This window comes from Lithobates pipiens, unplaced genomic scaffold (genome assembly GCF_037356315.1).
Source record: "Lithobates pipiens isolate NorthernLeopardFrog02 unplaced genomic scaffold, aLitPip1_a1.2 Scaffold_30, whole genome shotgun sequence".
Taxonomy (NCBI): Eukaryota; Metazoa; Chordata; class Amphibia; order Anura; family Ranidae; genus Lithobates; species Lithobates pipiens.
In genome coordinates this window covers 170,876,752-170,945,481 of record NW_027507791.1, presented here as the reverse complement: position 1 = coordinate 170,945,481, position 68,730 = coordinate 170,876,752, and the positions used below count along the sequence as shown (strand labels likewise).

At 48.1% G+C, this 68,730-nt stretch overlaps 19 pseudogenes; 12 read left to right on the top strand and 7 right to left on the bottom strand.

Moving 5' to 3' along the window:
• Positions 1-8,939: 8,939 nt before the first annotated feature.
• Positions 8,940-9,059, bottom strand: LOC143949765 (5S ribosomal RNA; annotated as a pseudogene).
• A 95-nt stretch (positions 9,060-9,154) lies between these two features.
• Positions 9,155-9,273, bottom strand: LOC143948966 (5S ribosomal RNA; annotated as a pseudogene).
• Positions 9,274-14,753: 5,480 nt separating this feature from the next.
• LOC143949910 (5S ribosomal RNA) lies at positions 14,754-14,872 on the bottom strand (annotated as a pseudogene).
• A 160-nt stretch (positions 14,873-15,032) lies between these two features.
• Positions 15,033-15,151, bottom strand: LOC143949876 (5S ribosomal RNA; annotated as a pseudogene).
• Positions 15,152-18,591: 3,440 nt separating this feature from the next.
• LOC143949205 (5S ribosomal RNA) lies at positions 18,592-18,710 on the bottom strand (annotated as a pseudogene).
• A 101-nt stretch (positions 18,711-18,811) lies between these two features.
• On the bottom strand, positions 18,812-18,930 carry LOC143949452 (5S ribosomal RNA; annotated as a pseudogene).
• A 321-nt stretch (positions 18,931-19,251) lies between these two features.
• Positions 19,252-19,370, bottom strand: LOC143946577 (5S ribosomal RNA; annotated as a pseudogene).
• Positions 19,371-21,142: 1,772 nt separating this feature from the next.
• On the top strand, positions 21,143-21,261 carry LOC143949644 (5S ribosomal RNA; annotated as a pseudogene).
• A 3,936-nt stretch (positions 21,262-25,197) lies between these two features.
• On the top strand, positions 25,198-25,316 carry LOC143949467 (5S ribosomal RNA; annotated as a pseudogene).
• Positions 25,317-25,411: 95 nt separating this feature from the next.
• LOC143949891 (5S ribosomal RNA) lies at positions 25,412-25,531 on the top strand (annotated as a pseudogene).
• Positions 25,532-38,837: 13,306 nt separating this feature from the next.
• LOC143949543 (5S ribosomal RNA) lies at positions 38,838-38,956 on the top strand (annotated as a pseudogene).
• A 616-nt stretch (positions 38,957-39,572) lies between these two features.
• Positions 39,573-39,691, top strand: LOC143949725 (5S ribosomal RNA; annotated as a pseudogene).
• A 3,397-nt stretch (positions 39,692-43,088) lies between these two features.
• Positions 43,089-43,207, top strand: LOC143947606 (5S ribosomal RNA; annotated as a pseudogene).
• Positions 43,208-43,310: 103 nt separating this feature from the next.
• On the top strand, positions 43,311-43,429 carry LOC143949519 (5S ribosomal RNA; annotated as a pseudogene).
• Positions 43,430-52,075: 8,646 nt separating this feature from the next.
• LOC143947428 (5S ribosomal RNA) lies at positions 52,076-52,194 on the top strand (annotated as a pseudogene).
• A 322-nt stretch (positions 52,195-52,516) lies between these two features.
• Positions 52,517-52,635, top strand: LOC143949191 (5S ribosomal RNA; annotated as a pseudogene).
• Positions 52,636-52,955: 320 nt separating this feature from the next.
• LOC143946961 (5S ribosomal RNA) lies at positions 52,956-53,074 on the top strand (annotated as a pseudogene).
• Positions 53,075-53,395: 321 nt separating this feature from the next.
• Positions 53,396-53,514, top strand: LOC143948410 (5S ribosomal RNA; annotated as a pseudogene).
• Positions 53,515-60,725: 7,211 nt separating this feature from the next.
• On the top strand, positions 60,726-60,845 carry LOC143949821 (5S ribosomal RNA; annotated as a pseudogene).
• Positions 60,846-68,730: the final 7,885 nt, after the last annotated feature.

The following is a 68,730-nucleotide window of genomic DNA, read 5'->3' as shown; positions in this document are numbered from 1 at the left end:
GCTGCCGGAACATATTTTAAATTTAGAGTAATGCAACGATTTCTCAGTTTTATGAAGCTACTGCAACTAACGCTTTGAATCTCTTTCCTGATAAATTACGCTCTGCAATATTAAGCCATGTAAATTGTCCTATTGGTCTGCTAACAATGCTATGTATAATAATACAAATCTTTTAAAAGCAATATCGTCTCACTGCAATACTTACACTCTGCATAATATATATGAATAATGCGAATAATGCTAATAATAAAGTCGTCTAAAACTCGGCTATAAGTAGAGAATAAAACTATCTTACATCAAAATAAACCATGTACTGCCAAACCAATAACGGCCAATTACTTAACGTCTATCAGTCAATGACTTAACAAAATAAACTTAGCACTCTTTTGCTCTATTTTGAATAGTTGTAGTTCTCCACATTAACTGTCACATTGATATCACCACTGACAATACACCACTTTTTAACAGCACCAAAATATGAAAAAAGCACTTTATATGTTTCAAAAGTAGTTGCATTAGCAAAAAATAAAGTCCTGTCTTCTTTACACGCTAGCTTTTCTGTATACATTAATCTCTCTGTGTACACCAGCCACTCAATATAGACTAGCCTCTCTGTCTTCTGTATACAGGTGCCCGTAATCTATATACACTAGCCTGCCTTCTTTTTACAATAGTCTCGGTGTCCCAGCCTCTCTGCATACACTAGCCTCACTGAATTCCCCAGACTGTGTTCTGTATACACAAGCCTATCTGTAAAAAAAAATAGCCGTTCTTCTGCATACTCTAGCCTCTCTGTGTAACACAGTCTCTCTCTGGATTCCCTAGCCTACATCTCTGCATACCCAGGACCTTCCTCTGTATAATCTAGCCTATCTGTATACACTAGCGTGTCTTTTGTACAAATTCGCTTCTCTGTAACCGGTCTTCTGTATACACGATCCTCACTGTCTACTCTTGGTTGTCTTTTGTATACACTAGCATCTCTTTATACATATACATATACAGCTCTCTGTATACCCAAGCCTCTCTGTATACACTAGTCCACCGGTATACACTAGCAAGTCTGCCTACACTATCCTCTCTTTGTAACTCAACTTCTCTCTCTGTATACCTTAGCTTCCATCTCTGCATACACAGGACGTTCTTCTCTATAATCTAGCCTATGTGTATACACTAGCCGGTCTTCTGTAGACATAAGCCTCCCTGTATAAACTAGCTGGTCTACTGTATACACTAGTCCGTCTGTATACACTAGCAAGCTTGCATACACTAGCCTCTCTGTGTAACCCAGCCTCCATCTCTGCATACCCAGGACGTTCTTCTCTATAATCTAGCCTATTTGTATACACTAGCCTGTCTTTTGTACACATTAGCCTCTCTGTATAAACTAGCCGGTCCTCTGTATACACTAGTCCATCTGTATACACTAGCAAGTATGCGTACTCTAGCCTCTCTCTCTGTATAACTTAGCCTCCATCTCTGCATACCCAGGACGTTCTTCTGTATAATCTAGCCTATCTGTATAATCTAGCCTATCTGTATACACTAGCCATCCATCTCTGCATACCCAGGACGTTCTTCTGTATAATCTAGCCTATCTGTATAAACTAGCCTGTCTTTTGTACACATTAACCTCTCTGTATAAACTAGCCGGTCCTCTGTATATACTAGTCCGTCTGTATACACTAGCAAGTCTGTGTAACCAAGCCTCTCTCTCTGCATACCCTAGCCTCCATCTCTTGCATAAACCAGGACCTTCTTCTGCATAATCTAGCCTATCTGTATACACTAGCCTGTCTTTTGTACACATTAGCCTCTCTGTGTAAACTAGCCGGTCTACTGTATACACTAGTCCATCTGTATACACTAGCAAGTCTGCATACTCCTGCCTCTCTGTGTAACCCAGCCTCGCTCTCTCTCTCTGTATACCCTAGCCTCCATCTCTGCATACCAAGGACGTTCTTCTGTATAATCTAGCCTATCTGTATAAACTAGCCTGTCTTTTGTACACATTAACCTCTCTGTATAAACTAGCCGGTCCTCTGTATACACTAGTCCGTCGGTATACACTAGCATCTCTTTATACATTAGCTCTCTGTATACCCAAGCCTCTCTGTATACACTAGTGCACCGGTATACACTAGCAAGTCTGCCTACACTAGCCTCTCTTTGTAACCCAACTGCTCTCTCTGCATACCCAGGACGTTCTTCTCTATAATCTAGCCTATCTGTATAATCTAGCCTATCTGTATACACTAGCCATCCATCTCTGCATACCCAGGACGTTCTTCTCTATAATCTAGCCTATTTGTATACACTAGCCTGTCTTTTGTACACATTTGCCTCTCTGTATAAACTAACCGGTCTTCTGTATTACACTAGTCCCCCTGTATACACTAGCAAGTCTGCATACTCCTGCCTCTCTGTGTAACCCAGCCTCACTCTCTCTCTGTATACCCTAGCCTCCATCTCTGCATACCCAGGACGTTCTTTTGTATAATCTAGCCTATCTGTATAAACTAGCCTGTCTTTTGTACATATTAGCCTCTCTATATAAACTAGCCGGTCCTCTGTATACACTAGTCCGTCTGTATACATTAGCAAGTCTGTGTAACCAAGCCTCTCTCTCTGCATACCCTAGCCTTCATCTCTTGCATAACCAGGACCTTCTTATGTATAATCTAGCCTATCTGTATACACTAGCCTGTCTTTTGTACACATTAGCCTCTCTGTATAAACTAGCCGGTCTACTGTATACACTAGTCCATCTGTATACACTAGCAAGTCTGCATACTCCTGCCTCTCTGCGTAACACAGTCTCTCTCTCTGTATACCCTAGCCTCCATCTCTGCATAACCATGACGTTCTTCTGTATAATCTAGCCTGTGTTTTGTACACTTTAGCCTCTCTGTATAAACTAGCCGGTCTTCTGCATACACGAGTCTCTCTTTATACCCTTGGATGTCTTTTGTATACACTAGCTGCTCTTTATACATTAGCTCTCTGTATACCCAAGCCTCTCTATACACTAGTCCGTCTGTATACACTAGCAAGTCTGCATACACCAGCCTCTCTGTGTAACCCAGCCTCTCTCTCTGCATACCCAAGATGTTCTTCTCTATAATCTAGCCTATTTGTATACACTAGCCTGTCTTTTGCACACATTAGCCTCCCTATATAAACTAGCTGGTCTTCTGTATACACTAGTCCGTCTGTATACACTAGCAAGTATGCATACTCTAGCCTCTCTCTCTGTATACCCTAGCCTCCATCTCTGCATACCCAGGACGTTCTTCTGTATAATCTAGTTTATCTGTATACACTAGTGTATACAGACAGACTAGTGTATACAGAGGACCGACTAATGTGTACAAAAGACAGGCTAATGTATACAGATAGGCTAGATTATACAGAAGAACGTCCTGGGTATGCAGAGCGCTCAGCTTCAAGGTATGGCCAACGTGAGTAATATGAGGGACACTCCTCGCCCCCGCCCCCACCTACCAGATCTGAGTTTCATCCCCTTGCCCTCTCTGCCCCGGTCATCTGGTGGCAGTTTTATGCACTCCCTGGCCCCCACCCATTCATAATCCTTACCGACCTTTCTTTCCGCTGCTCACAGGAACACACTGGATGACTTGTCTAATTAACCAACTTGTACAAGACACAGCTATCCTCCTGTCTGACACCGGTCCCCCTTGGAGGCTTTACCCCTCACTGTTTGGGTGGTCCCTGCCTCTCCCTGGATGCTCCACATATACCACAACGACATTGTCAGAGGGGCACCACTTGACAGGACACAGGGCTTTCATTCCGGTGGCATCTCCCATTGGAGGAAGGGATGATGGCCCCAACCCCTTGGCAGCAGGTTCTTTCATGTACAGACCAGGGCGGCTCATCTTCCCTTCTGGAGTCTTCACCTTAGATGGGGGAGTTGCACTTTGGGGGGTCTGAGTGATACCTAATGCGCTGTACTGGAAGGGCTTGACATTCCCGCATATGTGTCCCCTCCCCCTGGATGCGCCCCTTGTCCCCCCCTCTGGCTCCCACCTACTCTTTGCCGACATTGCCTTCTGCAGCTTTCGGGGACCCTGGATGACTTATTTATTGAGCCTATTGGTACGAGACACTGCTTCCCTCCAGGGTGACTCTGGACCCCCCTGGAGGATTTACCCCTTACTGTTTGGGCGGTCCCAGCCTCCCTCTGGATGCTCTACACAGCCCCCGATGGCGATGCAGGAGAGACACTAATTGGCGGGCCCTAGGACTGCTGCTCGGGTGAAGTCTCCCATTGGATGGAGGGATGGTGGCCCCAGCCCCTTGCCTGCCGGATTTTCCATGCACCGACCAGGGCTGCTCCTCTTTCATCTTGATGTGGTGACCATGGAGGGGAGGAGTTGAAATTTATGGGGTCCGGGTGTTTGCTGGTGGGAGTGCGCTAAAGGACTTGACATTTCTGCATGTTTGTCCCCTCTCCCCTGTTTCCCCCCTCCCTTCCCCCCCTTCCCACCCTTCCCTTCCCTCCTTTCCCACCCTTCCCTTCCCTCCTTTCCCTCCCCCTTTCCCCCTTCCACTCCCCCTTTCCCCCCTTCCCTGCCCCTTTTCCCCCCGGGGCGTGGACAGGGGAGAGGGGGTAAGGAGAGGACAATCTGCCAAAGGGAGAAATGCATTTGTTCGGGGACTGCATGTACTTTAGGGGTATGGGATGGGGGGTGGTGGATCCCATTCTGTGATGCCTTTTCTGTTGTGACGGGCTCCCTCGTGCATGCCTATGTTTAGGGCGAGCCGAGGAGACCCCTCAGTGCTGACAGTTATATGCTCTACCTCTGTTTTGGTTATACTATTGTTTTTTGTTTCTTTGATGTTACTGTTTGTCTTTTATTTGCATAGCGGTATCAGACGTGACATTTACCACTGCCGGGACTGGGGGGACTAGGATTCGGGGGCTCCCTCTCCGACCTGTCTACCCAATAACCCAAGTAGGACAGCGCTTTAAACCCAGTGTACATCTGGTAAGCGCTATAGCATAATTGTGCTGTTTTAGTATACCCTTCCTGTACTGTTGAGTGCGGACAACCCTTAATTTCCCTCTCCCCCTGGGGTTGGGGTGCCCGGCCTCTTTTTCCCTTTACCTTTCCTTCCATTTGCCCTTCCTTTCTCCCCCTTAGTTCCCGCCATGCATTACCTACCCAAAACCTACCTTGGTTCAACTTTCTTTGCTTTTCTCTGACGTCCCCCTCCCCCTCCCCGAGGAGCGATGGGAGACTCAGTCAAGGTCACCTCTCTAAACGTTAAGGGACTGAACTCCCCTGAAAAACGGTGGATCCTCCTGGGAAAACTGAACACATCCTGTACTGATGTGGCCTTTATACAAGAAACACATTTTAAAAATACTAGCCTCCCCTTTCTATGGTCGAGATCCTTCCCTAAGGTCTACCACTCTACTAACCCCTCCTCTCCATTCTGATCTCTAGCAGGCTCCCCTGGGTTCTCCAGGATTCTCTGGTGGACCCTGGGGGCCAATATCTTTTTCTTAGGGGCCACATTGGAGAGCGCCTTTTTACATTTGCCACTGTGTACGCTCCCAATGATCACCAAGACACGTTCCTCAGAACTACCCTGCACAGATTATGTGACTTTCGGGAGGGCCAATTGATATTAGGTGGGGACTTTAATGTCCCCTTTCGCCATCGGTTGACACTTCTGCCTCTTGCTCCTCGCTCCCTACCCCTCACCTAGGTCTCTATTCTGGCACCTTAATGAGAGCCTCATCCAGATACCGGAAGTTTTAGCAGATGTGACCAGGGAATTGAACCTTTATTTCCAAGAAAACTAAAGCAGGACTGTGACCCGGGGATAATTTGGGAGGCTCACAAGTCAGTACTCCGCAGGGTACTTATCAGGAACAGCTTGCTAATCTGTTTCGTGAACTTGCCTCTGTGGAAGCGAAACATAAACATACCCCCTTACGGACCTTAGAGATTGAATTGGGGACACTCCATACCCATATTGCTGTCCTTCTCCATTATAAAGCGAAAGCGGCACTCCAGTTCTGTCGTAAACTGACGTAGGAGTCAGAGGACAAATGCAGAAAAATCTTAGCCAGGTCGGTAAAGGAGTTGAAATCTTGCTCTTACATACCACAGTTGATAGATGAGAATGGCCAGAGGGCCTCTACCCCAACCCAAATAGTTGAAGTCTTTGAAAAATGTTACTCTGATCTCTACAACCTGCCCGATTCAGGGTCTGGACAGGACAATATAGACAGATATTTAACCGGTTCTGGTCTACCAACCCTCTCATCGGAATCACGGGAGTACTTGGAGGACCCGATCACACTGGAAGAAGTCCAGACGGCCGTGGGACCTCCGAAGGTGGGTAAGGCTCCGGGCCCTGACGGATATACCGCACAATACTTTAAGACCTTCCTCCCTATTCTCGGCCCGCGCTTGGTGAATTTATTTAATACTCTGAGCTCAAATGGGGATTTTCCTGAGGATACCCTTAGAGCCCACATCTCGTTGATACCTAAGGAGGGCAAAGACCCGGGCCTATGTGGGAGCTACAGACCCATTTCCCTCCAAAATTCGGTCCTAAAACTATTCTCTAACTCCTCGCCACGTGATTGGCACATCACTTGTAGTCCCTTATACATATTGACCAGTTAGGTTTTATTCCCACCAGGGAAGATAAGGACAACACCACTAAGGTGCTTACCCTGATCCGTAAAGCAAAGTCATCTGGGACCCCTTGTCTTTTCATGAGTACTGATGTCGAGAAGGCTTTTGATCGGGTCAAATGGACATTAATGTTCTCGGTCCTTTGCCATATAGGTCTGAGTGAACGGATGCTGGCATGGATAAGTAAGATATACTCACGTACTTACATTCCACCGGACATCGCGCGTACGTTTATGTTGAACTTCCCCCCACCCCTTGTCACTAAGATCCGCAGTTTGCTTCACGGGTGGCATTCTGGCCTCCATTCCTGGTTCAGCAGATGCAATCTCATTAAAATGAACATACTCCCTAAATTTACTTATCTTTTCCAAGCTCTCCCGATCCAGATTCCAGTCCTGTTTTTTAAGCAAGCTCAATCCTTGCTCACTCAATTTAACTGGGCCCACAAAAATCCCAGACTTAAGCGGTCACAGCTGACATTGTCTAAACAACAGGGAGGGTTGGTTCTCCCTAACTTGCGACGCTACTACCTGGCCTCCCATCTGGGCCGTGTATTGGACTGGAATCGAAACAAACTTTCTAAGCTCACTCCCGAATTCCGCTAAGAAGCGCCATGTAGTGCTATAAGTATTTACCCACAGAATTTATGTCACATCCCACTATAGGGGCTTAGTTGAAAGTCAGTCACCTGATCGCTACCCGAAACACACTCACGTCTTTGACTTCCCCCCTATTCCCTATACGTGGCCATCCAACCTTTGAACTGGGGACCCACTTAGAAATTCCAACCTAGACAATGCGTCTAAATTCGTCATTGATGGAAAATGGCCTTCTTTCTCAATCCTAACAGATCCGACAGGGCTTTTCCAACTGCCTTTTTGGAGAGCGGCGCAACGACATCATTTTCTCCATTCCATCCCCAATCCTCAAACGTTCGCCCGCCCTCAGACGGAGTTTGAGACTCTATGCAGGAGCGAAGGCCCTTTGGCCCACATTCTCTCTCAAACAGATTACCCACACTTAACCTGTCTGTCCAACTGGGAAAAGGACCTTAATTGCTAATTTTCCCCAGCACAGAGACAACGCATTATCACTTTGGCTCTCAAAATGTCGCTGTGCACGAAGATACAGGAGACGAATTTTAAACTTCTCACCAGGTGGTATTTGACACCATCAAAGCTGCAGAAATGTTTCTCCTCTTCCTCGAACATATGCTGGAGGTGTGGAGAAGAAGAGGGCACGTTGCTGCACATTTTTTGGTCCTGCCTCAGCTTGGTGGACTTCTGGACAGAGATCCGATGCATAACACAAAAATTCACAGACTTCTCCATCCAGGAGGAGGCTGCATTCTTTCTCTTGCACCATTCACAGATTCCCATTAAGAAGTACAAAAATATCTATTTTACGTCATGTGATAAATGCGGCGAAATCCTGCATCCCTCTCTATTGGAAAAAATGTTCCCCCCCTTTCATTACTCACTGGCTTAAGAAAATAGAGGACATTAAAAAAATGGAGGACTTGATCCTCACATCACAAGGTATACAAGAATTTTTTAAACAAACCTGAGACATCTGGAATACCTTTATATTCTCACTGGAAGGATGTCGCCTGCTATCGCCTTAGTGCTCTGAGCTTTCCTTGACTGGCCCCTTGGACAGTGGCTGCCATCGTGTCTCGTCCCCTCTTCTCCTTTTCTGATCTTTCAACCCTTCTCTTTTCTGCCTTCCTCCCCTATCTCTCACCCCCTCCACCCCCTCTCTCTTTTGGAAAGAGTGGAAAATTGGGAATGACGGCCCCACACCCCCCTCTGGATGGATTATGCCGGAGGGACCTGGGGGTTTGTGTGACCCTGGATCTTGGTACAGTACTTTATCCGTGCCTCGAATCATTGTGATTGATGGAAGGCAGACTCACAGTTGCGAATATACCTGTATCAAGTATTGTTCAGCTGCTTTTTGCTCTGTATTTCTCTGTTGCATTATGTACTCGGGGGACCGTCTTCCCCTATTTGGAGAAAAAATTATATTTGAAAAAAAAAAGAAGCCTACGACACCTGGTATTCCCAGGCGGTTTCCCATCCAGGCATTAACCAGGCCTGACCCTGCTTAGCCTCCAAGATCAGACGAGATGGAACAGATTCAGGGCGATGTGGCCGTAGCCGATATCTTCAGGCACTCTCAACTCTCTTGACAAACACCAAGATGGTCACCTTGGAAACAAGCGGAAAAAAATAGGTCAACGGCCACAACATAAAAAGAAGCCTACGGCATCTGGAAATCCCAGGCGGTCTCCCATCCAGGTACTAAACTGGTCCCAACCCTGCTTAGCCTCTGAGATCAGATGAGATTGGGCTCTTTTAGGGTGGTGTGGCCGTAGGAGATTTCTTCAGGCACTCTCAACCTTGACTAACGCCAATATGGTCACCTTGGGAAACAAACAAAAAAATCAAGTCAACGCCAACAACATGAGAAGAAGTCTACAGCACCTAGTATTCCCAGGTGGTCTCCCATCCAGGTATTAACAAGGCCCGACCCTGTTTAGTCTCTGAGATCAGACGAGATCTGGTGCTTTCAGGGTTATGTGGCCATAGGCGAGCTCTTCAAGCACTCTCAACCCTCTTGACAAACACCAAGATGGTCACCTTGGTAAACAAACAAAAAAAAAAAAACAAGTCAACGCCAACAACATAAAAATAAGCCTTCAGCACCTAGTATTCCCAGGTGGTCTCCAATCCAGGTACTAGCAAGGCCCGACCCTGTTTAGCCTCTGAGATCAGAGGAGATCGGGCGCTTTCAGGCTTATGTGCCCATAGGCAATCTCTTTGGGCACTCTCAACCCTCTTGACAAATGCCAAGATGGTCACCTTGGGAAACAAGCGAAAAAAAAACAAAACGAATCAAGGCCAACAACATAAAAAGAAGCCTACAATAACTGGTATTCCCAGGTGGTCTCCCATCCAGGTACTAACCAGGCCTGACTCTTCTTAGCCTCCAAGATCAGACGAGATTGGGTGCTTTCAGAGTGCTCGGACTCTTTCCCCATCACTAATGGGACGAGGCAGGGGTGCCCTCTGTCTCCCCTAATTTTTATTCTGACACTGGAACCACTTATGTGTCACGTTCGGAATGACCCGAATATTACTGGCATATCCAAACCCTCGGCACACCACAAAATTGCGGCGTACGCTGACGATATAATTTTTTTCGTCTCCAATCCACACATTTCGCTTCCCAATATACTCGTGGCTCTCCGGCGATACGGCAGCCTATCAAACTATAAAATCAATTGCACCATCGGCTGTATTGAATATATCGGTCCCGGATGGTGAGGCCAAGAGGCTATGCTCCGCTTTTCCATTCTACTGAGCTGAAAAATCTATACGTTACCTGGGCGTTGACATCGCAGTGGATTTGGTGCAATTGTACCCGCTTAATTTTCTTCCTCTCCTGAATAGACTGAAATCTGATTTGGGAAACTGGCATGATTTAACACTGACCTGGTTCGGGCGCTGTAATGCATTCAAAATGACGGCCCTCCCGCGGATCTTATACTTGTTCCAGACATTATCGATCCGGTTACCCCCAATCTTTTTCAGACATCTGCAGGTGCTGCTCCGGGACTTTATTTGGGCGCGCAAACCGCCCAGAGCCCGTTTGCAATTGCTTGCCAGACCAAAGGACAAGGGGGGTCTGGGTCTCCCAGATCTGAGACAATACAACAGAGCGACTCTGCTAGCGAGAGTCGTTGATTGGCATTGTAATGGCCACCACAAGCAGTGGGTGGAGATGGAGATTGAGGATGGATCCATTCCCCTATTGACCTCCCCGTGGCTCCTGTCCTCCCTACCAAAAGACCTCAGAGATCACCCCGTAGTGGGAGCTACGTTGGCTGTTGTGCGGAGGTTGTTCCGCTGCACACACATTGCTCCCCTGCCGTCACCAATGACTCCGGTTATAGGTAATCCAGACTTCCCACTGGGATTTACCAACAAGAAACTGCGACAGTTGACAGTGGTGGGGAAACAGCGTCTGGGAGAGGTGTGGTCCTCGGGAGGGCTCCCGACCACGCAAACTGTCGCCGAGCTTTCTGACCCTCCGCTTGACTTGTTTAATGCTTATCAACTTCGTCACTTTCTTCTGGCCATACAAAGGGCCCCCTACACTCCTAGAGACCTGACGCCCTATGAATCCATCTGTCACAAAAAGGAACCTGTGCAACACACCCTCTCCCTCCTGTACAACCTATTAAGTAGTCAGGAGGAGGAGTCGACCCCACCATTTATCCACAAATGGGAGATTGCATTTGGCATCACATTTACCCCACAACAGATAGGGAAGATCCTGACATTAGTACATAAAGCTTCCATCGCAAACCAATATCAAGAATCAGGATACAAGATAGTCTCACGCTGGTATAGAGTCCCATACCTTCTGAATAAAATGAATAGATCGATTCCGGATGTTTGTTGGAGGTGCAATTCAGATACGGGGACCATGGGACACATTTTCTGGGCATGCCCGGCCTTGAGGAACTTTTGGGTGGAGGTGACCGGGACAATAAAAACAGCCTGTTCGAAAATACAAAAAAACCCTCACGATGCAACTCCTGAACGCCGCCCGGGCCTGCATTCCCACACTGTGGAGGCAGCCTCAGCCCCCATCCAAGGTGCTGTGGTATTCCAAAGTCAATCATATTCTCCGGATGGAAGAATTGACCGCCACCCTTCACAACACTGAAGAGGCATTTAGTGTTACATGGAGGCCCTGGAGGTATTTTACTGGTACTTGAGACTACATTTGGGAGGTGAGCAGCGCCCCTGTCCCAGAAAACGACTGAACATCTAACGTTTACCTACGTAGGCCAAGTCTGCCCTGGGTGGCATTCCCCCCCTTCCCTTTTTGTCTTTATTTTTCTTTTTTTCCCTGCCGCCATCCCCCCCCTCTTCTCTCTCCGTCTTTGCACTCTCTTCTTCCCCCGTCCTCCCTTTTGACTATGCCTTGTCTCCTTACTAGCCTTTGGGACCCAGAAGAACCCCAGGGTTATGGACACGACCGGCTCATATTTTACTCTGGTTCACGTAAGTCATGATAAGCTGGCTCGCTGTGGTCCCAGTTGTTCTCCATGATTACATTTGTCCGAACGGAGCTGCATTAGTTATACTGTACTACATGTCGGAGGTGGGGTTTCTCTCTTTTCTGCATGAAACTCTAGGACTCCCCTCTGAGAACCCAGAGTTATTTGGCTGCCTATTTTTTGTTACCATGTAATTGTGACTCTGGGTCATGCTGTATGGTTGACTGTTATATTTATGTTGTTCTACTTATACTTAATAAAAGAATAAAACAAAAAAAAAAAAATAAGTCAATGCCAACAACTTAAAAAAAAAGCCTATGGCATCGAGAAATCCCAGGCGGTCTCCCATCCCGGTACTAACCAGGTCCCAACCCTGCTTAGCCTCTGAGACAGGGCTGGTGCAAGGATCGTTGACACCCTAGGCGAAAACCTAATTTTGCCACCCCCCCCCGGCTGCGCCCATGACTCCACCTTACCCTGCCCTTGCTACACATGACCTATCTGACCCCTACACTGACCCCCTGACACATAAACTAATCCACCTGACTCCTACTTCCTGCACTACTCACATCACATTGACCCCTACACTGACCCACCTGATAATTACACTGACCCACCTGGCACCTACACCAACCCACCTGGCTACGACACTGCCAATTACACTGACCATCACGCTGACACCTACACTGACCATCACGCTGACACCTACACTGACCATCACGCTGACACCTACCCTGAAAACACATACCCTGAAAACACATACCCTGAAAACACATACCCTGAAAACACATACCCTGACACATAAAATGGCACTGACGCATACACTGACGCATACACTGACATGACACATACACTGACACGACACATACACTGACACATTACACTGACACGACACATACACTGACACGACACATCACACTGGCATGACACATACAGTGGCATGACACATACACTGACACATCACACTGGCATGACACATACACAGACACATCACACTGGCATGACACATACACAGTCACATCACACTGACATGACACATACACTGACATGACACATACACAGACACATCACACTGACATGACACATACACTGACACATCACACTGACATGACACATACACTGACACATTACACTGACATGACACATACACTGACATGACACATACACTGACACATCACACTGGCATGACACATACACAGACACATCACAATGACATGACACATACACAGACACATCACACTGACATGACACATACACAGACACATTACACTGACATGACACATACACAGACACATTACACTGACATGACACATACACTGACACATTACACTGACATGACACATACACTGACACGACACATACACTGACACATCACACTGGCATGACACATACACTGACACATTACACTGACATGACACATACACTGACACATCACACTGACATGACACATACACAGACACATCACACTGACATGACACATACACAGACACATCACACTGGCATGACACATACACAGACACATCACACTGACATGACACATACACAGACACACCACACTGGCATGACACTGACACACATCACACTGACCTACCTGACTCCTACTTCCTGCATTACTCACACACAAACCCCCTCCATACAGCTCAATGGATCCATCCTCCTCCTTACCTCTGCTCTTTGATGCTGCCTTCAGCGACCATCATCCCACCGGGCCTCTCCGACTCCTCCGCACTGCCAGCGCCATCCATCCGCTCCGCCGGGGCCACACCAGCGCCATCCACCCGCTCCGCCGGGGCCACACCAGCGCCATCCATCCGCTCCGCCTCCATCATATCCCCGCCGGGACCAGGCCAGCGCCGTCAACCCCGCTCCATGATGTCCCCGCCGGGCAGGAGGTCAGCTGACCGACCTCTCGAAGCTCCCATCTCCGCCGAGCCCCGCCCCTCCGCTGCACTCACACAGACACACAGCGCAGCTCCAGAGGGACAGGCTGGAGCAAAGGAGTCCCGGAGCGGCGCTGTGAGATGAGTACGGTGGGGCGCTCAGCGGGAAACATGGGGGATTGGTGGCGCCGGTGGAACACCACAGGGGGGGCGAGAGAGCAGAAGAGGAGCTCACACTGGGCAGAGGCCGTAGTTGCGCCCTAGTTGGTAGTGCGCCCTAGGCGGCTGCCTACTTCGCCTAGTGGTAGCGCCGGCCCTGCTATGAGATCAAATGAGATTTGGCTCTTTCAGGGTGATGCAGCCATAGTAGATTTTTTCAGGCACGCTCAACCGTCTTGACAAATGCCCAGATGGTCACCTTAGGAAACAAACAAAAAAAACAAGTCAACACCAACAACATAAAAAGAAGCCTACCGCACCTAGTATTTCCAGGCGGTCTCCCATCCAGGTATTAACAAGGCGCGACCCTTTCTAGCCTCTGAGATCAGCAGAGATTGGGCGCTTTCAGGGGGATGTGCCCATAGGCAATCTCTTTGGGCACTCTCATCCCTCTTGAAAAATGCCAAGATAGTCACCCTGGGAAACAAGCGAAAAAAAACAGGTCAACGCCAACAACATAAAAAGAAGAATACGGCACCTGGTATTCCAAGGCCGTCTCCCATTCAAGTACTAACTAGGCCCAACCCTTCTTAGCCTCTGAGATCAGAAGAGATAGGGTGCTTTCAGGGTGATGTGGCTGTAAGCGATCTCTTTAGGCACTCTCAACCCTCTTGACAAATGCCAAGATGATCCCTTTGGGAAACAAGCGAAAAAAACAGGTCAACACCAACAACATAAAAAGAAGCCTGCGGCATCTGGAAAACCCAGGCGGTCTCCCATCCAGGTACAAACCAGGCCCAACCCTGCTTAGCCTCTGAGACCAAACGAGATTGGGCGCTTTCAGGGTGTTGTGCCCATAGGCAATTTCTTTGTGCACTCTCAACCCTCTTGACACATGCCAAGATGGTCACCTTGGGAAACAAGGGAAAAAAAACAGGTCAACGCGACAACATAATGAGAAGCCTACGGCACCTGGTATTCCCAAGCTTTCTCCCATCCAGGTACTAACCAGGCCCATCGCTGCTTAGCCTCCGAGATCAGATGAGATTAGGCTCTTTCAGGGTGATTTGGCTGTAGGCACTCTCTTTGGGCACTCTGAAGCCTCTTGACAAAGGCCAAGATGGTCACCTTGGGAAACAAGCTAAAAAAAACAGGTCAAAGCCAACAACATAAAAAGAAGCCTATGGCATCCAGTATTCCCAGGCGATCTCCCAATCAAGACACTAACCAGACCAGATCCTTCTATGGCACCTGGTCTTCCCAGGCAGTCTCCCATCCAGGTACTAACCAGGCCTGACGCTGCTTAGCCTCTGAAATCAGACGAGATCGGGTGCTTTCAGGTTGATGTGGCCATAAGCGTTCTCTTCAAGACACGCCTAACCCTCTTGACAAACGCCAAGATGGTCGCCTTGAGAACAACAGACAAAGCCAACAACATAAAAGGAAGCCTATGGGCTTACAGCGGACCTTAAAAGATGGGACCCACTAGCTCTGTCATGTTTCGGACGCTGTAATGTGTTGAAGATGAACGCGTTGCCACGACTTCTGTATCTACTACAAGCCTTACCTATCAAAATACCCCAGACTTTCTTTCATTCGGTTCGCTCAATCTTTATCAAGTTCCTCTGGCGCGGAAAACATATGCGTATTGGTAGGGCAATGCTATTGCGACCGAAATTGCGGGGAGGTATTGGCTTCCCGGACCCTGCTCTATATTACACAGCGAGGCACATGACACCGGTGGTTGACTGGTGCCGGTGTTCTGCCATATACTGTCCGGCCATGATATAGTGTCCGCTGTGTACTCCGAAGCTGAACGGCTCCTGCGCGGTGAGTGGAGGTGGTAGCCCCACCATCCAAGCGGACATAGGGTTGTGAATATTAGCCACTTCCCGACCAGCGCACGACGATGTGCGTCGACAGCATGGCACGGGCAGGCATATTGGCGTACATGTACGTCCAATATTCGTTGCCGCCGTGCCATCGGGAGCGCGCCGCCGGCGGCGCGCTCCCGCGCTGGTCGGGACCCCCGTGAGTCCGGTCGCGGGACCCGCGGACTCGATCGCCGCGGGCATCCCCGCGATCGTCTCACGGAGCCGCGGAAGTGAGGAAATGCTGTATAAACAACATTTTCTCATTCTGCCTAGCAACTAGTGACGCTGATCTCTGCTCCATGTGATTGGAGCAGAGATCAGTGTACACTAAATGAAAGCCCAACCCCCCCACAGTTAGTAACACTCCCCTAGGAACACTTAACCCCTACACTGCCACCCACTGGTTAACCCTTTCACTGCCAGTGTCATTTACACAGGAATCACTGCATTTATATAGCAGTGATTACTGTATAAATGACAATGGTCCCAAAAATGTGTCAAAAATGTCCGATGGGTCCCCGACAATGTCGCAGTCACAATAAAAATCGCAGATCGCCGCCATTACTAGTAAAAATAAAATAATTAAAAATTATTAATAAAAATGCTATAAAACTATCCCTATTTTGTAAACGCTATAACTTTTGCGCAAACCAATCAATAATCGCTTATTGCGATTTTTTTTACCAAAAATATGTAGACGAATACGTATTGGCCTAAATTGAGGGAAAAAAATGTTTTTTTATATATTTTTGGGGGATATTTATTATAACAAAAGGTAAAAAAATAATGCGTTTTTTTCAAAATTGTCGCTCTATTTTTGTTTATAGCGCAAAAAATAAAAACCGCAGGGGTGATCAAATACCACCAAAAGAAAGCTCTATTTGTGGGAAAAAAAGGACGTTAATTTTGTTTGAGAGCCACGTCGCACGACCGCGCAATTGTCAGTTAAAGCGACGCAGTGCCGAATCGCAAAAAGTGGTCTGGTCTTTGACCAGCAAATTGGTCCGGTCTGAAAGTGGTTAGAGGGCCCCTCGCAGGCGAGCTTCGCTCGCCACGCTTCGGGCTTGGCTTCGCTGCGCTCGGCTCTTTTATATTCTTACTCTATGTCCACTTGGATAGTGGGGATAGAACCTGTACTCAGTGCGCAGGTGCCGTTCATGCTCGCAATTTTTGGAATCTGTGTTGCTGTGTACTGCGCATGCGCAGTACACAGCGGACACTATCCGATGGGGGACCATATGTGATAAGACACCGGCATGGGGAACTGAAGCTATGGGTCAAGCTAGAGCAGGAGATGGCGCGGGTTCCACTGGCTGGTCTGCCTTGGGCGGGGAGGCCATTGGAGCCCTGTGTGACTACTCACCCATTAATTGGCCCCTCGCTCGCCGAGATGGATAGTTTTTTTTACCTTTCCCACCTGACTAACTTCCCTTCTCCTATGACCCCAATTATTGGACATCCTAGATTCCCTCCGGGCCTGTCTGACCAGGCCTTTACCAGGCAAGCCCCGAAAGGGCTTCTGAGAGCAGCCCTATTTCTTGGACCCACGGGCTTGATTCCCATGGGAACCATACTGCTAACGCAAGTACCTGTTGCATTGGATAGCTGGAGAGCTAGACAGCTAATCCATTTCCTCGGATCACTACCTAACCATTCGTTCTTCTCTAGACAATTCCACCCCTTCAAGGAACTTTGCCTGGATGATGGCCCAATTCATGGTTCCCTCTCTAGGTCCTACCTAGTCCTGACAGATGCACAATCCTCCACGGATCCACCCTTCCTAGCTAAATGGAAAAGGGACTTACAAACTACATTCTCCAAACCACAGAAGGACAGAATACTCTTTTTCGCCCATAAGTCGTCACTCTGCAGTAAATATCAGGAGATCTCATATAAGCTGATCACATGCTGGTATCGTACACCGGTGGTGTTGGCCAAAATATTCCCCGGTCAATCTGACCGCTGCTGTCGCTGTGGGCAACAGGCTGGCACCATTCTCCACATTTTCTGGGAATGCCCTAAATTACAAACATTCGGGCAGCCTGTCCTGAGACTCATCCACAAGTTCACAGACATTTCCTTAGCCAATGATCCCGCAGCAGTTCTTCTCAATCTAACTCCTATGTCGATAAAGCGTTATCATAAGTCCTTACTTAAACATCTCCTCAAGGCAGCTAGGGCCTGCATCCCAAGTCAGTGGAAAGAGCAATCTGCTCCAATGGTGACCCAGTGGTTCGCAAGGGTTAATGATATTGAACGAATGGAAGACCTGACTGCCACAATGAGGGATAAAACGGAGGAGCATGGGAACAGATGGTTCTACTGGACCCAGTTTCGCTTTTCGGAAGAATACCTCCGCGAGACATAGTAAGCTCATGGTGATCGTTGGAGATCGCTGTTACAAACGTTGGACAGCTGATGAGCTGGTGAGCCGAGGGCGTCTCTTGCTCCCTGGGAGGGGACCCCATCCTATCCACTCTACCCACGACACCCCCTTACCCCTTCTTTTCCTTTTCTGCCATTTCCTTCCCCAATCTTCTCTTTCCCCTTCTCCCTCCTTTCAGTTCTACTATTTCCCTTCTTAACTCAAAAAAGGGAAAAGAAAATGGTATGTTCCGACCCCATTTGACTACTACACAATACTCTTCCTCTATCTATGGATATCTAAACTCTTCGAAGGTAGCAGGGCTAGTATCAATAATATTTTAAGTGGTAGAGGATCCCAACGAGATGGAGCTTTAATCTCATCTTGATATGACCGCAAAGCTGTACACGTGCTATTCTCCTCGGACTTCTTACCATTGGCTCTGATATCCATGCAATATGATCGTTTGTTTGTAACTATTTGTATCACACATTCTGTGAAGTTGCCTTTGCATTGTATGTCGCATACTACTAAATAAAAAAAAAAAAAAAAAAAAAAAAGCCTATGGCATCTGGTATTTCCAGGCGGTCTCCCATCCAGGTACTAACCAGGCCCGACACTGTTTAGCATCCGAGATCAGACGAGATTGGGCGCTTTCAGGGTGATGGGGCCGTAGGTGATCTCTTTGGGTACTCTCAACCCTCTTGACAAACGCCAAGATGGTCACCTTGGGAAACAAGTGAAAAAAAAACCAGGTCAAGGCCAACAACATAAAAAGAAGCCTACAGCACCTAGTATTCCCAGGTGGTCTCCAATCCAGGTACTAGCAAGGCCCAACCATGTTTAGCTTCTGAGATCAGAGGAGATCGGGCGCTTTCAGGGTTATGTGCCCATAGGCAATCTCTTTGGGCATTCTCAACCCTCTTGACAAATGCCAAGATAGTCACCTTGAGATACAAGCGAAAAAAAACAGGTCAATGTCAACAACATAAAAATAAGAATACGGCACCTGGTATTCCAACGCCATCTCCCATCCAGGTACTAACTAGGCCCAACCCTTCTTAGCCTCAGAGAAGAGAAGAGATAGGGCTCTTTCAGGGTGATGCTGCTGTAAGCGATCTCTTTGGGCACTCTCATCCCTCTTGACAAATGCCAAGATGGTCACCTTGGGAAACAAGCAAAAAAAAAAAAACGAATCAACGCCAACAACATAAAAAGAAGCCTACAATAACTGGTATTCCCAGGTGGTCTCCCATCCAGGTACTAACCAGGCCCGACTCTTCTTAGCCTCCAAGGTCAGACGAGATTGGGTGCTTTCAGAGTGATGTGGCCATAGGCAATCTCTTCAGGCACTCTCAACCCTCTTGACAAACACCAAGATGGTCACTTTGGGAAACAAGCGGAAAAAAAACAGGTCAACGCCAACAACATAAAAAGAAGTCTACGACACCTGGTATTCCCAGGCGGTCTCCCCTCCAGGTACTAAGAAGGCCTGACTCTTCTTAGCTTCCAACATCAAACGTGATCGGGTGCTTTCAGGGTGATGTGCCTGTAGGCAATCTCTTCAGGCACTTTCAACCCTCTTGACAAACGCCAAGATGGTCACCTTGGGAAACAAGCAAAAAAATAAAAATAAGTCGGAAGCTAGAGACAATACGGCCCGAGTCCTCAATTTAATCCATGCGGCGCATGTACAGGGAAGGCCCTTGCTTATGTTGTCAACGGACGTGGAGAAGGCCTTTGACAGGGTGGCCTGGCACTTTATGCAGGCCACCCTGAAACATATAGGTCCAATATATATATATATATCCAATGCAACAGGTACTTGCTCTAGCAGTATGGTCCCCATGGGAATCAAGCCCGTGGGTCCAAGAAATAGGGCTTCTCTCAGAAGCCCTTTCGGGGCTTGCCTGGTAAAGGCCTGGTCAGACAGGCCCGGAGGGAATCTAGGATGTCCAATAATTGGGGTCATAGGAGAAGGGAAGTTAGTCAGGTGGGAAAGGTGAAAAAAACTATCCATCTCGGCGAGCGAGGGGCCAATTAACGGGTGAGTAGTCACACAGGGCTCCAATGGCCTCCCCGCCCAAGGCAGACCAGCCAGTGGAACCCGCACCATCTCCTGCTCTAGCTTGACCCATAGCTTCAGTTCCCCATGCTGGTGTCTTATCACATATGGTCCCCCATCGGATAGTGTCCGCTGTGTACTGCGCATGCGCAGCGAGGCCAAGCCCGAAGCGTGGCGAGCTAAGCTCGCCTGCGAGGGGCCCTCTAATATTCACAACCCTATGTCCACTTGGATGGTGGGGCTACCACCTCCACTCACCGCGCATGAAAATCTCCGAAGCTTCGTCTGCTCCGTACTGCGCATGCGCAGTACGGCGCAGACACTATATCATGGCCGGACAGTATATGGCAGAACACCGGCACCAGTCAACACCGGTGTCATGTGCGTCGCTGTGTAATATAGAGCAGGGTCCGGGAAGCCAATACCTCCCCGCAATTTCGGTCGCAATAGCATTGCCCTACCAATACGCATATGTTTTCCACGCCAGAGGAACTTGATAAAGATTGAGCGAACCGCATGAAAGAAAGTCTGGGGTATTTTGATAGGTAAGGCTTGTAGTAGATACAGAAGTCGTGGCAACGCGTTCATCTTCAACACATTACAGCGTCCGAACCATGACAGAGCTAGTGGGTCCCATCTTTTAGGGTCCACTGTAAGCCCATAGGCTTCTTTTTATGTTGTTGGCTTTGACCTGTTTTTTTTGCTTGTTTCTCAAGGCGACCATCTTGCCGTTTGTCAAGAGGGTTGGGCGTGTCTTGAAGAGAACGCTTACGGCCACATCAACCTGAAAGCACCCGATCTCGTCTGATTTCAGAGGCTAAGCAGCGTCAGGCCTGGTTAGTACCTGGATGGGAGACTGCCTGGGAAGACCAGGTGCCATAGAAGGATCTGGTCTGGTTAGTGTCTTGATTGGGAGATCGCCTGGGAATACTGGATGCCGTAGGCTTCTTTTTATGTTGTTGGCTTTGACCTGTTTTTTTTAGCTTGTTTCCCAAGGTGACCATCTTGGCCTTTGTCAAGAGGCTTCAGAGTGCCCAAAGAGAGTGCCTACGGCCAAATCACCCTGAAAGAGCCCAATCTCATCTGATCTCGAAGGCTAAGCAGCGATGGGCCTGGTTAGTTCCTGGATGGGAGACAGCTTGGGAATACCAGGTGCCATAGGCTTCTCATTATGTTGTCGGCGTTGACCTGTTTTATTTTCCCTTGTTTCCCAAGGTGACCATCTTGGCATGTGTCAAGAGGGTTGAGAGTGCACAAAGAAATTGCCTACGAGCACAACAACCTGAAAGCGCCCAATCTCGCTTGGTCTCAGAGGCTAAGCAGGGTTGGGCCTGGTTTGTACCTGGATGGGAGACCGCCTGGGTTTTCCAGATGCCGCAGGCTTCTTTTTATGTTGTTGGTGTTGACCTGTTTTTTTCGCTTGTTTCCCAAAGTGATCATCTTGCCATTTGTCAAGAGGGTTGAGAGTGCCTAAAGAGATCGCTTACAGCCACATCACCCTGAAAGCACCCTATCTCTTCTGATCTCAGAGGCTAAGAAGGGTTGGGCCTAGTTAGTACTTGAATGGGAGACGGCCTTGGAATACCAGGTGCCGTATTCTTCTTTTTATGTTGTTGGCGTTGACCTGTTTTTTTTCGCTTGTTTCCCAGGGTTTTGGCATTTTTCAAGAGGGATGAGAGTGCCCAAAGAGATTGCCTATGGACACATCACCCTGAAAGCGCCCAATCTCCGCTGATCTCAGAGGCTAGAAAGGGACGCGCCTTGTTAATACCTGGATGGGAGACCGCGTGGAAATACTAGGTGCGGTAGGCTTCTTTTTATGTTGTTGGCATTGACTTGTTTTTTTTGTTTGTTTCCCAAGGTGACCATCTTGGCGTTTGTCAAGAGGGTTGAGCGTGCCTGAAAAAATCTACTATGGCTGCATCACCCTGAAAGAGCCAAATCTCATTTGATCTCAGAGGCTAAGCAGGTTTGGGACCTGGTTAGTACGTGGATGGGAGACCGCCTGAGATTTCTCGATGCCATAGGCTTTTTTTTTAAGTTGTTGGCATTGACTTATTTTTTATTTTTTGTTTTATTCTTTTACTAAGTATAAGTAGAACAACACAAATGTAACAGTCAACCATACAGCATGACCCAGGGTCACAATTACATGGTAACAAAAAATAGGCAGCCAAATAACTCTGGGTTCTCAGAGGGGAGTCCTAGAGTTTCATGCAGAAAAGAGAGAAACCCCACCTCCGACATGTAGTACAGTATAACTAATGCAGCTCCGTTCGGACAAATGTAATCATGGAGAACAACTGGGACCACAGCGAGCCAGCTTATCATGACCTACGTGAACCAGAGTAAAATATGAGCCGGTCGTGTCCAGAACCCTGGGGTTCTTCTGGGTCCCAAAGGCTAGTAAGGAGACAAGGCATAGTCAAAAGGGAGGACGGGGGAAGAAGAGAGTGCAAAGACGGAGAGAGAGGAGGGGGGGATGGCGGCGGGGAAAAATAGAAAAATAAAGACAAAAAATGAGGGGGGGGGAATGCCACCCAGGGCAGACATGGCCTACGTAGGTAAACGTTAAATGTTCAGTCGTTTTCTGGGACAGGGGCGCTGCTCACCTCCCGAATGTAGTCTCAAGTACCAGTAAAATACCTCCAGGGCCTCCATGTAACACTAAATGCCTCTTCAGTGTTGTGAAGGGTGGCGGTCAATTCTTCCATCCGGAGAATATGATTGACTTTGGAATACCACAGCACCTTGGATGGGGGCTGAGGCTGCCTCCACAGTGTGGGAAAGCAGACCCGGGCGGCGTTCAGGAGTTGCATCGTGAGGGTTTTTTTGTATTTTCGAACAGGCTGTTCGGTCAAGTGTAGAAGGCACGCTGCTGGGTTGTCTGCGATATCTACATTTCTGAGAGTTTTTATCGTCCCGGTCACCTCCACCCAAAAGTTCCTCAAGGCCGGGCATGCCCAGAAAATGTGTCCCATGGTCCCCGTATCTGAATTGCACCTCCAACAAACATCCGGGATCGATCTATTCATTTTATTCAGAAGGTATGGGACTCTATACCAGCGTGAGACTATCTTGTATCCTGATTCTTGATATTGGTTTGCGATGGAAGCTTTATGTACTAATGTCAGGATCTTCCCTATCTGTTGTGGGGTAAATGTGTTGCCAAATGCAATCTCCCATTTGTGGATAAATGGTGGGGTCGACTCTTCCTCCTGACTACTTAATATGTTGTACAGGAGGGAGAGGGTGTGTCGCACAGGTTCCTTTTTGTGACAGATGACTCATAGGGCGTCAGGTCTCTAGGAGTGTAGGGGGCCCTTTGTATGGCCAGAAGAAAGTGACGAAGTTGATAAGCATTAAACAATTCAAGCGGAGGGTCAGAAAGCTCGGCGACAGTTTGCGTGGTCGGGAGCCCTCCCGAGGGCCACACCTCTCCCAGACGCTGTTTCCCCACCACTGTCAACTGTCGCAGTTTATTGTTGGTAAATCCCGGTGGGAAGTCTGGATTACCTATAACCGGAGTCATTGGTGACGGCAGGGGAGCAATGTGTGTGCAGCGGAACAACCTCCGCACAACAGCCAACGTAGCTCCCACTACGTGGTGATCTCTGAGGTCTTTTGGTAGGGAGGACAGGAGCCACGGGGAGGTCAATAGGGGAATGGATCCATCCTCAATCTCCATCTCCACCCACTGCTTGTGTGGGCCATTACAATGCCAATCAACGACTCTCGCTAGCAGAGTCGCTCTGTTGTATTGTCTCAGATCTGGGAGACCCAGACCCCCCTTGTCCTTTGGTCTGGCAAGCAATTGCAAACGGGCTCTGGGCGGTTTGCGTGCCCAAATAAAGTCCCGGAGCAGCAGCTGCAGTTGTCTGAAAAAAATTGGGGGTAACCGGATCGGTAATGTCTGAAACAAGTATAAGATCCGCGGGAGGGCCGTCATTTTGAATGCATTACAGCGCCCGAACCGGGTCAGTGTTAAAGCATGCCAGTTTCCCAAATCAGATTTCAGTCTATTCAGGAGAGGGACAAAATTAAGCGGGTACAATTGCGCCAAATCCGCTGCGATGTCAACGCCCAGGTAACGTATAGATTTTTCAGCTCAGTAGAATGGAAAAGCGGAGCGTAGCCTCCTGGCCTCACCATCCGGGACCGATATATTCAATACAGCCGACGGTGCAATTGATTTTATAGTTTGATAGGCTGCCGTATCGCCGGAGAGCCGCGAGTATATTGGGAAGCGAAATGTGTGGATTGGAGACGAAAAAAATTAGATCGTCAGCGCATGCCGCAATTTTGTGGTGTGCCGAGGGTTTGGATATGCCAGTAATATTCAGGTCATTCCGAACGTGACACATAAGTGGTTCCAGTGTCAGAATAAAAATTAGGGGAGACAGAGTACACCCCTGCCTCGTCCCATTAGTGATGGGGAAAGAGTCCGAGCACTCTGAAAGCACCCAATCTCATCTGATCTTGGAGGCTAAGAAGAGTCAGGCCTGGTTAGTACCTGGATGGGAGACCACCTGGGAATACCAGTTATTGTAGGCTTCTTTTTATGTTGTTGGCCTTGATTCGTTTTGTTTTTTTTTCGCTTGTTTCCCAAGGTGACCATCTTGGCATTTGTCAAGAGGGTTGAGAGTGCCCAAAGAGTTCGCTTACAGCAGCATCACCCTGAAAGAGCCCTATCTCTTCGCATCTCTGAGGCTAAGAAGGGTTGGGCCTAGTTAGTCCCTGGATGGGAGATGGCTTTGGAATACCAGGTGCCGTAGTCTTCTTTTTATGTTGTTGACATTGACCTGTTTTTTTTTCGCTTGTTTCCCAAGGTGACTATCTTGGCATTTGTCAAGAGGGTTGAGAGTGCCCAAAGAGATTGCCTATGGGCACATAAGCCTGAAAGCGCCCGATCTCCTCTGATCTCAGAGGCTAAACAGGGTCGGGCCTTGCTAGTACCTGGATTGGAGACCACCTGGGAATACTAGGTGCTGAAGGCTTATTTTTATGTTGTTGGCGTTGACTTGTTTTTTTTTTTTTGTTTGTTTACCAAGGTGACCATCTTGGTGTTTGTCAAGAGGGTTGAGAGTGCTTGAAGAGCTCGCCTATGGCCACATAACCCTGAAAGCAACAGATCTCATCTGATCTCAGAGACTAAACAGGGTCGGGCCTTGTTAATACCTGGATGGGAGACCACCTGGGAATACTAGGTGCTGTAGACTTCTTCTCATGTTGTTGGCGTTGACTTGATTTTTTTGTTTGTTTCCCAAGGTGACCATATTGGCGTTAGTCAAGGTTGAGAGTGCCTGAAGAAATCTCCTACGGCCACACCACCCTAAAAGAGCCCAATCTCATCTGATCTCAGAGGCTAAGCAGGGTTGGGACCAGTTTAGTACCTGGATGGGAGACCGCCTGGGATTTCCAGATGCCGTAGGCATCTTTTTATGTTGTGGCCATTGACCTATTTTTTTCCGCTTGTTTCCAAGGTGACCATCTTGGTGTTTGTCAAGAGAGTTGAGAGTGCCTGAAGATATCGGCTACGGCCACATCACCCTGAATCTGTTCCATCTCGTCTGATCTTGGAGGCTAAGCAGACCAGCAGGCCTGGTTAATGCCTGTATGGGAAACCGCCTGGGAATACCAGGTGTCGTAGGCTTCTTTTTTTTTTTCAAATATAATTTTTTCTCCAAATAGGGGAAGACGGTCCCCCGAGTACATAATGCAACAGAGAAATACAGAGCAAAAAGCAGCTGAACAATACTTGATACAGGTATATTCGCAACTGTGAGTCTGCCTTCCATCAATCACAATGATTCGAGGCACGGATAAAGTACTGTACCAAGATCCAGGGTCACACAAACCCCCAGGTCCCTCCGGCATAATCCATCCAGAGGGGGGTGTGGGGCCGTCATTCCCAATTTCCCACTATTTCCAAAAGAGAGAGGGGGTGGAGGGGGTGAGAGATAGGGGAGGTAGGCAGAAAAGAGAAGGGTTGAAAGATCAGAAAAGGAGAAGAGGGGACGAGACACGATGGCAGCCACTGTCCAAGGGGCCAGTCAAGGAAAGCTCAGAGCACTAAGGCGATAGCAGGCGACATCCTTCCAGCAAGAATATAAAGGTATTCCAGATGTCTCAGGTTTTTTTTAAAAATTCTTGTATACCTTGTGATGTGAGGATCAAGTCCTCCATTTTTTTTAATGTCCTCTATTTTCCTAAGCCAGTGGGTAATGAAAGGGGGGGAACATTTTTTCCAATAGAGAGGGATGCAGGATTTCGCCGCATTTATCACATGCCGTAAAATAGATTTTTTTGTACTTCTTAAAGGGGAGGGCCACCCTGAAAAACAAAAAAATGTTAAAAATTACAAAAAATCTAAAAAAAAAAAAATGAAAAAAAATTTTTTTTTTTACTTACCAGAAATGCCTGTTGCTAGGCACTTTCTCCTAATCTTCCTCTTCCTCCTCCGCGGAGATCTTCTGTCTTCTGTCTTCGTCGCGGCGTCTTCTGGGTAATGAGTCGCGCTGTGTTCTGGGAACTGTGTGTTCCAGAACACAGCGCGTCCCATTCAGAAAGCGCTGTGGGACTCGCGCATGCGCAGTAGCTGCGGGACTCGCGCATGCGCAGTAGGAAACGGGCAGTGAAGCCATAAGGCTCCGCTGCCTGTTTCCCTTACAAGGGATGGCGGCGCCGGGACCCGAGAGCCGAGGGACGGGTCGGCCTCGGGCGGCCGACATCGCGGGCGCCCTGGACAGGTGAGTGTGTTTATTAAGTCAGCAGCTGCAGTGTTTGCAGCTGCTGACTTTTTTTTTTTTTTTTTTTTTTTTATAACCGGCCCTCCACTTTAATGGGAATCTGTGAATGGTGCAAGAGAAAGAATGCAGCCTCTTCCTGGATGGAGAAGTCTGTGAATTTTTGTGTTATGCATCGGATCTCTGTCCAGAAGTCCACCAAGCTGAGGCAGGACCAAAAAATGTGCAGCAACGTGCCCTCTTCTTCTCCACACCTCCAGCATATGTTCGAGGAAGAGGAGAAACATTTCTGCAGCTTTGATGGTGTCAAATACCACCTGGTGAGAAGTTTAAAATTCGTCTCCTGTATCTTCGTGCACAGCGACATTTTGAGAGCCAAAGTGATAATGCGTTGTCTCTGTGCTGGGGAAAATTAGCAATTAAGGTCCTTTTCCCAGTTGGACAGACAGGTTAAGTGTGGGTAATCTGTTTGAGAGAGAATGTGGGCCAAAGGGCCTTCGCTCCTGCATAGAGTCTCAAACTCCGACTGAGGCCCGCGAACGTTTGAGGATTGGGGATGGAATGGAGAAAATGATGTCGTTGCGCCGCTCTCCAAAAAGGCAGTTGGAAAAGCCCTGTCGGATCTGTTAGGGTTGAGAAAGAAGGCCATTTTCCATCAATGACGAATTTAGACGCATTGTCTAGGTTGGAATTTCTAAGTGGGTCCCCAGTTAAAAGGTTGGATGGCCACGTATAGGGAATAGGGGGGAAGTCAAAGACGTGAGTGTGTTTTGGGTAGCGATCAGGTGACTGACTTTCAACTAAGCCCCTATAGTGGGATGTGACATAAATTCTGTGGGGGAATACTTATAGCACCACATGGCGCTTCTTAGCGGAATTCGGGAGTGAGCTTAGAAAGTTTGTTTCGATTCCAGTCCAATACATGCCCCAGATGGGAGGCCAGGTAGTAGCGTCGCAAGTTAGGGAGAACAAACCCTCCCTGTTGTTTAGACAATGTCAGCTGTGACCGCTTAAGTCTGGGATTTTTGTGGGCCCAGTTAAATTGAGTGAGCAAGGATTGAGCTTGCTTAAAAAACAGGACTGGAATCTGGATCGGGAGAGCTTGGAAAAGATAAGTAAATTTAGGGAGTATGTTCATTTTAATGAGATTGCATCTGCTGAACCAGGAATGGAGGCCAGAATGCCACCCGTGAAGCAAACTGCGGATCTTAGTGACAAGGGGTGGGGGGAAGTTCAACATAAACGTACGCGCGATGTCCGGTGGAATGTAAGTACGTGAGTATATCTTACTTATCCATGCCAGCATCCGTTCACTCAGACCTATATGGCGAAGGACCGAGAACATTAATGTCCATTTGACCCGATCAAAAGCCTTCTCGGCATCAGTACTCATGAAAAGACAAGGGGTCCCAGATGACTTTGCTTTATGGATCAGGGTAAGCACCTTAGTGGTGTTGTCCCTATCTTCCCTGGTGGGAATAAAACCTAACTGGTCAATATGTATAAGGGACTACAAGTGATGTGCCAATCACGTGGCGAGGAGTTAGAGAATAGTTTTAGGACCGAATTTTGGAGGGAAATGGGTCTGTAGCTCCCACATAGGCCTGGGTCCTTGCCCTCCTTAGTTATCAACGAGATGTGGGCTCTAAGGGTATCCTCAGGAAAATAAATTCACCAAGCGCAGGCCGAGAATAGGGAGGAAGGTCTTAAAGTATTGTGCGGTATATCCGTCAGGGCCCGGAGCCTTACCCACCTTCGGAGGTCCCACGGCCGTCTGGACTTCTTCCAGTGTGATCGGGTCCTCCAAGTACTCCCGTGATTCCGATGAGAGGGTTGGTAGACCAGAACCGGTTACATATCTGTCTATATTGTCCTGTCCAGACCCTGAATCGAGCAGGTTGTAGAGATCAGAGCAACATTTTTCAAAGACTTCGACTATTTGGGTTGGGGTAGAGGCCCTCTGGCCATTCTCATCTATCAACTGTGGTATGTAAGAGCCAAATTTCAACTCCTTTACCGACCTGGCTAAGATTTTTCTGCATGTGTCCTCTGATTCCTACGTCAGTTTACGACAAAACTGGAGTGCCGCTTTCGCTTTATAATGGAGTAGGACAGCAATATGGGTATGGAGTGTCCCCAATTCAATCTCTAAGGTCCGTAAGGGGGTATGTTTATGTTTCGCTTACACAGAGGCAAGTTCATGAAACAGATTAGCAAGCTGTTCCTTCCGTGTTCGTTTGATGCGCGCCCCGTGCCTGATAAGTACCCTGCGGAGTACTGACTTGTGAGCCTCCCAAATTATCCCCGGGTCACAGTCCTGCTTTAGTTTTCTTGGAAATAAAGGTCCAATTCCCTGGTCACATCTGCTAAAACTTCCGGTATCTGGAGGAGGCTCTCATTAAGGTGCCAGAATAGAGACCTAGGTGAGGGGTAGGGAGCGAGGAGCAAGAGGCAGAAGTGTCAACCGATGGCGAAAGGCGACATTAAAGTCCCCACCTAATATCAATTGGCCCTCCCGAAAGTCACATAATCTGTGCAGGGTAGTTCTGAGGAACATGTCTTGGTGATCATTGGGAGCGTACACAGTGGCAAATGTAAAAAGGCGCTCTCCAATGTGGCCCCTAAGAAAAAGATATTGGCCCCCAGGGTCCACCAGAGAATCCTGGAGAACCCAGGGGAGCCTGCTAGAGATCAGAATGGAGAGGAGGGGTTAGTAGAGTGGTAGACCTTAGGGAAGGATCTCGACCATAGAAAGGGGAGGCTAGTATTTTTAAAATGTGTTTCTTGTATAAAGGCCACATCAGTACAGGATGTGTTCAGTTCTCACAGGAGGATCCACCATTTTTCAGGGGAGTTCAGTCCCTTAACGTTTAGAGAGGTGACCTTGACTGAGTCTGCCATCGCTCCTCGGGGAGGGGGAGGGGGACATCAGAGAAAAGCAAAGAAAGTTGAACCAAGGTAGGTTTTAGGTAGGTTTTGGGTAGGTAATGCATGGCGGGAACTAAGGGGGAGAAAGGAAGGGCAAATGGAAGGAAAGGTAAAGGGAAAAAGAGGCCGGGCACCTCAACCCCAGGGGGAGAGGGAAATTAAGGGTTGTCCGCACTCAACAGTACAGGAAGGGTATACTAAAACAGCACAATTATGCTATAGCGCTTACCAGATGTACACTGGGTTTAAAGCGCTGTCCTACTTGGGTTATTGGGTAGACAGGTCGGAGAGGGAGCCCCCGAATCCTAGTCCCCCCAGTCCCGGCAGTGGTAAATGTCACGTCTGATACCGGTATGCAAATAAAAGACAATCAGTAACATCAAAGAAACAAAAAACAATAGTATAACCAAAACAGAGGTAGAGCATATAACTGTCAGCACTGAGGGGTCTCCTCGGCTCGCCCTAAACATAGGCATGCACGAGGGAGCCCGTCACAACAGAAAAGGCATCACAGAATGGGATCCACCACCCCCCGTCCCATACCCCTAAAGTACATGCAGTCCCCGGACAAATGCATTTCTCCCTTTGGCAGATTGTCCTCTCCTTACCCCCCTCTCCCCCGTCCACGGCCCGGGGGGAAAAGGGGCAGGGAAGGGGGGAAAGGGGGAGTGGAAGGGGGGAAAGGGGGAGGGAAAGGAGGGAAGGGAAAGGTGGGAAGGGGGGGAAGGGAGGGGAGAAACAGGGGAGAGGGGACAAACATGCAGAAATGTCAAGTCCTTTAGCGCACTCCCACCAGCAAACACCCGGACCCCATAAATTTCAACTCCTCCCCTCCATGGTCACCACATCAAGATGAAAGAGGAGCAGCCCTGGTCGGTGCATGGAAAATCCGGCAGGCAAGGGGCTGGGGCCACCATCCCTCCATCCAACGGGAGACTTCACCCGAGCAGCAGTCCTGGGGCCCGCCAATTAGTGTCTCTCCTGCATCGCCATCGGGGGCTGTGTAGAGCATCCAGAGGGAGGCTGGGACCGCCCAAACAGTAAGGGGTAAATCCTCCAGGGGGTCCAGAGTCACCCTGGAGGGAAGCAGTGTCTCGTACCAATAGGCTCAATAAATAAGTCATCCAGGGTCCCCGAAAGCTGCAGAAGGCAATGTCAGCAAAGAGTAGGTGGGAGTCAGAGGGGGGGACAAGGGGCGCATCCAGGGGGAGGGGACACATATGCGGGAATGTCAAGCCCTTCCAGTACAGCGCATTAGGTATCACTCAGACCCCCCAAAGTGCAACTCCCCCATCTAAGGTCAAGACTCCAGAAGGGAAGATGAGCCGCCCTGGTCTGTACATGAAAGAACCTGCTGCCAAGGGGTTGGGGCCATCATCCCTTCCTCCAATGGGAGATGCCACCTGAATGAAAGCCCCGTGTCCTGTCAAGTGGTGCCCCTCTGACAATGTCGTTGTGGTATATGTGGAGCATCCAGGGAGAGGCAGGGACCACCCAAACAGTGAGGGGTAAAGCCTCCAAGGGGGACCGGTGTCAGACAGGAGGATAGCGGTGTCTTGTACAAGTTGGTTAATTAGACAAGTCATTCAGTGTGTTCCTGTGAGCAGCGGAAAGAAAGGTCGGTAAGGATTATGAATGGGTGGGGGCCAGGGAGTGCATAAAACTGCCACCAGATGACCGGGGCAGAGAGGGCAAGGGGATGAAACTCAGATCTGGTAGGTGGGGGCGGGGGTGAGGAGTGTCCCTCATATTACTCACGTTGGCCATACCTTGAAGCTGAGCGCTCTGCATACCCAGGACGTTCTTCTGTATAATCTAGCCTATCTGTATACATTAGCCTGTCTTTTGTACACATTAGTCGGTCCGCTGTATACACTAGTCTGTCTGTATACACTAGTGTATACAGATAAGCTAGATTATACAGAAGAACGTCCTGGGTATGCAGAGATGGAGGCTAGAGTGTATACAGACGGACTAGTGTATACAGAAGACCGGCTAGTTTATATAGGGAGGCTAATGTGTGCAAAAGACAGGCTAGTGTATACAAATAGGCTAGATTATAGAGAAGAACATCTTGGGTATGCAGAGAGAGAGGCTGGGTTACACAGAGAGGCTGGTGTATGCAGACTTGCTAGTGTATACAGACGGACTAGTGTATAGAGAGGCTTGGGTATACAGAGAGCTAATGTATAAAGAGCAGCTAGTGTATACAAAAGACATCCAAGGGTATACAGAGAGACTCGTGTATGCAGAAGACCGGCTAGTTTATACAGAGAGGCTAAAGTGTACAAAACACAGGCTAGATTATACAGAAGAACGTCCTGGGTATGCAGAGATGGAGGCTAGGGTATACAGAGAGAGAGACTGTGATACACAGAGAGGAAGGAGTATGCAGACTTGCTACTGTATACAGATGGACTAGTGTATACAGTAGACCGGCTAGTTTATACAGAGAGGCTAATGTGTACAAAAGACAGCCTAGTGTATACAGATAGGCTAGATTATACATAAGAAGGTCCTAGTTATGCAAGAGATGGAGGCTAGGGTATGCAGAGAAAGAGGCTTGGTTACACAGACTTGCTAATGTATACAGACGGACTAGTGTATACAGAGTACCGGCTAGTTTATACAGAGAGGTTAATGTGTACAAAAGACAGGCTAGTTTATACAGATAGGCTAGATTATACAGAAGAACGTCCTGGGTATGCAGAGATGGAAGCTAGGGTATACAGAGAGAGAGAGCGAGGCTGGGTTACACAGAGAGGAAGGAGTATGCAGACTTGCTAGTGTATACAGATGGACTAGTGTATACAGTAGACCGGCTAGTTTACACAGAGAGGCTAATCTGTACAAAAGACAGGCTAGTGTATACAGATAGGCTAGATTATACAGAAGAAGGTCCTGGTTTATGCAAGAGATGGAGGCTAGGGTATGCAGAGAGAGAGGCTTGGTTACACAGACTTGCTAGTGTATACAGACGGACTAGTGTATACAGAGGACCGGCTAGTTTATACAGAGAGTCTAATGTGTACAAAAGAAAGGCAATTGTATACAGATAGGCTAGATTATACAGAAGAACGTCCTGGGTATGCAGAGATGGAGGCGAGGGTATACAGAGAGAGAGGCTAGAGTATGCATACAGGCTAGTGTATACAGTTAGGCTAGATTATACAGAAGAAGGTCCTGGTTTATGCAAGAGATGGAGGCTAGGGTATGCAGAGAGAGAGGCTTGGTTACACAGACTTGCTAGTGTATACAGGCGGACTAGTGTATACAGAAGACCGGTTAGTTTATACAGAGAGGCAAATGTGTACAAAAGATAGGCTAGTGTATACAGATTATTATACATAGCATTGTTAGCAGACCAATAGGACAATTTACATGGCTTAATATTGCAGAGCGTAATTTATCAGGAAAGAGATCCAAAGCGTTAGTTGCAGTAGCTTCATAAAACTGAGAAATCGTTGCATTACTCTAAATTTAAAATATGTTCCGGTTGCACTGAAAAGACGATATTAGATGAGTGATCTACACATTTCGTTTACTATTTCACTATACCGGCTAAATGTTAATATGTTAATATGTGCTGCGTGTAAGGTAGAAATTAGATGGTTTAGTGTGAGCTGGTTTACCAGGATTTAGAGATAGTAATCTGTTTATACTAGTATATAAATATAGCAAAATAACTATAACGGGTTTAAGTGGAAATACACGAAATAACAGCAACAACGTGTGTAGGTTTTTATCAATCAAGTTCATTACGTGTCTTTAATCATGTAGTGATATTGGAGCACAAGGATGAGCAAGCATAATAACTAACAGAGGATAACATGGCAAAAAGACAAACTGCATTAGAAATGTGAATATGAATTAGAGTTGAAATGCCAATCTCCAGGGCTACGTACAGCAAAGTGTGAGCTAAGCAGCTAAATATTCTGCAATCGTATTAAGTATTGCAGTCGAAATGAGATCGGAAGCGTTAGTTGCAGTAGCTCCAAAATGACTGAGAAATCATTTCATTACTCTAAATGTAAAAGTTATCCCGGTAGCACTGAGTGGACTGATATTAGATGAGTGATCGTTCTAGTACAAATTCAGTTTCCTATAGCAGAGAGATACCAGCTAAATGTGAGACGAGCAATTAAACTGTTCACGGTAGCTTTGCATTACTCTTAATATGTGCAGCGTGTAAAGAAGCAATAAGATGGTTTTGTATTATCCTAAAATTAGCAGTATACGTAATAAAGGTGAGTAGGTAACCTGGATTTAGACATAGCAAACTCTATAATCTAATTTAGCAAAATTAGAAAGGATAATATTGAGACAGTATATACAGGTCGAGTTTAACTGGAAATACACAAAATATCTAGCTTACCTTTACATTGTTCAATAGAGCGTTGTAAAGTAATACCAAGGCAGAATGTAGGAATAGCAATTAGATGAGATGATTGCTGTAATCATGAAAAATCAGCAACGACTAGGTTTCTATCGGATGAGAAAGTATAATAACTGGCAAAGTATGACATGGCAAAGAGACAAATTGCATTAGAGATGTGAGATGGACATGAAATGTCAATCCCCATTGGTTACTTACATGTAAACGCGGCTACATACAGCAAAGTGTGAGCTAAGCAGCTAAAGGGTATTTAAGAGTAAATTGACGTAGCTTGAAAATTCCAACGTGTAAATCGTTCCATTAAATATGTTACGCACGAAGACGGCTTACACTGACTGTTTTCCGTTTCCATTGGTCATCGGCATAATGTATCAGTAACCATGAACATTAATAGTGATAGACAGCTTACATTAGGATGTATGCATGATGTGAATGTAAAATGAATGTAAAATAGTTGCATTATGTGTTATTAATGTAATCAAACTATATGCTATATGCTACTGCAACCACTTCTCAATCAAGTCCCACTGCTTTTCTCACTTTTTGCCGCTGTTAAAAAATGTGTTGCAAGTGTTATGTGTTACAAATGGTTATCAGTGTGACAGTTAATGTGGAGAAAAAGTAATACACAAAATAGAGTCAGAAAGAGAATCCTATTGCATAGAGGTAGCGAGAGATGGTTGCATTAATCTTAATGTGCAGTGTGTAAAAGGTTTTAAAAAGATGGTTTTGTGTGACTTTTGATTTAACGTAAAATTAGCTGTAGACATTATAATTTGTTACAATGATTTAGAGATAGTAATCTCTATAAAATAATAATAATAAGTATAGCAAAACAAATTAGGAAAATTTTGAGGCAGTATGTATAGTCGATCAAGGGATCAAGGGATAGTAGCAAAGTCAAGGGATAAATGCAAAGGTACTCTATTTAACAGTAAATTGACGTAGCTTGCAAATTCCAACGTGTAAATCGGGATCAAGGGATAGTAGCAAAGTCAAGGGATAAATGCAAAGGTACTCTATTTAACAGTAAATTGACGTAGCTTGCAAATTCCAACGTGTAAATCGTTCCATTAATTTTGATGCTCAAGAAGACGGCTTACACTGACTGTTTTCCGTTTCCACTGGAAAGAGAATCCTATTGCATAGAGGTAGCGAAAAAGAAGTAATACAGAAAATAGAGTCAAACAGTGGAAACTTTATTTGTCATGACAGCTGATACTTGGTTGAGCAATAAAACTGTTTTATTTAGATGTAAGACTAGTTTTATTCTCTACATATAGGGTTTTCAGAGAGTTGTATAATATAGGCGACCAATAGGACATTTAAATGGCTTAATATTGTAGGGAGGAAGTATCGCTGTTCAAAGGTAAGAGATTGAAAGCTTAGCTTGAAAATGGCCGAGAAATAGTTGCGTTAGTCTAAATTTAAAGGATATGCCGGTACCAATGAGAAAGCTTATATTAGACTAGTTGATGTTTGCATTACACAATCCTATTATTATTATTATTATTATTAAGATCCAAGTGCAGAGAGATACTCAGTTAATGTCAGAGATACTCGGTCAATGTCAGAAAAGCAATAAAACTGTTTACATCGTTAGAGAGCGATATTTACATTACTCTTAGTATGTGCAGCATGTCTGGTAGCAAATGGATGGTTTTGTGAACATTTTGCATTAAGGTACAATTAGCGGTAGAACTCATCGAAGTGAATAGATTTAAGCGGATTTTGAGATAGTACTCTCCATTTCTAATAAGAAATATAGAAAAATAAGTCAGGATGGTGTGTCAGGACTGTCACATACTCACAGTCCCGTTACAAATATGCAAAATAGAGCAAAAGAGTACATGGTTTATTTTGATGTATGATAGTTTTATTGCATGCTTGATGTGGATGATTAAAATCGTGTAGTGATCTATATTTAGCATAAGAATGAAAAGGCATAACATGGCAATGAGACAAACTCCATTAGAGATGTGAGCTAGATGAAATGATGAAATGTCTCTGTATAGCCCAGATTGTCTTCTGTTATCACTTAGCATACCCTCTAAATTCACTAGCCTTCTCTATATACACCAGCATGTTTACACTAGCCGGTCTTCTGCATACAATAGCCTGTCTTCGATATACACTAGCCTATGTTCTGAATACACTAGCCCGTCTTCTGTATACATTAGTCTCTCTGTATAAACTAGCATCTCTGTATACCCCAAACTGTCTTCTGTAAAAACTTGTCTCTCTTTATAACCTGTCTAGCCTTTCTTCTGTACACACTAGCTTCTCTGTATACACTAACCAGGCTTCTATATACAATAGCTTCACTCTATGCACTAGCCTCTCTGTATAATCTAGCCTCTCTATATACCCTAGATAGTGTTCTGCATCTCCGTAGTGGTAGCCTCTCCGTAGAAGCCAGCCTTTATTCTGTATTCACTAGCCTTTCTTCTGTATGCTGTAGTCTTCTATATATACTAGCTTCTCTGTACACCCTTGCATCTCTGTAATACACTAAACCCTCTGTATACAACAGCCTGTCTTCTGTATACACTAGACTGTAAACACTAGCTAGAATACACCAGCCTGTCTTCTGTACCCACTAGAATCTCTGTATACACTACCCAGTCTTCTGTATACACTGTCAGCTTGGATGTATACCCAAGCCTGTCTTCTGTATACACTAGTCTCTCTATATGCACTGTCCTATCTGTATACACTCGACTCTCTCTATACACTAACCTCTCTATATACACTAACATCTTTGTATATACTAGCCTCTCTTTAAATTAGCCTCTCTGTGTACCCCAGCCTCATTGTTTACTCTAGCATCTCTGTATACTCAAGCCTATCTGCGTACACGAGTTTGTATTCTGTATTCACTAGCCTGTATTCACTAGCCTTATATATACTAGCTTCTCGCTTCTCTGTACACCCTTGCATCTCTGTACAATAGACTCTCTGAATACACTAAACCCTCAGTATACCACAGCCTGTCTTCTGTATACATTAGACTGTAAAAACTAGCTAGAATACACCAGCCTGTCTTCTTTACCCAATAGACTCTCTGTATGCACTACCCAGTCTTCTGTATACACTGTCAGATTTGATGTATACCCAAGCCTGTCTTCTGTATACACTAGTTTCTCTATATGCACTGTCCTTACTGTATACTCTCGACCCTCTCTATACATTAACCTCTCTATATACACTAACATCTTTGTATATCTCTCTTTAAATTAGCTTCTCTGTGTACCCCAGCCTCACTGTTTACTCTAGCATCTCTGTATACTCAAGCCTATCTACATACACGAGTCTTCTGTATTGTGTATTAACTAGCCTTTCTTCTGTATGCTGTAGTCTTCTCTATATACCAGCTTCTCTGTACACCCTTGCATCTCTGTAAACACTGTGTAAACTAGCCAGTCTTATGTATACACTAGACTCTCTGAATACACTAAACTCTCTGTATACCACAGCCTGTCTTCTGTATACACTAGACTGTAAAATCTAGCTAGAATACACCAGCCTGTCTTCTGTACCCACTAGACTCTCTGTATACACTACCCAGTCTTCTGTATAGAATGTCAGCTTTCATGTATACCCTTTCTGTATACACTAGCTTCTCTATATGCACTGTCCTTTCTGTATAGACTCGACTCTCTCTATACACTAACCTCTCTATATACACTAACATCTTTGTATTTGTCTTTAAACTAGCCTCTCTGTGTACCCCAGCCTCACTGTTTACTCTAGCATCTCTGTATACTCAAGCCTATCTACATACACGAAACCTGTATTCTGTATTCACTAGCCTTTCTTCTGTATGCTGTAGTCTTCTATATATACCAGCTTCTCTGTACACCCTAGCACTGTAACAGTGCTAGGTTCCTGTATTACAGAAACAGAACACCAGCAATAAGGTGTATACTGTGCAGGAGGCACACAACACCGATTCTAACTTCTGCACTGCAGATGCATGTATTGCAGAAATTGAACACCAGTAATAAAGGGTAGCTTCAGGTGTGTACTGTGCAGGAGGCACATAACACCCACTGTAACAGTGCTAGGTTCCCAAGCAGTAAAGACACTGTCCCTGCCTATCATCCTCTTTCCCTGACCACCGCAACACACTATACAAGGCCGCCGTGCTGGCGGCCTTATATAGTGTGGGGTGTGTACTAAACCCCCCTGAGCTATAATTGGCCACAGGAATCCTGCCTGTGGTGAATTGTGGCTCTCCTCACACAGGATGTCACATCTGTTCTTATTATATAGAACCTATTATGCTCCTCGTAAACTTTTTCAGTTTGGCCGAACGGCCGGACGCAAGTTGCCCCCGGTGCGGGAACATGGGGGGAGACATGATGCACATGTTTTGGAGATGCCCGAAGTTGATCCGCTACTGGACAGAGGTGACAGGAACCATTGATCGGGTGGTTGGAACCTCCACCAGGATGGGGGCGAAGTATTGTCTCCTGGGATTAGTTGAAGGAGTTGGAAACTCGGGAAGTAGCCAGATGGCAGTTCTGAGATGCCTATTTCAGGCAAGGAAACTGATTGCCCAACCCTGCTTAGCCTCCAATGTTGGCAATGACTTGTTTTTTTTCGCTTGTTTCCCAAGATGACCATGTTGGCGTTTGTCAAGATGGTTGAGAGTGCCCGAAGAGATCGCCTATGGCCCCATCACCTTGAAAGTGCCTGATCTTGTCTGATCTCGGAGGCTAAGCATTGTCGGGCCTGATTAGTAACTGGATGGGAGACCAACTGGGAATACCAGGTGCCGTAGGATTCTTTTTATGTTGTTGACGTTGACATGGGTTTTTTTTTCCGCTTGTTTCCCAAGGTGATCATCTTGGCATTTGTCAAGAGGGCTGAGAGAGCCCAAAGAAATCTCCTACGGTCACATCCCCCTGAAAGCGCCCGATCTCATCTGATCTCAGAGGCTAAGCAGGGTCCGGCCTAGATAGTATTAAAGGTGCCGTAGGAATCTTTTTATATTGTTGGCTTTGACCTGTTTTTCTTTCGCTTGTTTCCCAAGGTGACCATTTTAGCATCAGTCAAGAGTTTTGAGTATGTCCCAAAGCGTTCGCCTGAGGTCACATCACCCTGAAAGCGCCCGATCTCAGAGGCTAAGCAGGGTCTGGGTCAGATGGGAGACCGGCAGGGTCTATGTTGTTGGCGTTGACCTTTTTTTTTTCACTTGTTTCCCAAGATAACCATCTTGGTATTTGTCAAGAGGGTTGAGAGTGTCTAAATAGAACACCTATGGCCACATCACCCTGAAAGCGCACAATCTCATCTGATCTCGGAGGCCTAGCAGTGTACGGCCTGGTTAATTCCTGTATGGGAGACCATCTGTGAATACCAGGTGCCCAAAAAGAGGGTTGAGAGTGCCCAAAGAGATCATCTACGGCCCCATCACCCTGAAAGCGCCCAATCTCATCTGATCTCAGAGGCTAAACAGTGTCGGGCCTGGTTAGTACCTGGATGGGAGACTGCCTGGAAATACCAGGTGCCATAGGCTTCTTTTTTTGTTGTTGGCTTTGAACTGTTTTTTTCGCTTGTTTCTCAAGGCGACCATCTTGGCGTTTGTCAAGAGGGTTGGGCGTGTCTTGAAGAGAACGCTTACGGCCACATCACCCTAAAAGCACCCGATCTTGTCTGATTTCAGAGGCTTAGCAGCATCAGGCCTGGTTAGTACCTGGACGGGAGACTGCCTGGGAAGACCAGGTGACATAGAAGGATCTGGCCTGGTTAGTGTCTTGATTGGGAGATCGCCTGGGAATTCCGGATGCCGTAGGATTCTTTTTATGTTGTTGGCTTTGACCTGTTTTTTTTCCCTTGTTTCCCAAGGTGACCATCTTGGCATTTGTCAAGAGGGTTGAGAGTGCACAAAGAAATTGCCTACGGGCACAACACCCTGAAAGCGCCCAATCTCGTTTGGTCTCAGAGGCTAAGCAGGGTTGGGCCTGGTTTGTACCTGGATGAGAGACCTCCTGGGTTTTCCAGATGCCGCAGGCTTCTTTTTATGTTGTTGGCGTTGACTTGTTTTTTTTGTTTGTTTCCCAAAGTGGCCATCTTGGCGTTTGTCAAGAGGGTTGAGCATGCATTTGATCTCAGAGGCTAAGCAGGGTTGGGACATGGTTAGTACCTGGATGGGAGACCGCCTGGGATTTCTCGATGCCATAGGCTTTAGTTTTAAGTTGTTGGCATTGACTTATTTTCTTTATTTTTATTATTCTTTTATTAAGTAGAACAACATAAATATAACAGTCAACCATACAGCATGACCCAGGGTCACAATTACATGCTAACAAAAAATAGGCAGCCAAATATTTCTGGGTTCTCAGAGGGGAGTCCTACAGTTTCATGCAGAAAATAGAGAAACCCCACCTCCGACATGTAGTACAGTATAACTAGTGCAGCTCCGTTCGGACAAATGTAATCATGGAGAACAACTGGGACCACAGCGAGCCAGCTTATCATGACCTACGTGAACTAGAGTAAAATATGAGCCGGTCATGTCCAGAACCCAGGGGTTCTTCTGGGTCCCGAAGGCTAGTAAGGAGACAAGGCATAGTCAAAAGGGAGGACGGGGGAAGAAGAGAGTGCAAAGACGGAGAGAGAGGAGGTGGGGGGATGGCGACGGGGAAAAAAAGAAAAATAAAGACAAAAAGGGAGGGGGGAATGCCACCCAGGGCAGACATGGCCTACGTAGGTAAACGTTAGATGTTCAGTCGTTTTCTGGGACGGAGGCACTGCTCACCTCCCGAATGTAGTCTCGAGTACCAGTGAAATACCTCCAGGGCCTCCATGTAACACTAAATGCCTCTTCAGTGTTGTGAAGGGTGGCGGTCAATTCTTCCATCCGGAGAATATGATTGACTTTGGAATACCACAGCACCTTGGATGGGGGCTGAGGCTGCCTCCACAGTGCTGGAATGCAGGCCCGGGCGGCATTCAGGAGTTGCATTGTGAGGGTTTTTTTGTATTTTCGAACAGGCTGTTCGGTCAAGTGTAGAAGGCACGCTACTGGGAACCCAAAAGTTCCTCAAGGTCGGGCATGCCCAGAAAAGGTGTCCCATGGTCCCCATATCTGAATTTCACCTCCAACAAACATCCGGGATCGATCTATCCATTTTATTCAGAAGGTATGGGACTCTATACCAGCGTGAGACTATCTTGTATCTTGATATTGGTTTGCGATGGAAGCTTTATGTACTAAGGTCAGGATCTTCCCTATCTGTTGTGGGGTAAATGTGATGCCTAAGTCCCTCTCCCATTTGTGGATAAATGGTGGGGGTCGACTCCTCCTCCTGACTACTCAATAGGTTGTACAGGAGGGAGAGGGTGTGTCGCACAGGTTCCCTTTTGTGACAGATGGATTCATAGGGTGTCAGGTCTCTAGGAGTGTAGGGGGCCCTTTGTATGGCCAGAAGAAAGTGACAAAGTTTATAAGCACTAAACAAGTCAAGCGGAGGGTCAGAAAGCTTGGCGACAGTTTGCGTGGTCGGGAGCCCTCCCGTGGGCCACACCTCTCCCAGATGCTGTTTCCCCACCACTGTCAACTGTCGCAGTTTCTTGTTGGTAAATCCCGGTGGGAAGTCTGGATTACCTATAACCGGAGTCATTGGTGATGGCAGGGGAGCAATGTGTGTGCAGCGGAACAACCTCCGCACAACAGCCAACCTAGCTCCCACTACGGGGTGACCTCTGAGGTCTTTTGGTAGGGAGGACAGGAGCCACGGGGAGGTCAATAGGGGAATGGATCCATCCTCAATCTCCATCTCCACCCACTGCTTGTGTGGGCCATTACAATGCCAATCAACGACTCTCTCTAGCAGAGTCACTCTGTAGTATTGTCTGAGATCTGGGAGACCCAGACCCCCCTTGTCCTTTGGTCTGGCAAGCAATTGCAAACGGGCTTTGGGCAGTTTGCGCGCCCAAATAAAGTCCCGGAGCAGCACCTGCAGTTGTCTGAAAAAAATTGGGGGTAACCGGATCGGTAATGTCTGGAACATGTATAAGATCCGAGGGAGGGCCATCATTTTGAATGCATTACAGCGCCCGAACCAGGTCAGTGTTAAAGCATGCCAGTTTCCCAAATCAGATTTCAGTCTATCCAGGAGAGGGACAAAATTAAGCAGGTACAATTGCGCTAAATCCGCTGCGATGTTAACGTATAGATTTTTCAGCCCAGTAGAATGGAAAAGAGGTGCGGAGCCTCTTGGCCTCACCATCCGGGACCGATATATTCAATACAGCCGACTTGGCGTAATTGTTTTTATAGTTTGATAGGCTGCCGTGTCGCTGTAGAGATGCAAGTATTTTGGGAAGCAAAATGTGTGGATTGGAGACGGAAAAAATTAGATCGTCAGCGTACGCCGCAATTTTGTGGTGTGCCGAGGGTTTGGATATGCCAGTAATATTCGGGTCATTCCAAACGTGACACATAAGTGGTTCCAGTGTCAGAATTAAAATTAGGGGAGACAGAGACCACCCCTGCCTCGTCCCATTAGTGATGGGGAAAGAGTCCGAGCACCACTCGGTCACCCGTACCGCTGCCGATGGCGTGGAGTAAAGCGACATTACCCAGCTCATCATGTTGGGGCCAAGACCTATATGTTCCAGGGTGGCCTGCATAAAGTGCCAAGGTGACCATCTTGGCGTTTGTCAAGAGGGTTGAAAGTGCCTGAAGAGATTGCCTACGGGCACATCACCCTGAAAGCACCCGATCTCGTTTGATGTTGGAGGCTAATAGAGTCGGGCCTTGTTAGTACCTGGATGGGAGACCGCCTGGGAATACCAGGTGTCGTAGACTTCTTTTTATGTTGTTGGCGTTGACCTGTTTTTTTTTCGCTTATTTCCCAAAGTGACCATCTTGGTGTTTGTCAAGAGGGTTGAGAGTGCCTGAAGAGATTGCCTATGGCCACATCACTCTGAAAGCACCCAATCTCATCTGATCTTGGAGGCTAAGAAGAGTCGGGCCTGGTTAGTACCTGGATGGGAGACCACCTGGGATTACCAGTTATTGTAGGCTTCTTTTTATGTTGTTGGCGTTGATTCGTTTTCTTTTTTTTGCTTGTTTCCCAAGGTGACCATCTTGGCATTTGTCAAGAGGGTTGAGAGTGCCCAAAGAGATCGTTTACAGCAGCATCACCCTGAAAGAGCCCAATCTCGTCTGATCTCGGATGCTAAACAGTGTCGGGCCTGGTTAGTACCTGGATGGGAGACCGCCTGGGAATACCAGGTGCCATAGGCTTCTGTTTTTTTTGTTTTTTTATTTAGTAGTATGCGACATACAATGCAAAGGCAACTTCACAGAATGTGTGATACAAATAGTTACAAACAAATGATCATATTGCATGGATATCAGAGCCAATGGTAAGACGTCTGAGGAGAATAGCACGTGTACAGCTTTGCGGTCATATCAAGATGAGATTAAAGCTCCATCTCGTTGGGATCCTCTACCACTTAAAATATTATTGATACTAGCCCTGCTACCCTCGAAGAGTTTAGATATCCATAGATAGGGGAAGAGTATTGTGTAGTAGTCAAATGGGGTCGGAACATACCATTTTCTTTTCCCTTTTTTGAGTTAAGAAGGGAAATAGTAGAACTGAAAGGAGGGAGAAGGGGAAAGAGAAGATTGGGGAAGGAAATGGCAGAAAAGGAAAAGAAGGGGTAAGGGGGTGTCGTGGGTAGAGTGGATAGGGTGGGGTCCCCTCCCAGGGAGCAAGAGACGCCCTCGGCTCACCAGCTCATCAGCTGTCCAACGTTTGGAACAGCGATCTCCAACGATCACCATGAGCTTACTATGTCTCGCGGAGGTATTCTTCCGAAAAGCGAAACTGGGTCCAGTAGAACCATCTGTTCCCATGCTCCTCCGTTTTATCCCTCATTGTGGCAGTCAGGTCTTCCATTCGTTCAATATCATTTACCCTTGTGAACCACTGGGTCACCATTGGAGCAGATTGCTCTTTCCACTGACTTGGGATGCAGGCCCTAGCTGCATTGAGGAGATGTTTAAGTAAGGACTTATGATAACGCTTTCTCGACATAGGAGTTAGATTGAGAAGAACTGCTGCGGGATCATTGGCTAAGGAAATGTCTGTGAACTTGTGGATGAGTCTCAGGACAGGCTGCCAGAATGTTTGTAATTTAGGGCTTTCCCAGAAAATGTGGAGAATGGTGCCACATTTGGTCCACAGCGACAGCAGCGGTCAGATTGACCGGGGAATATTTTGGCCAACACCACCGGTGTACGATACCAGCGTGTGATCAGCTTATATGAGATCTCCTGACATTTACTGCAGAGTGACGACTTATGGGCGAAAAAGAGTATTCTGTCCTTCTGTGGTTTGGAGAATGTAGTTTGTAAGTCCCTTTTCCATTTAGCTAGGAAGGGTGGATCCGTGGAGGATTGTGCGTCTGTCAGGATTTGGTAGGACCTAGAGAGGGAACCACGAACTGGGCCATCATCCAGGCAAAGTTCCTCGAAGGGGTGGAATTGTCTAGAGAAGAACGAATGGTTAGGTAGTGATCCGAGGAAATGGATTAGCTGTCTAGCTCTCCAGCTATCCAATGCAACAGGTACTTGCTCTAGCAGTATGGTCCCCATGGGAATCAAGCCCGTGGGTCCAAGAAATAGGGCTGCTCTCAGAAGCCCTTTCGGGGCTTGCCTGGTAAAGGCCTGGTCAGACAGGCCCGGAGGGAATCTAGGATGTCCAATAATTGGGGTCATAGGAGAAGGGAAGTTAGTCAGGTGGGAAAGGTGAAAAAAACTATCCATCTCGGCGAGCGAGGGGCCAATTAACGGGTGAGTAGTCACACAGGGCTCCAATGGCCTCCCCGCCCAAGGCAGACCAGCCAGTGGAACCCGCGCCATCTCCTGCTCTAGCTTGACCCATAGCTTCAGTTCCCCATGCCGGTGTCTTATCACATATGGTCCCCCATCGGATAGTGTCCGCTGTGTACTGCGCATTCCGAAAATTGCCGAGCATGAACGGCGCCTGCGCACTGAGTCCAGGTTCTATCCCCACTATCCAAGTGGACATAGAGTAAGAATATAAAAGAGCCGAGCGCAGCGAGGCAAAGCCCGAAGCGTGGCGAGCGAAGCTCGCCTGCAAGGGGCCCTCTAATATTCACAACCCTATGTCCGCTTGGATGGTGGGGCTACCACCTCCACTCACCGCGCAGGCGCCGTTCAGCTTTGGAGATTTTCCGAAGCTTCGTCTGCTCCGTACTGTGCATGCGCAGTACGGCGCGGACACTATATCATGGCCGGACAGTATATGGCAGAACACCGGCACCAGTCAACCACCGGTGTCATGTGCGTCGCTGTGTAATATAGAGCAGGGTCCGGGAAGCCAATACCTCCCCGCAATTTCGGTCGCAATAGCATTGCCCTACCAATACGCATATGTTTTCCGCGCCAGAGGAACTTGATAAAGATTGAGCGAACCGCATGAAAGAAAGTCTGGGGTATTTTGATAGGTAAGGCTTGTAGTAGATACAGAAGTCGTGGCATCGTGTTCATCTTCAACACATTACAGCGTCCGAACCATGACAGAGCTAGTGGGTCCCATCTTTTAAGGTCCGCTGTAAGCCCATAGGCTTCTTTTTATGTTGTTGGCTTTGACCTGTTTTTTTTGCTTGTTTCTCAAGGCGACCATCTTGGCGTTTGTCAAGAGGGTTGGGCGTGTCTTGAAGAGAACGCTTACGGCCACATCAACCTGAAAGCACCCGATGTCGTCTGATTTCAGAGGCTAAGCAGCGTCAGGCCTGGTTAGTACCTGGATGGGAGACTCCCTGGGAAGACCAGGTGCCATAGAAGGATCTGGTCTGGTTAGTGACTTTTTTTTTTAAAATTCTTTATTTACGGATTGCAGGTAATACAGAGACAAACTGTAAAATACATAGATCCCTCAGTTTTCCAGGTTAACAAAAATACATAGTTAATACTTTGTGGGGGACCGGGGGAAACCTAACAACTTATGTCAGCAGCAGCCCCAGCCGTGGCTAGGCCACCACATTATCCCACTCTAATGATCTGGCACCCCAGTGTCTACTTATAAACCAGGGCAGTCCCCGGGGCGATCCCCCTCAAGGCCCAAACTGAGGGGCCTCTAACATCGGTCACCTTCATTCTACTGGTCAAAGAGCTCAGCCGGGACCACCCCGAGGGCCGCCAACCCCTGGCTGGGAAATCGAGGGAACAAAACGAAAAGATCCTTGCAATCACCATGTATTTTAATTATACTTGGGAGTTAGGGGGTAAGGAAAGAGGGGGGAGCAAATGGGCAGGAGAAGGGTATGGGGGTAGAAAGAATGAAAGTTATAGGGGGCTAACAGTGCTACGAGGCAGACGGGGGAGAGAGTGAACCAGGGTGGTATACGAGAAGGGAGAGAAAGAAAGAGGACTCCGATGGGTTCCCACGACCGGACCCTTCCCTCTATACACGTGCCAGAGCCTACAGATAGGATCTGTATGCGTCGGAAAACCTGAACAGGCTCCAAGACAACCAACGAGCAGTGTGCTCTTCCTCCCTGTCGCCTAACGCTGATGTGAGCTGTTCCATACGGTAGATGTCGCAAACTCTTGCAAACCAGTGAGACACCAGTGGAGCGGCCTGCTGTTTCCACATGCTAGGTATACATGCCCTGGCCCCACTCAGAAGATGTTTTAAGAGAGATTTATGGTACTTCTTGCTCGAGAGTGGGGTCAGATTGAGGAAGATCGCAGCTGCGTTGTTCTGGAGATCAATAGCCGTGAGGTCAAAAATGATATTGAGAACCTGTCTCCAGAAATGGGCCAGTTGAGGGCATTCCCAGAAGATATGTAGTAACGTGCCGGCTTGTTCACCGCATCTCCAGCACAAAGGGCTGTGACCGGGAAACATAGCCGCCAGGACAGTGGGGGTCCTGTACCATCGGGTCAAAATTTTATAAGCTATTTCCTGGTATTTACTACATAGGGATGACTTGTGCGCAAAAAGAAGCACGCGGTTCTTCTGGTCTGGCGAGAGCCGGACATGCAGGTCTCGCTCCCATTTTTCCACGAACACCAGGTTACCCTGGGAGAGTTGGTCCAGTAGGATGCGATATGACAGGGAAAGAGACCCTCGGGTCGGTTCCTCTCCTGAGCATACCTCCTCAAACGATGTTAGGGGTCTGCGGAATTCGCCACTGTTTGGCAAAGATTTCAAGAAGTGGGAGAGTTGGGCAAGCTTCCACTGTCCCAGGGCCGTGGTTGCTAACGCCTCGTACATAGTGGAGACCGCTGTCCATGTCCTAGGGCCAAGAAAAGAAGAGGCCCGCACAAGGTCCCGGTCAGGGTTGAGGCGGAAAGACTTTTCCGTCATGCCGGGTTCAAAGCGTGGGTGTCCAATAATAGGAGTCATGGGCGAAGGGAAACTGGGCACGCCCGTCAGGGTAAAATATCTGTCTAGCTCTTGTAACGTTGGCTCAATGAGTGGGTGTGCCCACGTCGCTCCCGACCAGCCCGGTCCACTCCAGGGCAAACCCTCAAGTGGAAATGGTACGGATTCACGCTCCAGACGAACCCACAGCTTATCCTTCAGGTGTCTGCACCAGTCAACTGCTCTGTTCATGTGCACCGCCGTATATTACCATGCCGGATCTGGGAGGGCAATCCCTCCCTTGTCTTTTGGTCTGAGCAGTAATGTTCGGCTGAGTCTTGGAGGCCTGCCCTGCCATACGTATCGAATAAAGATGGAGCGCATGGCTTTAAAAAATGATTGGGGGATTTTTATCGGTAAGGCTTATAATAGATACAAGAGTCTGGGCATTACATTCATTTTGAGCACATTGCATCTCCCAAACCAAGAGGTCGCCAACTTTGACCACCTCTCTAGATCTACGGCAAAATTTTTTAGAAGCGGCTGGAAATTCAATTGGAAAATCAGATGTGGGTCCGGGGGAACCAGCGACGGGAGGTTTGCCGAAGCTAGGTACTCGTCAATGGCCGCTGTGCCGGCCTGGAGGGTGTCTCCTGAGTCCCGGGGGTGCAAGTTATAAAGGGCTTCATAGAAAGATCGGAAACACTCCGCTATCTCCCGTGAATCATGAAGCTTGGCACCCGAAGGGGAGGTTATGGTTGGAATGAAGGACGCGTTGCGTTGGGCACGCAGGGAGTTCGCTAGGGACCTACTACACTTGACTCCATATTCATAATACGTCCTGCGGACCCACATGAGTCTGGTTCTAGCCTGAAAGAGAGAGAAATCTCTGATTTGTTCTCTAAGATCTCTCACCTCCACCTCCAGCGCAGCAGTCGGCTGGGATTTGTGTCGTTGTTCACACGCATGCAACTTGGCAATAAGTTTGGAGAGAGCCTCAGTTTTGGCCACTTTGAGTCTATGACCATGTTTAATAAGAATGCCCCTAATGTAGCATTTATGAGCCGCCCATAACATGAGGGGGTTGGAAACAGAATCACGGTTATGATCAAAGTAACTTTCTAATTCCCTAAGCAGGTCTGCGTGGGTCTCAGGGTCCTTCAGGAGAGACTCGTTCAGTCTCCACCAGGACTGACCACGCGACTCCTGTTGTAGCTTCAGCATCAAAGAAATCGGGGCATGGTCAGACAGGGCTATGTGGCCTGAGCGTCTGAGCGTCTGTGACCGCCGGGATAGCATTGTGGGCGACTAAAAACATATCTATACGTGAGTAAGAACCACGAGCGGTGGAAAAGAACGTATAGTCCCTATCCTGTGGGTGAAGCGTACGCCACACATCGATCAGTCGGTGGGAGTGTAGCAGGTCTCTTATGTGTGAACGCGTTCTCGCAGAAATCGCAAAGGTGCCCGATGATGAGTCTCTGCGGGGGTCCAAGGTGAGGTTAAAGTCCCCCCCAATGATCAAAGTACCCTCCGAGAATGCAGCCAGGGCATCCAAGGATGCTTCTAAGGCCGGCAGCTGGTCCACATTCGGCATGTATAGGTTGGCAAGAGTAAAAGTTTGCGAGTGGAGAGTTTCCTTAATGAAGAGATATCTCCCTTCACTATCGGCTTGGACAGCTAACAGGCGCCACGGCAAGTTTTTAGCAAGAAGAACACACACTCCTCTCGATTTGGAAGTAGGGGACGTGCTGTGGTGGGCCAGGGGGAAGTGCTTACTATAAAGCCGTGGTATTTGGTCTGTCCTGAAATGGGTCTCCTGGAGGAAAACTATTTGGGGCTTCATCCGCCACAATTCTGTTAGGCAGCTGGACCTTTTTTCAGGTACATTCAGCCCTTTCACATTACAGGAAACCAGCTTCAGGGCCATGACGGCAGTGGTACCCGGCCGGCGGTCCCCACCAGAGTCAGTAGTAGATATAGAGTTCAAGCACAGAGGAAGAGGAGGAGAAAAAGGAAAAGCAGTAACGAAGCGGAGAAGGTCCGGAGTTAGTAGGGAGGAGGAGGGTAGGAGGGGTGGGGATAGATCGGGGAATTGCTAAAGCTCCTATCGGAGAGAACCTGCCGGTTAGGGCAGAGGGGCCTAGTGGGGGAATAGGTAAGGCACTGCAGAGGGAGGAACTCGTCGGTGCAGTACCCCTCCAGCATCCCATGGTCCATGCAGTCGCAATCGGGCGTGCACGGAGCTTCTTTGGCATCTTAACTACGACATCAAACGCATTATAGAACATCACTGCAGCAGGTATCGGGCAGTTAACAACAGTAGAACAGTGCATAATTAGACCAACATATTAAACTTTTCAACACAGAGTATAGATAACTTTATACCACCCAGGCACCCACCCCTCCCCCCCCCCCAGAAAAAAAAAAAAAGGAAAAAAAGGGGGGGGGGAGGAGGAGAGGGGGAGGGAGCAGGAACGCCGCCCAGGGGCACCCGGGGGCACCACCAGGCAGTCCAAAAACACAAAGAGCGCCGAGACTAGGGCACCTGTAGATAAACAGTAACGAGAATGGTGAACAGTACCGCCAATAACTCAGGGCTTCGTCCAGGAAGCGCAGTGTCCAACTCTGTTCTTCCAATGTCCTTCCTCTCCCCTAGCTGGGGCGCTGGGAACAATGGCCCGTGGCATGGTAAACAACACAAAGCTGGATACTCCAGCCGTCTATGTTGGTAGAGAAAAAGAAAACAAAAAAAAAAGGGTATAACACAGGAATAACGGAAAATTACTGTACTCTCTCAGGGTTCACGATCTTGAGGGGCCTGCGATCTCTGATGTTGGGATCGACGGTGGCGTCTCACTCTCTGTTGCCTGGTTGAGGGGTTGGTTGTTCGTCGGGGCCACTGCTCCCTGGGGGACAACAGGAGCCAACCAGTCGGGGACCTGAACCGAGGGCAGGCCCAAAGCCTCCAGAAAGGACGGGACCTCCGAAGGGTGTCGTAGCGCAAGGGGCCTCCCATTTTTGCGCACTATAAGGTGAAACGGATGGCCCCACTTGTATGGAATCCTCCGTTCAGTTAGGTGTTCCAGAAGGGGTCGCAGACAGCGTCTCATCTGGAGGGTCTTGCGGGATACATCTGGCAGAAGGGTGACTTGGGCCCCGTCAAAATCAATGCTGCCTTTGCGCCACGCCGCTTGCAGGACATCCTCCCTAACTGAGTAATTGTGGAGACAGCATAAAACGTCACGTGGCCGGTTCTCTGTGGGGCTCCTGGGGCCCAGGGTCCTGTGGACTCTATCAATGGCTATTACTGTGTCAGCAGCGCGGTCCAGACAGGCGTTAAATATAGCTGTAACTGTGGCTTTGAGGTCTGCCTGGCCAGCGGCTTCGGGCAAGTCTCTGATCCTGATGTTGCGTCTGCGGTTGCGATTCTCAAGGTCATCCACTAGGAGTTGCAACTGTGTGACTCTTTCAGCAAGGGTATCATGTGCGGCTTGCAGGCCAGAAACATCAGTGGTCAGGGAGGTCACATCCGATGCCAGGGTGGTCACCCGCTCGTTCGTAGCCGACACGTCACGTTTGACCCCTGCGATTTCATGTCGCAAGGTCGTTTCAATCCTGGCTGCCATACAGCTAAAGTCTGCTTTAGTGGGAAGGTTTTGGAGTAAAGTTAGGATGGCCTTGTCCCCCAATAATGCTGGTGCTGGTGGCAGCGGTGGGTCCCCCTGTGTGTCTGAGGTAAGAGCAGCCTGGCCATTCGGTCCTGGGATGAGGCTTCCACTGCGGGAGGGTCTCTGGGATAGTTGGGAGTTGTGAGGGAACCAGGGTGGCAGGCCGCTATGGTCCGGGCTGTCAAGCGAGGCCATGGACAGTGAGCGGGGGAGACACGGGGACAAGTCACTAGGCGGGGAGAACGGGGGCATGTCGTGTCCCTGCATAGCAGTCTGCTCACCTTCCCTCTGTACCGCGTGTCCTGGAGCGCCGGAGGCCGCGGGCGCCATCTTGGCTGGATCCGGCGTGGAGGCCGGAGGCTGCAGCGGGACCAAGTACCTGTCCATGGCAGCAGCGGCGGACCCCGCTCGGCTGGCTGTGTTCCGCCGAAGCGCGGGGATGTCGGCGATGCCGAAATATGCGACCAGACTGTGGTAAAGGGGTGTGGAGGGGTCACGGACCGGGAGCTCCGGAAAAGAGCGTCCTCACTCCTTCATGCCTAGGTCACGCCCACCCTGGTTAGTGTCTTGATTGGGAGATCGCCTGGGAATACTGGATGCCGTAGGCTTCTTTTTATGTTGTTGGCTTTGACCTGTTTTTTTTAGCTTGATTCCCAAGGTGACCATCTTGGCCTTTGTCAAGAGGCTTCAGAGTGCCCAAAGAGAGTGCCTACGGCCAAATCACCTATATAGTATCTTATATATAATAACTAAAAATATTATTTATTATTATAGATATAGATATATAGTATAGTGATTTGGCCGTAGGCACTCTCTTTGGGCACTCTGAAGCCTCTTGACAAAGGCCAAGATGGGTTGAGAGTGCCTGAAGAGATTGCCCATGGCCACATCACTCTGAAAGCACCCAATCTCGTCTGATCTTGGAGGCTAAGAAGAGTCGGGCCTGGTTAGTACCTGGATGGGAGACCACCTGGGAATACCAGTTATTGTAGGCTTCTTTTTATGTTGTTGGCGTTGATTCGTTTTTTTTTTTTTTGCTTGTTTCCCAAGGTGACCATCTTGGCATTTGACAAGAGGGTTGAGAGTGCCCAAAGAGATCACTTACAGCAGCATCACCCTGAAAGAGCCCTATCTCTTCTCTTCTCTGAGGCTAAGAAGGGTTGGGCCTAGTGGGTACCTGGATGGGAGATGGCGTTGGAATACCAGGTGCCGTATTCTTCTTTTTATGTTGTTGAAATTGACCTGTTCTTTTTCGCTTGTGTCTCAAGGTGACTATCTTGGCATTTGTCAAGAGGGTTGAGAATGCCCAAAGAGATTGCTTATGGGCACATAACCCTGAAAGCACCCGATCTCCTCTGATCTCAGAAGGTAAACAGGGTTGGGCCTTGCTAGTACCTGGATTGGAGACCACCTGGGAATACTAGGTGCTGTAGGCTTCCTTTTATGTTGTTGGCCTTGACCTGTTTTTTTTTCCACTTGTTTCCCAAGGTGACCATCTTGGCTTTTGTCAAGAGGGTTGAAAGTGCCTGAAGAGATTGCCTACGGGCACATCACCCTGAAAGCACCCGATCTCGTTTGATGTTGGAGCCTAAGAAGAGTCGGGCCTTGTTAGTACCTGGATGGGAAACCGCCTGGGAATACCAGGTGTCGTAGACTTCTTTTTATGTTGTTGACGTTGACCTGTTTTTTTTTCGCTTGTTTCCCAAAGTGACCATCTTGGTGTTTGTCAAGAGGGTTGAGAGTGCCTGAAGAGTTTGCCTATGGCCACATCACTCTGAAAGCACCCAATCTCGTCTGATCTTGGAGGCTAAGAAGAGTCGGGCCTGGTTAGTACCTGGATGGGAGACCACCAGGGAATACCAGTTATTGTAGGCTTCTTTTTATGTTGTTTGCGTTGATTCGTTTTTTTTTTTTTGCTTGTTTCCCAAGGTGACCATCTTGGCATTTGTCAAGAGGGTTGAGAGTGCCCAAAGAGATCGCTTACAGCAGCATCACCCTGAAAGAGCCCTATCTCTTCTCTTCTCTGAGGCTAAGAAGGGTTGGGCCTAGTTAGTACCTGGATGGGAGATGGCGTTGGAATACCAGGTGCCGTATTCTTCTTTTTATGTTGTTGACATTGACCTGTTTTTTATCGCTTGTATCTCAAGGTGACTATCTTGGCATTTGTCAAGAGGGTTGAGAATGCCCAAAGAGATTGCCTATGGGCACATAACCCTGAAAGCACCCGATCTCCTCTGATCTCAGAAGCTAAACAGGGTTGGGCCTTGCTAGTACCTGGATTGGAGACCACCTGGGAATACTAGGTGCTGTAGGCTTCTTTTTATGTTGTTGGCCTTGACCTGTTTTTTTTTTCACTTGTTTCCCAAGGTGACCATCTTGGCGTATGTCAAGAGGGTTGAGAGTGCCCGAAGAGATTACCTATGGCCCCATCACCCTGAAAGCACCCAATCTCGTCTGATCTCGGATGCTAAACAGTACGCTAAACAGTACCTGGATGGGAGACTGCCTGGGAATACCAGGTGCCATAGGCTTCTTTTTTTTTTTTTTTTTATTTAGTAGAATGCAACATACAATGCAAAGGCAACTTCACAGAATGTGTGATACAAATAGTTACAAACAAACGATCATATTGCATGGATATCAGAGCCAATGGTAAGAAGTCAGAGGAGAATAGCATGTGTACAGCTTTGCGGTCATATCAAGATGAGATTAAAGCTCCATCTCGTTGGGATCCTCTACCACTTAAAATATTATTGATACTAGCCCTGCTATCCTCGAAGAGTTTAGATATCCATAGATAGGGGAAGAGTATTGTGTAGTAGTCAAATGGGGTCGGAACATACCATTTTCTTTTCCCTTTTTTGAGTTAAGAAGGGAAATAGTAGAACTGAAAGGAGGGAGAAGGGGAAAGAGAAGATTGGGGAAGGAAATGGCAGAAAAGGAAAAGAAGGGGTAAGGGGGTGTCGTGGGTAGAGTGGATAGGATGGGGTCCCCTCCCAGGGAGCAAGAGACACCCTCGGCTCACCAGCTCATCAGCTGTCCAACGTTTGGAACAGCGATCTCCAACGATCACCATGAGCTTACTATGTCTCGCGGAGGTATTCTTCCGAAAAGCGAAACTGGGTCCAGTAGAACCATCTGTTCCCATGCTCCTCCGTTTTATCCCTCATTGTGGCAGTCAGGTCTTCCATTCGTTCAATATCATTTACCCTTGCGAACCACTGGGTCACCATTGGAGCAGATTGCTCTTTCCACTGACTTGGGATACAGGCCCTAGCTGCATTGAGGAGATGTTTAAGTAAGGACTTATGATAACGCTTTCTCGACATAGGAGTTAGATTGAGAAGAACTGCTGTGGGATCATTGGCTAAGGAAATGTCTGTGAACTTGTGGATGAGTCTCAGGACAGGCTGCCAGAATGTTTGTAATTTAGGGCATTCCCAGAAAATGTGGAGAATGGTGCCAGCCTGTTGCCCACAGCGACAGCAGCGGTCAGATTGACCGGGGAATATTTTGGCCAACACCACCGGTGTACGATACCAGCGTGTGATCAGCTTATATGAGATCTCCTGATATTTACTGCAGAGTGACGACTTATGGGCGAAAAAGAGTATTCTGTCCTTCTGTGGTTTGGAGAATGTAGTTTGTAAGTCCCTTTTCCATTTAGCTAGGAAGGGTGGATCCGTGGAGGATTGTGCGTCTGTCAGGATTTAGTAGGACCTAGAGAGGGAACCACGAACTGGGCCATCATCCAGGCAAAGTTCCTCGAAGGGGTGGAATTGTCTAGAGAAGAACGAATGGTTAGGTAGTGATCCGAGGAAATGGATTAGCTGTCTAGCTCTCCAGCTATCCAATGCAACAGGTACTTGCTCTAGCAGTATGGTCCCCATGGGAATCAAGCCCGTGGGTCCAAGAAATAGGGCTGCTCTCAGAAGCCCTTTCGGGGGGCTTGCCTGGTAAAGGCCTGGTCAGACAGGCCCGGAGGGAATCTAGGATGTCCAATAATTGGGGTCATAGGAGAAGGGAAGTTAGTCAGGTGGGAAAGGTGAAAAAAACTATCCATCTCGGCGAGCGAGGGGCCAATTAACGGGTGAGTAGTCACACAGGGCTCCAATGGCCTCCCCGCCCAAGGCAGACCAGTCAGTGGAACCCGCACCATCTCCTGCTCTAGCTTGACCCTTAGCTTCAGTTCCCCATGCCGGTGTCTTATCACATATGGTCCCCCATCGGATAGTGTCCGCTGTGTGCTGCGCATGCGCAGTACACAGCAACACAGATTCTGAAAATTGCCGAGCATGAACGGCGCCTGCGCACTGAGTCCAGGTTCTATCCCCACTATCCAAGTGGACATAGAGTAAGAATATAAAAGAGCCGAGCGCAGTGAGGCCGAGCCCGAAGCGTGGCGAGCGAAGCTCGCCTGCGAGGGGCCCTCTAATATTCACAACCCTATGTCCGCTTGGATGGTGGGGCTACCGTTCGGCTTCGGAGATTTTCCGAAGCTTCGTCTGCTCCGTACTGGGCATGCGCAGTACGGCGCAGACACTATATCATGGCCGGACAGTATATGGCAGAACACCAGCACCAGTCAACCACCGGTGTCATGTGCGTCGCTGTGTAATATAGAGCAGGGTCCGGGAAGCCAATACCTCCCCGCAATTTCGGTCGCAACAGCATTGCCCTACCAATACGCATATGTTTTCCGCGCCAGAGGAACTTGATAAAGATTGAGCGAACCGCATGAAAGAAAGTCTGGGGTATTTTGATAGGTAAGGCTTGTAGTAGATACAGATGTCGTGGCATTGCGTTCATATTACAGCGTCCGAACCATGACAGAGCTAGTGGGTCCCATCTCTTAGGGTCCGCTGTAAGCCCATAGGCTTCTTTTTATGTTGTTGGCTTTGACCTGTTTTTTTTGCTTGTTTCTCAAGGCGACCATCTTGGCGTTTGTCAAGAGGGTTGGGCGTGTCTTGAAGAGAATGCTTACGGCCACATCAACCTGAAAGCACCCGATCTTGTCTGATTTCAGAGGCTAAGCAGCGTCAGGCCTGGTTTGTACCTGGATGGGAGACTGCCTGGGAAGACCAGGTGCCATAGAAGGATCTGGTCTGGTTAGTGTCTTGATTGGGAGATCGCCTGGGAATACTGGATGCCGTAGGCTTCTTTTTATGTTGTTGGCTTTGACCTGTTTTTTTTAACTTGTTTTCCAAGGTGACCATCTTGGCCTTTGTCAAGAGGCTTCAGAGTGCCCAAAGAGAGTGCCTACGGCCAAATCACCCTGAAAGAGTCCAATCTCATCTGATCTCTGAGGCTAAGCAGCAATGGGCCTGGTTAGTACCTGGATGGGAGACAGCTTGGGAATACTAGGTGCCGTAGGCTTCTCATTATGTTGTCGGCGTTGACCTGTTTTATTTTCCCTTGTTTCCCAAGGTGACCATCTTGGCATGTGTCCAGAGGGTTGAGAGTGCACAAAGAAATTGCCTATGAGCACAACACCCTGAAAGCGCCCAATCTCGTTTGGTCTCAGAGGCTAAGCAGGGTTGGGCCTGGTTTGTACCTGGATGGGAGACCGCCTGGGTTTTCCAGATGCCGCAGGCTTATTTTTATGTTGTTGGTGTTCACCTGTTTTTTTCGCTTGTTTCCCAAAGTGATCATCTTGGCATTTGTCAAGAGGGTTGAGAGTGCCTAAAGAGATCGCTTACAGCCGCATCACCCTGAAAGCACCCTATCTCTTCTGATCTCAGAGGCTAAGAAGGGTTGGGCCTAGTTAGTACTTGAATGGGAGACGGCCTTGGAATACTAGGTGCCGTAGTCTTCTTTCTATGTTGTTGGCGTTGACCTGTTTTTTTTCGCTTGTTTCCCAGGGTGACTATCTTGGCATTTTTCAAGAGGGATGAGAGTGCCCAAAGAGATTGCCTATGGGCACATCACCCTGAAAGCGCCCAATCTCCGCTGATCTCAGAGGCTAGAAAGGGTCGCGCCTTGTTAATATCTGGATGGGAGACCGTCTGGAAATACTAGGTGCGGTAGGCTTCTTTTTATGTTGTTGGCGTTGACTTGTTTTTTTTTGTTTGTTTCCCAAGGTGACCATCTTGGCGTTTGTCAAGAGGGTTGAGCGTGCCTGAAAAAATCTACTATGGCTGCATCACCCTGAAAGAGCCAAATCTCATTTGATCTCAGAGGCTAAGCAGGGTTGGGACTTGGTTAGTACCTGGATGGGAGAACGCCTGGGATTTTTCGATGCCATAGGCTTTTGTTAAGTTGTTGGCATTGACTTATTTTTTTTTGTTTTGTTTTATTCTTTTATTAAGTATAAGTAGAACAACATAAATATAACAGTCAACCATACAGCATGACCCAGGGTCACAATTACATGGTAACAAAAAATAGGCAGCCAGATAACTCTGGGTTCTCAGAGGGGAGTCCTAGAGTTTCATGCAGAAAAGAGAGAAACCCCACCTCGGACATGTAGTACAGTATAACTAATGCAGCCCTGTTCGGACAAATGTAATCATGGAGAGCAACTGGGACCACAGCGAGCCAGCTTATCATGACCTATGTGAACCAGAGTAAAATATGAGCCGGTCGTGTCCAGAACCCTGGGGCTCTTCTGGGTCCCAAAGGCTAGTAAGGAGACAAGGCATAGTCAAAAGGGAGGACGGGGGAAGAAGAGAGTGCAAAGACGGAGAGAGAGGAGGGGGGGGGTGGCGGCGGGGAAAAATAGAAAAATAAAGACAAAAAGGGAGGGGGGGGATGCCACCCAGGGCAGACATGGCCTACGTAGGTAAACGTTAGATGTTCAGTCTTTTTCTGGGACAGGGGCGCTGCTCACCTCCCGAATGTAGTCTCAAGTACCAGAAAAATACCTCCAGGGCCTCCATGTAACACTAAATGCCTCTTCAGTGTTGTGAAGGGTGGCGGTCAATTCTTCCATCCGGAGAATATGATTGACTTTGGAATACCACAGCACCTTGGATGGGGGGCTGAGGCTGCCTCCACAGTGTGGGAATGCAGGCCCGGGCGGCATTCAGTAGTTGCATCGGGAGTGTTTTTTTGTATTTTCGAACAGGCTGTTCGGTCAAGTGTAGAAGGCACGCTGCTGGGTTGTCTGCGATATCTACATTTCTGAGAGTTTTTATCGTCTCGGTCACCTCCACCCAAAAGTTCCTCAAGGCCGGGCATGCCCAGAAAATGTGTCCCATGGTCCCCGTATCTGAATTGCACCTCCAACAAACATCCGGGATCGATCTATTCATTTTATTCAGAAGGTATGGGACTCTATACCAGCGTGAGACTATCTTGTATCCTGATTCTTGATATTGGTTTGCGATGGAAGCTTTATGTACTAATGTCAGGATCTTTCCTATCTGTTGTGGGGTAAATGTGATGCCAAAGTCCCTCTCCCATTTGTGGATAAATGGTGGGGGTCGACTCCTCCTCCTGACTACTTAATAGGTTGTACAGGAGGGAGAGGGTGTGTCGCACAGGTTCCTTTTTGTGACAGATGGATTCATAGGGCGTCAGGTCTCTAGGAGTGTAGGGGGCCCTTTGTATGGCCAAAAGAAAGTGATGAAGTTGATAAGCACTAAACAAGTCAAGCAGAGGGTCAGAAAGCTTGGCGACAGTTTGCGTGGTCGGGAGCCCTCCCGAGGGCCACACCTCTCCCAGATGCTGTTTCCCCACCACTGTCAACTGTTGCAGTTTCTTGTTGGTAAATCCCGGTGGGAAGTCTGGATTACCTATAACCGGAGTCATTGGTGACGGCAGGGGAGCAATGTGTGTGCAGCGTAACAACCTCCGCACAACAGCCAACGTAGCTCCCACTACGGGGTGACCTCTGAGGTCTTTTGGTAGGGAGGACAGGAGCCACGGGGAGGTCAATAGGGGAATGGATCCATCCTCAATCTCCATCTCCACCCACTGCTTGTGTGGGCCATTACAATGCCAATCAACGACTCTCGCTAGCAGAGTCACTCTGTAGTATTGTCTCAGATCTGGGAGACCCAGACCCCCCTTGTCCTTTGGTCTGGCAAGCAATTGCAAACGGGCTCTGGGCGGTTTGCGCGGCCAAATAAAGTCCCGGAGCAGCACCTGCAGTTGTCTGAAAAAAATTGGGGGTAACCGGATCGGTAATGTCTGGAACAAGTATAAAATCCGCGGGAGGGCCGTCATTTTGAATGCATTACAGCGCCTGAACCAGGTCAGTGTTAAAGCATGCCAGTTTCCCAAATCAGATTTCAGTCTATTCAGGAGAGGGACAAAATTAAGCGGGTACAATTGCGCCAAATCCGCTGCGATGTCAACGCCCAGGTAACGTATAGATTTTTCAGCTCAGTAGAATGGAAAAGCGGAGCGTAGCCTCTTGGCCTCACCATCCGGGACCGATATATTCAATACAGACAAAGGTGCAATTGATTTTATAGTTTGATAGGCTGCCGTATCGCTGGAGAGTCGCGAGTATATTGGGAAGCGATATGTGTGGATTGAAGACGAAAGAAATTAGATCGTCAGCGTACGCCGCAATTTTGTGGTGTGCCGAGGGTTTGGATATGCCAGTAATATTCGGGTCATTCCGAACGTGACACATAAGTGGTTCCAGTGTCAGAATAAAAATTAGGGGAGACAGAGGGCACCCCTGCCTCGTCCCATTAGTGATGGGGAAAGAGTCCGAGCACTCTGAAAGCACCCAATCTCGTCTGATCTTGGAGGCTAAGAAGAGTCAGGCCTGGTTAGTACCTGGATGGGAGACCACTTGGGAATACCAGTTATTGTAGGCTTCTTTTTATGTTGTTGGCCTTGATTCGTTTTTGTTTTTTTTCGCTTGTTTCCCAAGGTGACCATCTGGGCATTTGTCAAGAGGGTTGAGAGTGCCCAAAGAGTTCGCTTACAGCAGCATCACCCTGAAAGAGCCCTATCTCTTCTCATCTCTGAGGCTAAGAAGGGTTGGGCCTAGTTAGTCCCTGGATGGGAGATGGCTTTGGAATACCAGGTGCCGTAGTCTTCTTTTTATGTTGTTGACATTGACCTGTTTTTTTTTCGCTTGTTTCCCAAGGTGACTATCTTGGCATTTGTCAAGAGGGTTGAGAGTGCCCAAAGAGATTGCCTATGGGCACATAAGCCTGAAAGCGCCCGATCTCCTCTGATCTCAGAGGCTAAACAGGGTCTGGCCCCCTGCTAGTACCTGGATTGGAGACCAACTGGGAATACTAGGTGCTGGAGGCTTATTTTTATGTTGTTGGCGTTGACTTGTTTTTTTTTTTTTTGTTTACCAAGGTGACCATCTTGGTGTTTGTCAAGAGGGTTGAGAGTGCTTGAAGAGCTCGCCTATGGCCACATAACCCTGAAAGCACCAGATCTCGTCAGAGACTAAACAGGGTCGGGCCTTGTTAATACCTGGATGGGAGACCACCTGGGAATACTAGGTGCTGTAGACTTCTTCTCATGTTGTTGGCGTTGACTTGATTTTTTTGTTTGTTTCCCAAGGTGACCATATTGGCGTTAGTCAAGGTTGAGAGTGCCTGAAGAAATCTCCTACGGCCACACCACCCTGAAAGAGCCCAATCTTATCTGATCTCAGAGGCTAAGCAGGGTTGGGACCAGTTTAGTACCTGGATGGGAGACCGCCTGGGATTTCCAGATGCCGTAGGCTTCTTTTTATGTTGTGGCCATTGACCTATTTTTTTCCGCTTGTTTCCAAGGTGACCATCTTGGTGTTTGTCAAGAGAGTTGAGAGTGCCTGAAGATATTGGCTACGGCCACATCACACTGAATCTGTTCCATCTCATCTGATCTTGGAGGCTAAGCAGGGTCCGGCCTGGTTAATGCCTGGATGGGAGACCACCTGGGAATACCAGGTGTCGTAGGCTTCTTTTTTTTTCAAATATAATTTTTTCTCCAAATAGGGGAAGACGGTCCCCCAAGTACATAATGCAACAGAGAAATACAGAGCAAAAAGCAGCTGAACAATACTTGATACAGGTATATTCGCAACTGTGAGTCTGCCTTCCATCAATCACAATGATTCGAGGCACGGATAAAGTACTGTACCAAGATCCAGGGTCACACAAACCCCAGGTCCCTCCGGCATAATCCATCCAGAGGGGGGTGTGGGGCCGTCATTCCCAATTTTCCACTCTTTCCAAAAGAGAGAGGGGGTGGAGGGGGTGAGAGATAGGGGAGGAAGGCCGAAAAGAGAAGGGTTGAAAGATCAGAAAAGGAGAAGAGGGGACGAGACACGATGGCAGCCACTGTCCAAGGGGCCAGTCAAGGAAAGCTCAGAGCACTAAGGCGATAGCAGGCGACATCCTTCTAGCGAGAATATAAAGGTATTCCAGATGTCTCAGGTTTGTTTAAAAAATTCTTGTTTACCTTGTGATGTGAGGATCAAGTCCTCCATTTTTTTTAATGTCCTCTATTTTCCTAAGCCAGTGAGTAATGAAAGGGGGGGAACATTTTTTCCAATAGAGAGGGATGCAGGATTTCGCCGCATTAATCACATGCCGTAAAATAGATTTTTTTGTACTTCTTAATGGGAATCTGTGAATGGTACAAGAGAAAGAATGCAGCCTCTTCCTGGATGGAGAAGTCTGTGAATTTTTGTGTCATGCATCGGATCTCTGTCCAGAAGTCCACCAAGCTGAGGCAGGACCAAAAAATGTGCAGCAACGTGCCCTCTTCTTCTCCACACCTCCAGCATATGTTCGAGGAAGAGGGGAAACATTTCTGCAGCTTTGATGGTGTCAAATACCACCTGGTGAGAAGTTTAAAATTCGTCTCCTGTATCTTCGTGCACAGCGACATTTTGAGAGCCAAAGTGATAATGCGTTGTCTCTGTGCTGGGGAAAATTAGCAATTAAGGTCCTTTTCCCAGTTGGCCAGACAGGTTAAGTGTGGGTAATCTGTTTGAGAGAGAATGTGGGCCAAAGGGCCTTCGCTCCTGCATAGAGTCTCAAACTCCGTCTGAGGGCGGGCGAACGTTTGAGGATTGGGGATGGAATGGAGAAAATGATGTCGTTGCGCCGCTCTCCAAAAAGGCAGTTGGAAAAGCCCTGTCGGATCTGTTAGGGTTGAGAAAGAAGGCCATTTTCCATCAATGACGAATTTAGACGCATTGTCTAGGTTGGAATTTCTAAGTGGGTCCCCAGTTCAAAGGTTGGATGGCCACGTATAGGGAATAGGGGGGAAGTCAAAGACGTGAGTGTGTTTTGGGTAGCGATCAGGTGACTGACTTTCAACTAAGCCCCTATAGTGGGATGTGACATAAATTCTGTGGGTAAATACTTATAGCACCACATGGCGCTTCTTAGCGGGATTCGGGAGTGAGCTTAGAAAGTTTGTTTCGATTCCAGTCCAATACACGCCCCAGATGGGAGGCCAGGTAGTAGCGTCGCAAGTTAGGGAGAACCAACCCTCCCTGTTGTTTAAAAAATGTCAGCTGTGACCGCTTAAGTCTGGGATTTTTGTGGGCCCAGTTAAATTGAGTGAGCAAGGATTGAGCTTGCTTAAAAAACAGGACTGGAATCTGGATCGGGAGAGCTTGGAAAAGATAAGTAAATTTAGGGAGTATGTTCATTTTAATGAGATTGCATCTGCTGAACCAGGAATGGAGGCCAGAATGCCACCCGTGAAGCAAACTGCGGATCTTAGTGACAAGGGGTGGGGGGAAGTTCAACATAAACGTACGCGCGATGTCCGGTGGAATGTAAGTACGTGAGTATATCTTACTTATCCATGCCAGCATCCGTTCACTCAGACCTATATGGCGAAGGACCGAGAACATTAATGTCCATTTGACCCGATCAAAAGCCTTCTCGGCATCAGTACTCATGAAAAGACAAGGGGTCCCAGATGACTTTGCTTTACGGATCAGGGTAAGCACCTTAGTGGTGTTGTCCCTATCTTCCCTGGTGGGAATAAAACCTAACTGGTCAATATCAGTACTCATGAAAAGACAAGGGGTCCCAGATGACTTTGCTTTACGGATCAGGGTAAGCACCTTAGTGGTGTTGTCCCTATCTTCCCTGGTGGGAATAAAACCTAACTGGTCAATATGTATAAGGGACTACAAGTGATGTGCCAATCACGTGGCGAGGAGTTAGAGAATAGTTTTAGGACCGAATTTTGGAGGGAAATGGGTCTGTAGCTCCCACATAGGCCTGGGTCTTTGCCCTCCTTAGGTATCAACGAGATGTGGGCTCTAAGGGTATCCTCAGGAAAATCCCCATTCGAGCTCAGAGTATTAAATAAATTCACCAAGCGCGGGCCGAGAATAGGGAGGAAGGTCTTAAAGTATTGTGCGGTATATCCGTCAGGGCCCGGAGCCTTACCCACCTTCGGAGGTCCCACGGCCGTCTGGACTTCTTCCAGTGTGATCGGGTCCTCCAAGAACTCCCGTGATTCCGATGAGAGGGTTGGTAGACCAGAACCGGTTACATATCTGTCTATATTGTCCTGTCCAGACCCTGAATCGGGCAGGTTGTAGAGATCAGAGTAACATTTTTCAAAGACTTCGACTATTTGGGTTGGGGTAGAGGCCCTCTGGCCATTCTCATCTATCAACTGTGGTATGTAAGAGCCAGATTTCAACTCCTTTACCGACCTGGCTAAGATTTTTCTGCATTTGTCCTCTGACTCCTACGTCAGTTTACGACAAAACTGGAGTGCCGCTTTCGCTTTATAATGGAGTAGGACAGCAATATGGGTATGGAGTGTCCCCAATTCAATCTCTAAGGTCCGTAAGGGGGTATGTTTATGTTTCGCTTCCACAGAGGCAAGTTCACGAAACAGATTAGCAAGCTGTTCCTTCCGTGTTCGTTTGATGCGCGCCCCGTGCCTGATAAGTACCCTGCGGAGTACTGACTTGTGAGCCTCCCAAATTATCCCCGGGTCACAGTCCTGCTTTAGTTTTCTTGGAAATAAAGGTCCAATTCCCTGGTCACATCTGCTAAAACTTCCGGTATCTGGAGCAGGCTCTCATTAAGGTGCCAGAATAGAGACCTAGGTGAGGGGTAGGGAGCGAGGAGCAAGAGGCAGAAGTGTCAACCGATGGCGAAAGGGGACATTAAAGTCCCCACCTAATATCAATTGGCCCTCCCGAAAGTCACATCATCTGTGCAGGGTAGTTCTGAGGAACGTGTCTTGGTGATCATTGGGAGCGTACACAGTGGCAAATGTAAAAAGGCGCTCTCCAATGTGGCCCCTAAGAAAAAGATATTGGCCCCCAGGGTCCACCAGAGAATCCTGGAGAACCCAGGGGAGCCTGCTAGAGATCAGAATGGAGAGGAGGGGTTAGTAGAGTGGTAGACCTTAGGGAAGGATCTCGACCATAGAAAGGGCAGGCTAGTATTTTTAAAATGTGTTTCTTGTATAAAGGCCACATCAGTACAGGATGTGTTCAGTTCTCACAGGAGGATCCACCGTTTTTCAGGGGAGTTCAGTCCCTTAACGTTTAGAGAGGTGACCTTGACTGAGTCTGCCATCGCTCCTCGGGGGGGGGGGGGGGGGGACATCAGAGAAAAGCAAAGAAAGTTGAACCAAGGTAGGTTTTGGGTAGGTAATGCATGGTGGGAACTAAGGGGGAGAAAGGAAGGGCAAATGCAAGGAAAGGTAAAGGGAAAAAGAGGCCGGGCACCTCAACCCCAGGGGGAGAGGGAAATTAAGGGTTGTCCGCACTCAACAGTACAGGAAGGGTATACTAAAACAGCACAATTATGCTATAGCGCTTACCAGATGTACACTGGGTTTAACGCGCTGTCCTACTTGGGTAATTGGGTAGACAGGTTGGAGAGGGAGCCCCCGAATCCTAGTCCCCCCAGCCCCGGCAGTGGTAAATGTCACGTCTGATACCGGTATGCAAATAAAAGACAATCAGTAACATCAAAGAAACAAAAAACAATAGTATAACCAAAACAGAGGTAGAGCATATAACTGTTAGCACTGAGGGGTCTCCTCGGCTCGCCCTAAACGTAGGCATGCACGAGGGAGCCCGTCACAACAGAAAAGGCATCACAGAATGGGATCCACCACCCCCCGTCCCATACCCCTAAAGTACATGCAGTCCCCAAACAAATGCCTTTCTCCCTTTGGCAGATTGTCCTCTCCTTACCCCCGCTCCCCCATCCACGCCCCGGGGGGAAAAGGGGCAGGGAAGGGGGGAAAGGGGGAGTGGAAGGGGGGAAAGGGGGAGTGGAAGGGGGAAAGGGGGAGGGAAAGGAGGGAAGGGAAGGGTGGGAAGGGGGGGAAGGGAGGGGGGAAACAGGGGAGAGGGGACAAACATGCAGAAATGTCAAGTCCTTTAGCGCACTCCCACCAGCAAACACCCGGACCCCATAAATTTCAACTCCTCCCCTCCATGGTCACCACATCAAGATGAAAGAGAAGCAGCCCTGGTCGGTGCATGGAAAACCCGGCAGGCAAGGGGCTGGGGCCACCATCCCTCCATCCAATGGGAGACTTCACCCGAGCAGCAGTCCTGGGGCCCGCCAATTAGTGTCTCTCCTGCATCTCCAGAGGGAGGCTGGGACTGCCCAAACAGTAAGGGGTAAATCCTCCAGGGGGGTCCAGAGTCACCCTGGAGGGAAGCAGTGTCTCGTACCAATAGGCTCAATAAATAAGTCATCCAGGGTCCCCGAAAGCTGCAGAAGGCAATGTCGGCAAAGAGTAGGTGGGAGCAAGAGGGGGGGACAAGGGGCACATCCAGGGGGAGGGGACACATATGCGGGAATGTCAAGCACTTCCAGTACAGCGCATTAGGTATCACTCAGACCCCCCAAAGTGCAAATCCCCCATCTAAGGTCAAGACTCCAGAAGGGAAGATGAGCCGCCCTGGTCTGTACATGAAAGAACCTGCTGCCAAGGGGTTGGGGCCATCATCCCTTCCTCCAATGGGAGATGCCACCGGCATGACAGCCCCGTGTCCTGTCAAGTGGTGCCCCTCTGACAATGTCGTTGTGGTATATGTGGAGCATCCAGGGAGAGGCAGGGACCACCCAAACAGTGAGGGGTAAAGCCTCCAAGGGGGACCGTTGTCAGACAGGAGGATAGCGGTGTCTTGTACAAGTTGGTTAATTAGACAAGTCATCCAGTGTGTTTCTGTGAGCAGCGGAAAGAAAGGTCCGTAAGGATTATGAATGGGTGGGGGCCAGGGAGTGCATAAAACTGCCACCAGATGACCGGGGCAGAGAGGGCAAGGGGATGAAAGTCAGATCTGGTAGGTGGGGGCGGGGGTGAGGAGTGTCCCTCATATTACTCACATTGGCCATACCTTGAAGCTGAGCGCTCTGCATACCCAGGACGTTCTTCTGTATAATCTAGCCTATCTGTACACATTAGTCGGTCCTCTGTATACACTAGTCTGTCTGTATACACTAGTGTATACAGATAGGCTAGATTATACAGAAGAACGTCCTGGGTATGCAGAGATGGAGGCTAGGGTATACAGAGAGAGAGGCTAGAGTATGCATACTTGCTAGTGTATACAGACGGACTAGTGTATACAGAAGACCGGCTAGTTTATATAGGGAGGCTAATGTGTGCAAAAGACAGGCTAGTGTATACAAATAGGCTAGATTATAGAGAAGAACATCTTGGGTATGCAGAGAGAGCGGCTGGGTTACACAGAGAGGCTGCTGTATGCAGACTTGCTAGTGTATACAGACGGACTAGTGTATACAGAGAGGCTTGGGTATACAGAGAGCTAATGTATAAAGAGCAGCTAGTGTATACAAAAGACATCCAAGGGTATACAGAGAGACTCGTGTATGCAGAAGACCGGCTAGTTTATACAGAGAGGCTAAAGTGTACAAAACACAGGCTAGATTATACAGAAGAACGTCTTGGGTATGCAGAGATGGAGGCTAGGGTATACAGAGAGAGAGTGAGGCTGGGTTACACAGAGAGGCAGGAGTATGCAGACTTGCTAGGGTATACAGAGAGCGAGGCTAGAGTATGCATACTTGCTAGTGTATACAGGTGGACTAGTGTATACAGAAGACCGGTTAGTTCATGGTCAACACATCAAGATGAAAGAGGAGCAGCCCTGGTCGGTGCATGGAAAATCCGGCAGGCAAGGGGCTGGTGCCACCATCCCTCCATCCAATGGGAGGCTTCACCCGAGCAGCAGTCCTGGGGCCCGCCAATTAGTGTCTCTCCTGCATCGCCATCGGGGGCTGTGTAGAGAATCCAGAGGGAGGCTGGGACCGCCCAAACAGTAAGGGGTAAATCCTCCAGGGGGGTCCAGAGTCACCCTGGAGGGAAGCAGTGTCTCATACCAATAGGCTCAATAAATAAGTCATCCAGGGTCCCCGAAAGCTGCAGAAGGCAATGTCGGCAAAGAGTAGGTGGGAGCCAGAGGGGGGGACAAGGGGCGCATCCAGGGGGAGGGGACACATATGCGGGAATGTCAAGCCCTTCCAGTACAGCGCATTAGGTATCACTCAGACCCCCCAAAGTGCAACTCCCCCATCTAAGGTGAAGACTCCAGAAGGGAAGATGAGCCGCCCTGGTCTGTACATGAAAGAACCTGCTGCCAAGGGGTTGGGGCCATCATCCCTTCCTCCAATGGGAGATGCCACCGGAATGAAAGCCCCGTGTCCTGTCAAGTGGTGCCCCTCTGACAATGTCGTTGTGGTATACAGTGACTACAAGTAGTATTCAACCCCCTGCAGATTTAGCAGGTTTGATAAGATGCAAATAAGTTAGAGCCTTCAAACTTTAAACAAGAGCAGGATTTATTAACAGATGCATAAATCTTACAAACCAAAAAGTTATGTTGCTCAGTTAAATTTTAATAAATTTTAAACATAAAAGTGTGGGTCAATTATTATTCAACCCCTATGTTTAATATTTTGTGGAATAACCCTTGTTTGCAATTACAGCTAATAATCGTCTTTTATAAGACCTGATCAGGCCGGCACAGGTCTCTGGAGTTATCTTGGCCCACTCCTCCATGCAGATCTTCTCCAAGTTATCTAGGTTCTTTGGGTGTCTCATGTGGACTTTAATCTTGAGCTCCTTCCACAAGTTTTCAATTGGGTTAAGGTCAGGAGACTGACTAGGCCACTGCAACACCTTGATTTTTTCCCTCTTGAACCAGGCCTTGGTTTTCTTGGCTGTGTGCTTTGAGTCGTTGTCTTGTTGGAAGATGAAATGACGACCCATCTTAAGGTCCTTGATGGAGGAGCGGAGGTTCTTGGCCAAAATCTCCAGGTAGGCCGTGCTATCCATCTTCCCATGGATGCGGACCAGATGGCCAGGCCCCTTGGCTGAGAAGCAGCCCCACAGCATGATGCTGCCACCACCATGCTTGACTGTAGGGATGGTATTCTTTGGGTCGTATGCAGTGCCATCCAGTCTCCAAACGTCACGTGTGTGGTTGGCACCAAAGATCTCGATCTTGGTCTCATCAGACCAGAGAACCTTGAACCAGTCTGTCTCAGAGTCCTCCAAGTGATCATGAGCAAACTGTAGACGAGCCTTGACATGGCGCTTTGAAAGTAAAGGTACCTTACGGGCTCGTCTGGAACGGAGACCATTGC